This window comes from Diabrotica virgifera, chromosome 7 (assembly GCF_917563875.1).
Source record: "Diabrotica virgifera virgifera chromosome 7, PGI_DIABVI_V3a".
Classification (NCBI taxonomy): domain Eukaryota; kingdom Metazoa; phylum Arthropoda; class Insecta; order Coleoptera; family Chrysomelidae; genus Diabrotica; species Diabrotica virgifera.
Genome location: NC_065449.1, coordinates 51,519,538 through 51,591,626, shown reverse-complemented (window position 1 = coordinate 51,591,626; position 72,089 = coordinate 51,519,538). Strand labels below are relative to the sequence as shown.

Genomic DNA, 72,089 nt, shown 5'->3' with positions numbered 1-72,089 from the left:
GGTTATTTTGCTGGTAACACTGGATTTGTTTATTGACAACAATAACAAATAATTGTAATTTGCTGATTTTATGCTAATTTAACTGGATATTATGTAAAGAGTTTGTACACTTACAGTTTATTTTAATATATCACTGAGATTCACAATTTATAACTTATATTAAACTTTGTTAATATTAAAAATATTCGGAGCCCACATTGAATACAACATTATAGTTATCGATGCAGGACCGGTCTCCCGTTTTGTTTTTTTTTTTTTTGTTAATTTTGTTTTGTGTTTTTAATTATAATACGTTTGATATTCTTAGTTAAGTAAACCTTTAAAGCAGTGTTTTTATTTACAGCTTTTAAATGAAAAAAAAAAAATATTCGGATAATTCAAAAAACGAAATCTTAGGAATACCTTCAGGATAATAAAAAAGGAGTATGTATATGTAACAAAATGAGCCCTCCAACTTTCCACATAAGTTTTTAAAATTAGGAGAAAATACAACGTTTCCATTTACCACCGTATAATGCCATCTAAGCAAAAAAAATTTTTACCGAAAAAATAAGAAACGACATAATAACATGTACCTAGAAACTGATGCAAGAATCTTGAAAATCGGAGTACAAGTAATAAAGTTATAAATTGTCAAACTTAATAAAAAAAATTTGGGTGGCGGAATTTTGTGCCGGTGAGTGTATTTAAGTTCCATTGTTATTTTTTCTTTGTAGATCACCGAAGACAAAATTCAGTAACTAGATTAATCATTGACGTATATAAATGTCTTATGAGTTTAGTGATACAACATATTTGCCAGTTGTCAACTCGGATCTGTTATGTCAAACTTTACTCGAATGCGGAAGTGAGAATGTGTTTTATGTATATTTTTCATCGATTTAAAGTGATACTTTAGTTTAAAAAATCCATTTACATATATCGTTAAATCTAATCTTGGGGTAGTTGATAATTTCTTTATGTTTAATATTTCACCAATATTCAGTGTCTTTTATAATTGCTTTTTTTGATTTGTTTTAAGATAACCTTTTAGTAAGGTTCTTAACTCCTATCATTGAATTTAATCATTACACAATTTTCAAATTATTATTATTTAGTAGTTTTCCCCTTTCACCATCGTTTCTCCTTCTATATGACTTTCCGCTTTAAAAAGCTGGAAAATTAAAAAGTAAGCAAGTATTCAAAATGTAAATGTTTATTGAAAAAAAAATTAGTCATGCACCTCCCCTGTACAGCATCTACTTGAAGATGATATATTATCCAAAATGGATTTAGATTGTACACACATAACCTACATTGAGAGGGCGTAATTCAACCCCTCGATATCGTACATTTTTCATGTGCACCTCTCCCTCAGGCTCCAGAGGGGCGAACTGCAGCGCTCTAATATATGTTGCAACACCATATGTCTAGGCTGGTGCTCGAGTGTTCGAGGACCTGTCGATCTAACTACCCTTGACAGCTTTATAATGGAAAATCTAGCCGGATTAAGTTTATATTGCGACTTAAATTATCTTGAGGTAATGATTCGACACAATAGTTAAAGGATTATCCCTTATATTCAATATGAACGTTGTGAATGTTATGTTTATTTATTAATGTAATTAATTGTTCAATTTATTTGTACCTACTACTGTAAATTAATGTTCATATTTCTTATAAGGCAACACTTGAAGATCTAAGTGGAAGAAGGAGGTATGTTACAAAGCCTACCTTTTGAGATATGGGCAGTTAAAGTTTTTATTCGTCTACTTTTATCATAAAAATATTGTTTGTTTTGTATTATTTGGTTTTATTTAAATTGCTATAAGCATTCCTATATATAATGTTTTTTTTATGGCATAGACTTGGGTATATATAATGTTGATTATTTCATTCATAGGAGATTCTGACCAATAGAAAACTACGGAAATCTAAATTAGACTGATAATTTTTGATAATTTCCCGTCGTCAAGTATATTACGTCAGATGCCTTTCGTTGCGATGAAAAAATACATTAAGTGACATTAATGACAATTAATGTTTTAAAACTTATAAAAGGGATGACTTCCAACAGTAAAATATTTATAACAACTATGTGTTTAATTATACTAATTTGTACTTACATAAATAAATTACAATAAAATTTTGGTTTTGAACAGTTTTATTCATGAAATAATCGCAACAAATTGCACTCGATCACTAAAAGTAATATAGAATTTTAGAGCTCTTGTGCAATTACTACTGATAATTTGTATTTATTTTTAGTATTATTTCTAAAAATAAATAAAAACTGTACATATCGCTTTCTTCCATTAATTTTAGTTTTAGCCCAATAAATGACCATTTTGAAGTATAATTTCCAGGGGCAACTCCGAATTGCATGAAAATTTGGATTTAGGTTCTACTTACCCTCCACTTCAAAATTGAATTTGTGCCGTTGGTTGCTTTTACTTGGGGGGTGACATTTACCCCTTCTCGGGGGCTGAAAAACACGTGTTTAAAATAAGGCCGGAAATAGATAAATTGACTTATTTTAAGCACTTTTTGTTCTATAAAATTTTTTATGTAAGTCAATACTTTTTGAGTTATTCGCGATTTAAAATGTTGAATTTGTGATAAAAAAAAACTATGTTTTCAGACTGTTTTTCCCAAATAACTTAAAAAGTAAATATTTTATCGAAAAAAATATATTTAGCAAAAGTGTAGCCTATAAAAAACGAAAAAAATGGTGTACCAGTAAAGTCTACAAATTGAGTAGAAGCAAAGTTGCAGCTCATGAAAAATACGTTCTTATTCGTCTAATTCCAAATCGAATAATTCAACGCGAAATCACCAAAGAAAGAAGCGTTTTTTGGGAAAACCTTATTAAGATTGTTAAAGTATCGAAAAAAAGTTTATTATTTGTTTTTTACAAAAGTTTACAGCATCAAAAATAAACGAGTTACACTGAAAAAAAAGTTGGCCCCTTTTTTTGGTAAAAAAAAATCGTGAAAACCTCCCTCTATTTAGTACCCTAAATAAAATTAATCGTTTGGATTTACCATCTATTTTAACTGTATGTGTATTGTTTATATGATCTGTAAGTTTGATTGGTTTGAAGTGCTTACTTTTAAAAACATTTGGTTTTATATTAAAAAAAATTTTCTAAAAATTTTCGAAATATTTCATTTTTTCAAAATAACTTAAAAAGTATTAGCGATAAGAAAAATCTTAAAGAGTAAAAAAGTGTAGGTTTTGCTATTATAAATATGCTAGTTCCATTTTGTTTCTCCGAAAGACAAAAATTGGTTAAGATATGGCTGTTCAAAATTTGCATACACTCGTGAATAGTGACCCATTCAAGCTTTCTCAATTGTAACCCTTTCAAAAATAAACACTTTAAACCGGCGAGACTGACAGATCATAGAAAAAATAGATAGGTAAGTAAATTGTTTGTAAAGCGGTAGCGATTAATTTCATTTGGGGAGCTAAACACGGCGAGATTTTCATGATTTTTTACAAAAAAAAAGGAGGACCAACTTTATTTTGAGAGTAACTCGCTTACTTTTAATGCTAAAACTTTTGCTAACAATTAAAACAAAGATTTTTATAAACACTTTAAAATAATTTAAATGGGTTTTTCCCGAAAAGTGCTTAATTTTTCGGTGATTTCACCTTGAAATATTTGATTTGGAATTAGACGAATAAGAACGTATTTTCATGAGCTACAACTTTGTTTCTATTTGATTGATAGACTTTACTGATACACCATTTTTTTGGTTTTTTATAAGCTACACTTTTACTGAGAACATTTTTTTCGACAAAATATTTACTTTTTGAGTTATTTGCGAAAACCCGTCTGAAAACGTAGTTTTTTTGTCGAAAAATCAACATTTTCAATGGCAAAAAAATTCGAAAAGTATTGACTTAAGTAAAAAACTTTATAGAACAAAAGTTGCTTAAAATTAGTCAATTTATCCATTTCCGTTCTTATCTTGAACATATGTTTTTTCACCCCCGAGAAGGGGTGACAGTCACCCCCCAAGTAAAAGCAACCAACGGCACAATTTCAACTTTGAAGTGGAGGGTAAGTAGAACCTAAATCCAAATTTTCAGGCAATTCGGAGTTGCCCCTGAAAATTAAACGGTATCGCCGAATTTCCCGTTCATTTACTGGGCTATTTGTATAACTATCCTTTATCTGAATGGATGAAGGGGGTATGTGTAAATAATACTCTATAATCAGTTTTACAAAAATTTATGTAATTGAACACAATTTCTTCTTCATGTGCCGTGCTCGTTGGCTATCAAATTGCCTATACTAATTTTTTTATGGCAACTCGGTAAAGGTCTGTTAAACAATTCTCACAGGTGTCTAACTGGCCTTTCTTCTTCGACCTGACCTTTCTTCTTCGACCTGGCCTTTCTTCTTCGACCTGGCCCTTCTTCGACCTGACCTTTCTTCTTCCGTCTACCTTGCGTTGTATTATTAAATGGAGTATATTATAAAGAGTGAGTTTTATGTATGGAAAGCCTTAATTATCTCGGAAACCTCAATTGTCTAATTCTTTTTTCTTCTCCTGTTCTCTTTCGGGTCTCCTTTTGTACTTGTCTTCAGCCATTTCTTTCATGCTAGATATGTTTTCCGTGGTTACTGTTTCGCAGTATTCGTCGTAGGTATTCTTTTTTTATTTTTATTTCCTTATATCTTATTACTCTTTCTGCTGCTATCGAAATGTGACCTTTTATTTCTTTCCACGTTTCTTCTATACTTTTAGGGCTTTACAGTTTTAACTTTGTTTCCATCTCTTTAGAATGATCTTTCGTAATAATATGCAACTCTAGTTTCCTTAAATTCCATTTTTTTGTGCATTTTTTTGTCTTTAATGATTTGCATTTCCATATATACTTTCTTTGTCTAGAAAGTAGTCAAAATCTGCATATTCACCATGGTACGACGTGACAGTTTGAATTGTTAAAGCAGGGCATTATGTAAAACACGTCAGAATAAGTATATTACAGGCCAGATTTTGTTATTCGGGAAGTTTTTGGGGTCACTGAATACGAATACGTAATCAAAAGAGATCTCCGATGCATCTGGTCCCCAGTGATACTGCTAAGGTACGATATCTGGAGTTTCGAGAGATTTCGGCCCTAAATTAATGCAAACAGATTACTTGGGGAATTTTTGGATGGCTGAACACAAACACGCCATCAGAACCAACCCTCGGAGCACCAGGAATCCAGGGTTATTGCTGAGACACGGCATCTTCTGGATTTTCGTTGGTTTTTGGTACTAAATTGACACAAACAGATTATTCGGAGAGTTTTGGGACTGCTGAACATAAATATGACATAAACATCGACACTCAGAGCACCTAGTGCCCAGGGTGACTGATATGCACGTAGTTTTCAGAAATTTCTAGGATTTTCAGTTTTAGAGGTCGGTTCTGATGGTGTTTTCGTGTTCAGCAACTCCATAAACCTCCGAGTAACTTGTTTGCATCAAATAAATGCCGAAAATCCTCGAAACTCTGACTTCCTTTAATTTTGAGCACCAGGTACTCCAAGGATCGGTTCTGATGACGTATTCGTGTTCAGTGACCCCAAGAACCTCCTTAATAACAAAATCTTGCCTTTAATATATTTATTTTGAGATGTTTATGCACCTTTAGAGGTATTTTATACACTTTATGGTGTAATTGTGCATTTCCATCCATTTTTTTTAAACTAGACTTTTTTCCTGACGTCATCCTGAATGCAACGCAGAAAGTTGCAAGTCACTAGGTGCTGTATTTAAAAATCGATTTATTTGGTGTTAAATGCCCTAGTCTATCTTATCCTCCACGTTATGAGTTTGTAGTTCTATAATGCTTTTCTGTTCCCTTTTTTAACCTTCGGATGACCAAGCGGGGGAAATTGTGACCCCAGCGTAGGTTTTTCTTTAATAACTTCAAAAGTATTTTCAATTTTTACCTCATTATTTTTTTATTTGATTTTAATATCCTTCTAGATATCCTCATATTTTGAAATAAAAAAAATTCCCTATATTTTAGTAATAAAAAATATATTCTGAAGTTGATGTTTAGTAAAATAGCGTCTATTATGTGTAATTCCAAGTAGTTTACGCTAATGACGTCGACTTTGCAAAGTAACAAGACACTTACTCAACATACACACTACACATGACACTAATACTCATGCTGAGACTGGCCGAATGACATAAAGTCTTATTCCGATTCGATTTTTTTGCACAAACTTACTCAAAAGGAGTCCTTATAACACATCCATAGGGTGCCGGGCGGTGCCGTGGTCGAAAAATTGTTTAAAAAATTTTTTTGAAACAAATTCACAAAAATAATTTTTTCATTTTGAACAAATTTTTTTTAGATAAATTGGCTTATTCTGAGTAAAAAAGGTCTCTTTTCATTTTTTTATAAAATTGATTGTTGTCGAGTTATATGCGATTAAATATTTGAAAAATGCGAAATTGGCTATATTCAAGGCTTAATAACTCGATTAAACAATATTATTATAAAATTCAAAAAGTCACCAAATCAAGTTTAAAATCCCTTCTTCAAGGTCCTGAAGAGATTTTTGTCATTATTTTATTAGAAAGTTGTTATTTTTAATTATTAACAATTAACGCTATAGTCCAGGATTTATCGTCGCTCCCGTTAGTGAAATTATTCGGATTCGATTTTTTTGCAGAAACTTACTCAAAACCAGGTCCTTATAACATATCCACAGGGTACCGCATGCCGGGCGGTGACGTGGTCGAAAAATTGTTTAAACAATTTTTTTTAAACAAATTTTTAAAAATAATTTTTTTACTTCCAACAAATTTTTTTTAGATAACTTGGGACATTCTGAGCACAAAATGTCTCTTGTGATTTTTTCCTAAAATTGATTGTTGTCGAATTATACGCGATTTATAATTTGAAAAATGCGAAAATAGCCACACAACTCGACAACAATCAATTTTATAGAAAAATCACAAGAGATATCTTTTGGTCAGAATAACCCAAATTATCTAAAAAAAATCGTTCGCACTAAAAAAAAATATTTTTTTGAATTTGTTTAAAAAAATTGTTTAAACAATTTTTCGACCACGGCACCGCCCGGCACCCTGTGGATATGTTATAAGGACCTCGTTTTGAGTAAGTTTCTGCTCCATCTGGAAGGCGTCGATTCCAGCCACGACCACAGCCAAGTCACTATTGGGGTTTTGGGAACAAGCTTTTTGGGAGCATTCCAGCTCCTTTTCTTCCTGCCACCTGGGCCTACGGAGGGCATGAGGCGCATCATCCTGATGCTCATTTCTGAGGATGCAGCAGCAGCCTCTTTAGGAGTCGTTTGGGAACATTTAGTGGTGTGCATTAAGTAACTTTTGGTTTTTATATTTTAGACATTGGATTTAATGCACCATGTTAATTAAATTTTTTTTCAGATTTAGTTTCCCTCTGGTTTTTTTTTAATATGACATATTTGTATATTATTGTATTTGGTTCCCAAACTTTGTATCTACGGTAACTTCTTGTGCACAGGAATAAGCCTAGAGAAAATTAGGTTTTTAATACTTTATTATTGCTTTGATACTGGTTTATGTAATTCGGGTAAATTTATTTTGTAATATTACTTGCTTGTTTCCCAAATATTTTCTTGTTATTCGCTTTATTTCGATTGTTCGGTTAATTCGTCGTTACTTTAGTTCATTGCATTTTCTTGGTTAATTTAGGTCATCGTTTCGGTATTAATTACTTCATTACTATAACTTTATTCATTTGTATATTTAACTTTATTTATTCATTATGGTATTTTCTCTTAGTGAGGCTTGGGCCTATTTATTTGTAGTATTTTCATCTTTGTCAGTTTCATTTAGTTGTACGTAGCAAGCGTACTATAACCATTTGGTAGAAGACTCATGTGAGTTGTACCCTCTATGTTAGTGAGAGGTGCTTATACCTGTAATTTTGTAACAGATAACAGAAAATAATGTTGTTATCTTAGATATAACTTCTGTATAACTTTTGTCATGTTAGAGTCACGGTATATGTTTTGTGTAACTCAGAGATTGTCAAAAATCTAGTAGTTATTTTTAATAAATATTCATTTTTGTTACACTGGCGAGACCTTTTTTGCTCATAATAAGCCAATTTATCTAAAAAAATTTTGTTCGAAATGAAAAAATTGTTTTTGTGAATTTGTTTAAAAAAAATTGTTTAAACAATTTTTAGACCACGGCACCGCCCGGCACCCTGTGGATATGTTATAAGGACCTCTTTTTGAGTAAGTTTCTGCAAAAAAATCGAATCGGAATAATTTCGCTAGCGGGGGCGACGGTACTGCCCGGTCTACCATGCCATAAAAAAAATTAAAAATTAAAAAAAAACTTCATTTTTTTGTTAATGGTCATTTTTGACATTTTTGACCTGGGGTCATTTTCCCTCCCTTGGTCATCCGTGTAACAAAAAAAGGTTGGTCATCGGAAGGTTAAATAGTTATAGTTTCACTGATGTTTCAACTGTTGTAAACAGTGTACATTTGTAAATGTGTAATTCGAGATTTAATTGTAATAAAAAAGTATTTCTACTTGAAGATAATTAGGCAATACAAATACCTTTTATATAAGCTTGACTTTACTATAAAACCAAAGACCTGTGAAAAATCGGTATTCAGCACAATCACTACTATGCGAATTACCCCTTGGAAGGACTCCGTGTAACTCAATTTCGTCAATTTCGTCCAATCAAACATGATGTGTATCATATTGGTGACATGACGTATTCCGTTTTGAACATGTATACGGTTTAGGGTAAACGTAGAGAGAGCTGTCTCGTTCATTTCGCATAACCAGATTTCAATCGACCGAATTGATTCGATTCGCTATACCCGTACATGCATAAATGATGAGAATTTGTAATACAACAATCATTAATCATGTATCCAGTTAACCTGCCCCCGATCCCTGGGGAGCCGCCCCGCTGCTCTCAACGACGGCATTTCTTATTTTTCTCATATTTCACCAGCACTCGTTCTGACACGTTCACGGCAGAAACACTAGCAAATATTTTTCGTCAAACTACAGAAAATAAAGCTTTTTAACACGTCAATCACCCATTCTAAATTTTACACCAGGGTGATTTTACAAAAAAAAGCAAAAAAAAAAAATTTAATAATTATTGTAAAATTAACTACAATTGAGAGCAAAATAATCGACTCACTTGCTGAATTGTATACGTTAGAAGTCTCGAATCTCCTAAACCTGTTGTCCGATTCGAGTGATTTTTTGTTAGTAAGTTACAGCCTTATCATTTAAGAAAATGGATGTAATATTATTATTGATAGACAGGTAAAGGTCATTTAAAACCGGGTGTAACAATCATAGGGTGTTTTTTTTCTTAAACATACCTAACTTTTTTATTATCCAACATAAGCAAATGAGTCAAAAAAGAAAATGTTAATAAAGCCTAAGCTTACAATTGAATTTTAATTTAAATATTTTTTATATGTTAGAATATTCCACAGGGTGTTTCGAACTTTAAGAAAAAGCACAGTATGATTGTTACACCAGGTATAAAATGACCTTTACCTGTATAGCAACAATAATATTACATCGATTTTCTTAAATAATAAGGCTATAACATACTAAAAAAATCAGTCAAATCGGACAACAGGTTTAGGAAACTCCACGTGTTCAATTATTCAGCAAGTGAGTCGAATATTTTGCTCTCAAGTGTAGTTGTATTAGTTGCATTGTAAATTATTAAGCCTTTTCTCTTTCATATACCGGGTGTCCACTATATTTTCCCCCATTTTAACTGTCTATAACTTCTGAACAGCTTAAGATAGAAATATGCGGTTTTTGCTGAAATGTTTTATTTTAGTAAAAGTTTTATTTGAATGGATTGAATTTTTCATATCGCTTTTAAATAAAAAATGGAGTCAACTTTGTTGACTTTTTTTAACCTTTTCACTGCGGGAACCGGACATATACGTAAAATAATTTCGTGCCCGTACAACGGGAACCGGATAAATACGCGTAATCTTTTTTGGCATTCGCTGCGGCAACCGTATGAATCAGATATTGTTTGCGTATTGTATGTTGCCTATAGAAGAGAGTTAGGCATATTATGTATATCCAAATTTACAATACATTTAAAATTTTTATACTTTACTGCGGGAGCCGTACAAATCCGCACCTTTTTATACAGGCACGCACTCTGTAGAATTTACTTGTAAAATCTTAGGATTTCTCTTCGCCGTATTTATACAGTATAGTGTTTATCAGCTTATTTCATTTTAGTTTAAGAATTTAATTGTGTGAATTACAGCTGCTAATTACCCCGGTTATTGACTTTGAAAAAAGTGCAAGAGCGTTATGACCGGTAATTTGATAAATAATCTAATAAAAATAATAGTAAATAATCTGAGATTTTTGGGTTGCATTTTCAAGAATTTGTGTTTGTAGCATTTAGCATCCAAATGATTGCAAATGAGGGCCGAAAATTGCAAAACATGTATCCGGTTTTGCCACTCCTAATAAAAGTCGGAAAAATCTTCAAAAACAAAATTACAAACAGTTGAACAAGGTCTGTTACGTCGGCAAATTATTAATTTTCAAGAATCTAACAGCAACAAATGACAACAACAACATTTACTTCTACAAAATTACAATTACAGTCCTGAATACACTGTATTGATAAACTGCGCGAACCGTATTGATTCGCCATAGTACTACATCGACTGACTGCGGTAACCGGATTGATCAGCACAGGCATGAACCAGCCGTACCAGAGACCATACTACTTTTATAACTAGCCGCAGTGAAAAGGTTTATGAAACACCCAGTATATTTTTTTGTAAATTTAAAGAACGGTCATTCACCTATCCAGTGATGTAATGTTTTTTAAGATCGGTTGTAAAATGACTGAGTAATTAATTTTTAAAATGGGAGATGCAATGTGGAAATCAAAACGTACATTTATATCAATTTGCTTAGTTATTTTAATCATAATATGTATGGTTTTTTCAACAGTAAATGGTTTGAATTCAATTAGTGCGGTCGTAAATATTATTAAAGTTATCTGACCTGGCCCATTGTTAAGACCCACCCAGAGCGATAAGCCACCGAGGTAGACAGAGTTGGTCTTTTGCAATTAACACTGACTAGACGGTACTCCCATAATAAAGCCTAAAATAAATTTTACCTGAAACCGGGCCTTTTATACTATTATCGGTTAATCCGGGCTGTTTATAGTGGTAACTAATTGAACTTAACCATTTACTGTTTAACATACCATACATTTATTATGATGTTATTTAGTTATGTGATTTCCACGTTGCACCTCTCATTTTAAAAATTAATTATTCAGCCATTTTTTTATAACCGATTTTAAAAAACTTTATATCGCTGGATAGGTGAATGACCGTTATTTTAATTTACAAAAAAAATATACTGGGTGTTCAATTAAAAAAATCAACAACTTTTTTTTCAAAAATCCGCTATTTTTCTTTTCGTAATTGAAAGCGATATAAAAAATTCAATCCTTTCAAACAAAACTTTTACTAAAATAAATCATTTTAGCGAAAACTGCATATTTTTATCTTGAGCAGTTAAAATGGGGGAAAATATAAATGGACACCTGGTATTATAACTTCGCCTACATATTCGTTGTGTGGATTAATATATTTTGTATTACTTTTACGATATAGCCTTTCACACTAAGTACTTATAGTAGGTAGATATATTTCACCAATTTGCAACTGTTTTGGATTATCTGTAGACACTCAACAGCCAATGGTCCACTCTAGTGTATATCATAAGAATTACGAAAGTAAATTATTGCTCTAGTACTGAAAATATGAAACAGGAAATTTTTAAATTGGACTGAAAAAATCCTTTTATAATGGTTTTTAGCAAGTAGTAATTTATAGTAAATCCTTTTGATATAATTCATGTGCAATGCACATTTGTTTGCTTAGCAGTTTTACCTTTTTTGCTCAAAATTAAAGACAATTCCATGGCAACACAGTTATGAAAATATTTCGATTTTTGAAACATATCTTTATTTTATATTTACATAAACAAAAAATTGCAAAATACCTGTTACAACTAGATACGTTATTATCCAGAATTTAATGTGGTGACCTCAGTGACCTCAGTGAAGTCGTTTGGTCACGTGATTTGGATGAATGAACAGCGTTGGCCAAAAAATAAATAAAGTGGAAACCCCCAGCTCAGAGGAAGAGGGGAAGACCAAGGCTATCCTGGAATGAAAATATAAGAAAAGCCATGGAACATCAGATTGGGATGAAGAGGACTAGATGGCGGTTAGGTGTGGGGATGCAAGGAGGCCGATTTAAACCCCGTACATATATGTACATAGTATATATACCTCAGTAACCTCTGCAAGGTTGACATAAGCCTAGATATTTATTGAATCTGATACTCCCAAACAGGTTGCAAAGCAATGGCACCTTAATATGTTTGTGTATTAACAACGAAAATGGCTAGACATGTAAAACAACTAATATTTAATTCGCACGCTTCTTCTACTTCTAAAATGCCAATGAAAGTCCATTGTGACCAGTTCAATTGATTCATAAACATATGTATGATGTGATGCATTGTCTATTAGTGAGACAAAAATCAAGTTAGTTTTAAAAAACAAAAAGAGTGTCAATGGTAAACTACAGACCGCACAATTTACAACCAGACACCCTTAAAACTAAAGATCTTCCTGAGGGTTGTAAGTTGAAACACGCGATATTAAAAATATACAAAATGTGTGAAAAGAAAGAACATCGTTTTGTAGAGACGACGTTAAAAATATTAAAAGACAGAAATACATTCGAAATTTCCAGGATAAGTCCTGGAAATTTTTCGAGTAGATTCGGTTTAGGTTCAAAATGGAAGACAAAATTTGGAAAGATAGAATACCCATATTTGTGGGTTGGTCAAAGCTGTCTGGTCTACACTGTTCGTACAGTTGCCATTGACTTATTGAACTTCTCCATTAACTAGGATAATACCTAATCCTCGGAATTTATGTTCTTCTTCTTCCTCTTCTCTTCTTCTTCTTCTTTTTGTATAGACATGACTCTGTCTGTTTTTTCAATGTGCCTCTAGTAAGTTGTCGTTCCATGGTTTTCGTGGTATTCCCACTGATCGTCTTCCTATTGGGGAACCGTCTCTCGCCGTCATTACTACCCTCTTTGTTGTCATTCGGCTTATGTGGCCATTCCATTCTATTATTCTGTTTCTTACCCAGTTATTAATGTTGTCCACCTTGCATATCCGTCGTATATCTGTACTTCTAGCTCTGTCCCATGGAGTCTTACCATCGATTTTTCGAAGGGTTTTCATCTCCGCTGTTTTGAGCAATCTTTTTATCCTTTGTGTGTCGGGTCTTGTTTCTGCCGCATATGTCATTATTGGTCTGATGATTGTTTTGTAAATTCTGCCTTTCATTTCTTTTCCGATATTTTTATTTTTCCATATTGTGTCATTCAGGCAACCTGCGGCTCTGTTTGGAATTTATGTTGATCTGATATATTATGTAAATAAGCTGTCCGCTAAGATAGGTTAGAATTTAGGGGCTATGGGATATCCAGGGCTCTTGTATTAAAGTGAAATTAAATCTTACTGAGAAATTAATTTTATTTGAAATTTTTCAGTCTATGAGCTAGAACCTTCTAAACAATTAAATTGTTTATAAACAATTTTTGACAACTCGGATTGAAATCAACCTTTGAAATTCGTAATCAGCAGGCAAAAATCTATAAGAAACCGTTGAGTTTGCCCATCAGAATTAAAAAAGCCGCGGTGAAGTATCTGGCGCCTACACTATAATAATTAAAATAAATCATTCTCGATTTTGTAATTTGAAAAGGCGTTATTGTTTCAACAATAATAATTTAATTATTGATTGAATTTTTTATAAACACAGGTTTTATTTAAATTATTAGGTAATTCAATAATTAAAATAGTTATCAGTGAAATCATTTTCATGGTGGTAGGATCGACCGTTTTTGGATTCAGATTAATATTTAAAAATATAAATTTTTCCCTGTATAGGGTGACCAAACGAAAATAAAACATAATGATTTTTAAAAATTCGGTCAAAATTTTAGAATAATACATAAAATATTTAAATATTTAAATAAATACAATGTTTTATTAAACGGGAGTATTTTACGATATTTATGACTCTACCACTTTCCCTTTTCAATCCATCCATCCGATGGAACTACAGCCCAAATCGCCTCTTGGTCTCTTTCAGCAAGCTTCTCTAATCATTTCGATTTACTGCTGTTGTTTTCCATGAATGCTTTTTTAGGAGGGTTTCGGCATCCTCATCCACATCGCCTTCCCATCTCTTTTTTGGTCTTCTAACTGGTATTTTTCCTTGCATTCTTTCATTTAGCAATTTTATGGGGATTCTCATAGGCGTGCTTAGAGGCCTATAGAATCAAAACATGACATGTGGCGAACATATTATGAGATACCCAACCTTAAGCAATAAATTGGAATTTAATAAAAAACAAAGAAGAAAGGTCCCAGATACAAAATTCGCTATTAAAATAAAATTAAAATAATAAAAATAATGATTTAAATCTGAAACATTTCTTGGAACCGTTTTCTGGTAGCGTCCATTATATCTGGCTTTTACAATTTATAAGCCAAGAGGCGACGAATAAAGCAAGCGAAAAGGATTCTACCATATGTAATCATATTTCCACTTACTCGCTTGGAAAAACGTCCAAATGACATTTCCAAGTAGTTACTCAAAATCTAAGTAAAGGTAAAAATAAAAGATAAAGTGAACGACAGTTTATGTTTCCTTTCGATTCAGAGGATATCCACCATTCTTAGACAGCTTTTTCTGTATCTACACGTCTTTAAATGGAATTATAAATACGCAGTTTATTTTCGTCTTGGTTCAGAGGTGTTCACGTAGCACACTTAAGACGTCTAGAGACAGAAACAGCTGTCTAGGGATAGTGGATATCCTCTAAATCGAAAGAAAACATAAACTGTCGTTCACTTTTATCTTCTATTTTTACCTTTACTCAGATTTTGAATACTTGGAACTGTCTTTTGGACCTTTTTCCAGTCGAGTAAGTGGAAATATGATTACATATGGTGGAATCATTTTCGCTTGCTTTATTCGTCGCCTCTTAGCTTATAAATTGTAAAAGCCAGACAGTGGCGTAGCGTAGTGGGGGCCGCCCGCCCTGGGCGGCACTTTTTAGGGGGCGGCAAAATTTAACAATGAATAATAAAAATATTTTGTAAATATTTGAACTATTTTATATTTTTATCGCAACTACAAATTCGGACCGATTGAAAGGTGCACGGAATTTTTCATCACTTATTTTGTGAGGAATTCGGAGAATTCCTTTTGTTTGAATCATATTTTGTAGCGATTGGCAACAACGTCTATACTGACTTGTGGGAATTCCCCGTTTATGACTAACAATCAGCACAACTTTTTTCGGCAATTTAGAATGTTGCTATTCTTTTTTTTTTCTCATCGACACATCATCGGGCAGTTCTGATAGCAGCTACAGGCAAAAGAAGGATTCAAAACACGCGGTGCAGTGCAAGAGAAGATGCCGTAAATGTGACATGTGATCATTACAAAGACATTTTCGTCACTTTGGAAAAACTTACAGAGGCAGGTGAAAGCTTAAACACTAGGACAGATGCAGGGGTTTTACTAGTTTCGATGCAATCATTTTCCTTTCTTTGTTTTTTGGGCCTATGGCAACCGGTGCTACATGAAGTGAATGATGCACAAAAATATTTACAAACAAGGGGACTTAACATAAGATTTTGCGATCAGAAAGTAAATGCCTTGCAGATGATATTGACAGAGAAAAGAGAGGAATAGGCAAATGGCGCTGTAGGATATGCAAAAATATGTGTGAAGAACTTGGAATTTCCATAAAAGCTCATACTATGGAGGCGCATAACAAGAAAGCATATTTTTGATTACGGAACTAGAGGTGCTAACTTGTCTTATGAAAATGAGTTAAGACGAAATCTGTTTTCTTCGCTAGATAGAGTTATTGTAGAAATTCGTGAGCGTTATCAGCAGCTAAATAATTTAACGGATAAGTTTCTTTATCTAACACCGGCTATATTATTAGATCCAGACAACACTGAATGTAGAAATGTAGACTACGCATCTGACGAAATTGACGAGCAGGGTTTCAAGCTATAAATCTTCGACTGCGGACTTTCGTTGCTGCTACAGGCAACGAAATTTATTAATGCAGATTCACTTGAATTATTTAAATTTATTGTTAGATCCAAGCTGGAAGATACTCTGCCCAATATTTTAATAATATTCCGAATATTTTTCACAGTTGCTATAAGCAATGCCAGCTGTGAGAGGGGTTTTTCAAAATTGAAATTGATTACAAATTATTTAAGATCGGCAATGAGTACTCTAAGACTAACTAATTTGGCTATTTTGTCTATTGAGCAAGAAGTGTGTGATGCGATAGACATTGACGGTGCAATAAAAGACTTTGCTCTTAAAAAGTAGACGTACACATTTTTAATTGAAGACGGAATTTTTTTAAATTTTTTAATTCTAACAAATACTCGTATTACTTTTCAATAAAGATAAAAATATAACATTATAGTATCGTTCTAGTTCTAATTAAAAATTGATTTTATTTAATTTTGTCGATCGTTAATGTGTACCTAATCTCAAGTGATAGGTACCTAAGTTATATCAATGTTTCTAATTGGTTAAATTAAAAGAATTTTTGTATTAATAAACGTGATTGTAAAACTTAGATAAACTTTTTTATTTAAAATCCAACCTGTATAATGCAAAATAATGATGACTATTCTCGCCGAAATGTTCTCTATTATAATTAATGTATGTAATGTATAGTACACAATAAATTAAAATACCTAAATAAGAGGGCGGCAAAGTTGTCTTCCGCCCCGGGCGGCCGACACTCACGCTACGCCACTGAAGCCAGATATAAAGGATGCTACCAGAAAATGGTTCCAAGAAAGGTTTCAGATTAAAATCATTATTTACTATTTTAATTTTAAAACTCGAAGAAATACCACAAAGTGGTACTACTTTAAGGTAAACTTTGTGGTACTTCTTTGAGTTTTTTGTACTTTGTTATCTCGAGACCACATTTGTGAAATATGGATACTTCTCTTCATGATTTTATGTTTATTTTAGTACTGAATTTTGTATCTGGGGCCGTTCTTCTTTTCTCTAAGAGATGCCACTACAGCGTCTTAAACGTGGATTTTAATATTATTTTTATACGTGACCCGTCAAAATGGCCCGGTCAAAACAGCCCCGTCAAAAAAGCCCCGTCAAAATAGCCCGAACACAAAATAGCCTCGACAGAATAGCCCGCAAACAAAATAGCCCCGACAAAATAGATCGCACACAAAATAGCCCCGGTCAAAACAGCCCCAGCTAAAATAGCCCCGGCTAAAACAGCTTCTTATAAACAGTTACGTAATTATTTATATAAGGTGTACAAAAACTTTTTTTAATTTAAATTATTTGACAAAAAGGAAGAATGTAGTTAATTTATTTAATTTAAAATGCATTTTACTGGTGCCCGAAAACAGAAAAAAATGTTTATATCATAAATAGTCATTGATTTTTGCTTAACTTAAATGTTCAAACTTCCAAGAGGCAGGGAAGACAGGACTCGAGTTCTCTGAAAAGACCATTCTTATTTAATGTGGTTAAGATAAACATCTGAATAAAGGATAATTACCATTTCCGAATAAATGTATTTTTAAGGAATTATTTCATGATGAATTCTGAAGGGAGCTTTTTTGTCGGGGCTATTTTGTCGGGGCTATTTTGTCGGCGGGCTATTATTCCGCGGCTATTTTGTCTGCAGGCTATTTTGTCGGAGCTATTTTGTGTGCAGGATATTATGTCGGGGCTATTTTGTCGGAGCTTTTTTGACGGGGCTATTTTGACGGGGTACCATTTTTATAATTCCACTTAAATAGTCACTTTATTTTCGATTTGGTTCAGAGGTGTTCACGTAGCAATACTAAGGAAGCCAGAAACAGAAACAGCTGTCTAAGGATGGTGGATATCCTCTGAATCGAAAGGAAATATGAACTGTCGTTCACTTTTATCTTTTGGAAATTAATAAACTACGGGCTTACTGCAGATATGGCCTAAAGAAGAGTTAAAAAGAAGCCTGAAAAAATATAATATATCTTCCATAAACTCATCAACTACTACTACCGATATTTGGAAAATGGCCAACAGAATGTATGGAAATAAATCTTTAATGCCATTCGCTACCTAGAAAAACATACTAACACATATTCATCAAAATAGGAGATATATGTAGTTCTAGCAAATACACACCAAAAACACTCGACTGACGAAACCTTACCAATAAATGTTTGAAATCATAAAAAGAACTTTGATGGGCCTAACATTGATTACCAACAACACAAGCTCACCTTTAAATAATGTGAAATTTATAATGGACGAGCTCCATGAATCTCTTAACCAATCAAAGAATTCAAGTCTCGGACCTGATAGCATCCCACCCATATTTCCCTATTGAAGGTAAGTAGTATGTCCTACACCTCTACAATTTTATTTAAACAAAAACGGTCTTTCCTGTTGATTGGTATTAACCTACCACAATTCCGGTAATAGAAAATCGAGTCCAGAATTTTACAGACCCATCTCTTTGATATGTTATATATGTAAAGTAAAATGGTAAGTAATAGATTACTATGGCACCTAGAGCAAACTATACTTCTTAGCTCAATTCAAACCGGCTTTAGAAGTTTTAGTCTGTAGTACATGAATCATCTGGCTGCGGGCAAGACTATTTGGCTGTTTTCTTCGATATAACTCACGCATATGACACAATTTAGAGACAAGATATATATGGAAATACCTTGTCAAACTGGTCAATTCAAGAAAATATCTTGCATTTCATCTGCAATTTTATCATGACGCGACATTTCCAAGTTCGAATAGATAGCACTTATTCTCATATTAAAACATAATCAAACGGTATTCCTCAAGGATCAACTGTAGTATTACTTTATTTCTTATCCATCATCATAATCCATCCTTCTGCATCCCAATTTAAATAAAGGCCTCCCCTAATTTCTTCCAGTTTTGTAGATCTTGGACTTTCCGCAACCAATTCCCAGCAGTCCTTTTGACATCGTGTGTCCATCGTGTAGGTAGTCTACTTCTACTTATTCTGTCTGCACTTGGACTCCACACTAATTTTTTGGGTACACCTCCCGCTCTTTATTCTGGCTACATGTCCTGCCCAATTCTACTTCAGCCATGCTACTCGCTCTATAACATCTGTGGCGCCTGTCCTTCTGCTTTCTTCGTTTCTGGCCCTGTCTCTGAGAGTCAGTCCCAGTAGTGACCGTTCCATTCTTCTTTGGGCCAAAGTTTAGTTGCTGTGGTCTGGGTTAACGATAATGTTTCGGCGCCGTAAGTCATAACTGGAAGTACACGTTGGTCAAACGTCTTCTTTTTCAAATAATTTGGCATGTTGCTCTTGAAGATGTCTGATATAGCTCCATATGCGCCCCATGATAAGGTGATCCTCCTTTGTAATTCGGCAGGTTGATTTTCCCTGGAAATTTGGATTTCACGCCCTAAGTATTTATATTTATTGACCAATATTATTTCTTATCGCCATCGATAATATTGGTAACCCACTTTCACCTCTAGTTAAAGCCTCTCTGTTGGTGGACGTCCTGGTGATCTACTCAAAAGAAAAAAATTTATCATAAATATCACATCGCCATTAGGAAAGTAGATAACTGGTCTAATACTACTGGTCTGCGTTTCTCTTTCAATAAAACAAAAGAAATGGTTTTCAGCAAATGCTTTAGAGCTAGTTTGATCCATCCACACCTAGTGCTTAACAACAGTTTTATTAAATATGTAAAATCTATATATTTTCTTGGCATAAAATTAGATGATCGTTTAACCTGAAAAGAACATTATGTACTTTCTTCGACAATCTACACAAAATGGGTTTAATTTGTTAAGAACTATAGCTCACAAGCAATGGGGTGCGGAGTTTCCAACATTAATGACGTTTTACTGATTATTTCATTCTTGGAGATTCTGACCATTAGAAAACTACAGAAATAAAAATTTAAGTGATAATTTTTGATAATATCCCGTCGTCAAGTATATTACGTCAGATGCCCTTCGTTGCTACGAAAAAATACATTCAGTGCCATTAATGACAATTAATGTTTTAAAAGTTATGAAAGTGATGACTTTCAACCGTCAAAAATATTTATAACAACTGTGTGTTTAATTGTACTAATTTGTACTTACATAAATAATTTACAATACAATTTTGGTTTTGAACAGTTTTATTCATGAAATAATCGCAGCAAATTGCACTCGATCTCTAAAATTATTATCGAATTGTTGCCCTAGTGACAATTTGACATAACTTCACTCCCCTTCGGATAGTGAAATTTAAACTGTCAAAGTGTCACTCGGGAAAAATTCAATAATTTCAGAGCTCTTGTGCAATTACTACTGATAATTCGCTCAAACCTTTATTATGGGGCAGTTTTGTACAACCAGGCAATAACTTTCATTCTAAAATTTGTCGATCCAGTTCATGATTCCCCAATTTGGATAGCATTGGGGGCACATTACACAAGGCCTATGAAGAACATGTACTGTGAATCTGGTGAACCTTCCCTTCAGCTTATAAGGAAATATTTAAGTCATTAGTATTTAACTCAAACCTTTATTATGGGGCAGTTTTGTACAACCAGGCAAAAACTTCCATTCTAAAAATTGTCGATCCAGTTCATAATTCCCTAATTAGAATAGCATTCCTGGTGAACCTTCCGTTCAGCTTATAAGGGAATATTTAAGTCTTTCATGGGCTATAATGGTGGCGGCAGATCCAATCGTTTTGATTTCAGAAACACTTTTGCTGACAGAGTTTTTTCGACGTATCAGTCTAGAAGAAGACTATAGCCACCATTCTATCATCGTATCAGCACAATTTTAAATAATCTAGACATCACTGTACCTCCTATATACACACTCATAAATACTGATAATCCTCCAACATGGACAATATCTCTATCAAAATCCCATATCAATCTTACGTCATTTAAAAAATCTGATATATCATCATACTTCTTTAAAACCAAAGCTTTGTAGAAGTTAACTAGTCATCATAAGTTCATCCATATTTATACTGATGCGTCAAAATCGGAAAATGGACTGGGTGCTGCATTTGTAACAACCAGCGAAGAACGGTCATTTCAACTGCCTAAGCAATTCTCTATATTCTCTGCTGAACTATTTACCATTCTTCAGGCAATAAAATTCGTCAATGGAAACAGCATTTTTAATGGTCTCATAATTAGTGATTCATTGAGTCCATTATCCTTTTTAAACAAACTTTTTACTAAACACCCTATTGGACTGGATCCCGCGTATGAAAAAAACATTGATTAATAGCAAGCTGAAAATTTGTTAATAGCTTAAGGGTGTCTAGTCGGACAAACTTTGATATATAGGGACACTGAAACAGGGGAAGTTTTAATTGTGTAACAGGGGAAGTTTTAATTGTGGAACAGGGTTAAAATTTGGAACGGTCAGACCACGAAAACGTCACATGTATTTTGTTCGACAGAACTTCCAATTGATTTGTTTCATTAAACTCTCATGCAAAAATCAGGCTGATATTTATCACCAAATGGGAATTATAATGAGTGGAACACGTAGAATATGTTAAATGACAGGAATTATGACAGGTGATAAATAGCAGTCTGCTTTTTGCATGAGAGTTTAATGAAAGGGTAACAAATCAATTGGAAGTTCTGTCCAACAAAATACATGTGACGTTTTCGTGGTCTGACCGTTCCAAATATTTAACCTGTTCCACAATTAAAACTTCCCCTGTTCCATTGTTCTTATATATCAAAGTCTGTCCGATTAGACACTCTTAAGCTATTAACAAATTTTCAGCTTGCTATTAATCAACTTTTTTTTCATACGCGGGATCCAGACCTATATCTTTTAATTAAGTTGGAACCCATGATGTGCCAAACCAATAATCGAACTGTTCAGTTTTTTTAAACCCCTTTACATTGTGGGAAGTGGAATAAAAGGAAATGAAAGAGCCGACAAAATTACAAATCAAGCAATTGAGAAAAAAATTTCATCGTCGATGTATACTTGTTACCACCTTAATGTCAAACAATATTTTAAAACGGAAATTATGAGCAGATTCTAAAGGCTACCTATGAAAAGAAGAGATCAGGTAATCAACTCCAGACTACGATTAGGACACACCAAGATCACACATGATTTCCTACTGCAGAAGCAAACTTTTGCGTTAAGCGTGTGATAGTGACCTAACAATCACTTATTAGGTGAGTGCCTGTTATACGCAATAGAAAGACAATATGAACACTTACCTACAACAACAAAAGACATTCCAAGTGAACATAGTAACCATAATCGTACCATACTTTTTTGGTTTCATCAGGACTAATTAACAAATTCTAATTATTGTATTCTCTGTTTTTTATATTTATGCTATTTGTAGATTTCAATCGACGGTTACTAATATCCTTTATGGTTGAAGCAGTTACAAAAAAAACTTGAAAGAAATAAATGACAAAAACAAATTCATTACGACTGAAATTATGATTTTAAAATTATGCTTTAATTTTGGCGAGCAGTGTGTATCAACTGATTGGTAATCCCACGACACGGTTCCAGACACTTTATAAGATCTATGCCTGGTTGCACCAACAGATCTTAAGCTCCAGCTTAGCTAAGCTCTACTTATAGACAGGGCCTCCTTGAGTATCACTTACGTTGCACCATAATTTTAGATTCTTACCTTATTATCAATTATATCTATTATTATATTATGGTATTCTTATTGTAATATATTATAATTATATTATATTAACTCTTATGATATTCTCGACTTAAGCTTAAGATCTGTTGGTGCAACCGGGCATTAATGTTCCAGATAAGATTTAATGTACAATAGAAAAACTTACAGTAAACATGAGCGGAAAGTGCTTTATATTGTTCGCGTATGTCTTATATGTTGGAGTATTTAAAATAGTAGATGCCCGTAAGTACCAAACTTCATGAAATGACAAAATATTTTCATTAGGTACTTTGAATTTAATATGTATAAAATATGCAAAATTAAAATAAAAAGAAAAATAGTTTTTACGATGGTAAATGACGATTGAAAAAATTGTAAATAGAGACGTCTACAAGTGTTCAACAAATGCCTTTTTATTTAAAACTCAGTATGATGAATATAAAGTTTTAATACGCCTATATTATGCAGGGGCAGATACAGAAAATCGATTAGGGGGGATGTACATAAGCTACAAAGTCAAGAGGTCTGAAATTTACCCCACAACTTCTCAAAATACCTATTAACCGTTAAACGTTGTTTTTGAAATATAATAATGATTAAAAAAACCCTTTAAGGCTTCTAAAATTTTAGATTTTCTATATTATATGACTATTTTGGTTGATATATTTATATGACTATTTTGGTTATTTTTGAGATAATAGTATATTGTGTACCTAGTAGGAAAACCTTAACATTCCCGGACGATTGATGTAAAGATTGCCTTCGAGGCTCAAGCCTAGACAAGGCAATACAGAGTCCGGGAATGTGGCTTTTCCCACAGGGTGTACATCCTATTTTTTCGAAAATCGAACATTTAAATTATATTAAGGTAATCATGTTAACATTTTCAAATCAGTCCAGAAAGCCACTGCGCATCTGCTAGGAAAAATATTCCGATTCGGATATTTTGCACAATCTTAATCAAAAAGGACCCCTTTTAACAAATTTGCATGTTGCCAGGACCAAAAGTGGGTCAAAAATTTTTTAAACGTTTTTTTTTTGTTTTTTTCCTAAATTTATTTTTTTGCATGGAACTAAGTTTTTTTAGGTTTGTTTGTATCATTCCAAACAGAAAAGGTCTTTAGTGACTTTTCTCTAAAGTTGATTGTTTTTGACATATAAGCTATTAAAAATTGTGAAATCGGCTATTTTTAACCCTCAAAAACTAGGTGAAAGCTAAAAATTTAAATGTTGCCAAGGTAGGTAGATATTCTTTAAACATCGATTGATGAAATTCCGAAGAGTTTTTTGCAATACAATATTCAAAACTCCTTTGTTTTTTAATTGATAATCAAGCGTGCGCGACACTATTTTCCACCGTTTCATGTGTATACAGTATGGTGCAAATGGAAGCAATAAATTCGTTATTTCGTAAACCGGCGACTTTAAGGAAAAAACCCGAAACAGGTCGATTTTTATTTTTAAGTTATGATATTGTGTACTGTATATATGGTATACTAGTGACGTCATCCATCTGGGCGTGATGACGTGATCGATAATTTTTTTAAATGAGAATAGGGGTCGTGTGCTAGCTCATTTGAAAGGTTCTTCAATTCTCTATTTAGTAGCAACGGCTAAGTATAAGGAACGCCAATGGGCAAATACATAACATGAATACTAGATATAAAGATACCTTACGTGCCCAAATCTGTAGAGGAAATATATATTGCAGGTCCCCGAGTATAATGGGACAAAGACTCTATAATAGATTACCAACGCATATAAAATTATGTAAGAGCCTGACAAGATTTAAACTAAATTTAAAGGAATTTCTGATGAAACACATTTTTTATTCAGTAGACGAATTTCTTCAATTTTAAATGTATTTTCGTTGTTTTACTATTAAGTTTGGTTTTGTTCTGTTTAATTATATTTATAAAATAAGAAAATCTACGGTTTTGTTTCGATTAAAATCTGTCTTCCTCCATCCCCCGATAGCACTATTTCTAGGTCTACCTGTTGTCAAGGAGGCTCTAAGGAAGACAGATTTTTACCATTCCGACCGTAGATTGTCGATATAAATTAAAATAATTTATATCGCAGTATGGATAGAATCCATATTCCTCTAACGAGGAATAAGCGAAATGAATTTCGGCTCAATTCAAGCTTTCTGCTTAATCCAGGTATAATATACCAAAAGGCACCGCCAGGAAAACATTCCACTTTGCGGTTCAGAGAGCCCATATGAAACGAGTCTTTGTACTCTATGCAGAGTATGGCATTAACCAAATAAGAAAATCTACGGTTTTGTTTTGATTAAAATCTGTCTTCCTCCATCCCCCGATAGCACTATTTCTTGACAATAGGTAGACCTAGAAATAGTGCTATCGGGAGATGAAGGAAGACAGATTTTAATCAAAACGAAACCGTAGATTTTCTTATTTTGTTAATGCCATACTCTGCATAGAGTACAAAGACTCATTCCATATGGGCTCTTTGAACCGCAAAGTGGAATGTTTTCCTGGCGGTGCCTTTTGGTATGTTATACCTGGGTTAAGCAGAAAGCTTGAATTGAGTCGAAATTCATTTCGCTTATTCCCCGTTAGAGGGCGTTCTATCCATATTGCGATATAAATTATTTTAATTTATATCGACAATCTACGGTCGGAATGGTAAAAATCTGTCTTCCTTAGAGCCTCCTTGACAACAGGTAGACCTAGAAATAGTGCTATCGGGGATGGAGGAAGATAGATTTTAATCAAAATGAAACCGTAGATTTTCTTATTTTGTTAATGCCATACTCTGCATAGAGTACAAAGACTCGTTTCATATGGGCTCTCTGAACCGCAAAGTGGAATGTTTTCCTGGCGGTGCCTTTTGGTATGTTATACCTGGGTTAAGCAGAAAGCTTGAATTGAGTCGAAATTCATTTTGCTTATTCCCCGTTAGAGGGCGTTCTATCCATACTGCGATATAAATTATTTTAATTTATATCGACAATCTACGGTCGGAATGGTAAAATCTGTCTTCCTTAGAGCCTCCTTGACAACAGGTAGACCTAGAAATAGTGCTATCGGGGGATGGAGGAAGACAGATTTTAACCAAAACGAAACCGTAGATTTTCTCATTTTGTTAATGCCATACTCTGCATAGAGTACAAAGACTCGTTTCATATGGGCTCTCTGAACCGCAAAGTGGAATGTTTTCCTGGCGGTGCCTTTTGGTATGTTATACCTGGGTTAAGCAGAAAGCTTGAATTGAGTCGAAATTAATTTCAATTATATTTATATTACAAGAATAAAAAACCGCTAAACGCCGTAAAAATGAGTGGCGCATACAATATTCCAGCTACAAAAGATCTAATATGAATATTACGTGGCGCGAAAATGTATTTTAATTTTGATACAATACAAAATTCTAGTTTTATTTTAAAAGATTTTTCCATATTATTTGCTAAATTTGAAGTAAACGCGTCACAAAAGAGGAACTTTGATACAGTTTGAACTTTGAAATTCTTTTATGGCGCGTTTTCTTCAAATTTAGCAAATATTATGGAAAAATCTTTTAAAATAAAACTAGAATTTTGTTTTGCATCAAAATGAAAATACATTTTCGCGCCACGTAATATTCATATCAGATCTTTTGTAGCTGGAATATTGTATGCGCCACTCATTTTTACGGCGTTTAGCGGTTTTTTATTCTTGTATCAGGAGTTTTTCAAAGTTATTTATAAATTAAATGTATGAAGTTAAAGGCAATGTTCCTCTATTACACGTTAAGCTTTATAAATGGTTACTTTTGTTGCATTATCTCCCAAATGATCTGGTGTCCATCGAATGTACATTCGATTTTTTTCTATTTGCCAGATCAAATTTAGCGTTGTAACCACTACAATTACCTGAACCATTTCGGGAATTATCGTTAATTGGATTATACTTTTGTAGCTTAATAACTTCTAAACGCCTTCACCGATTTTGATCAGTAAACATGAGTTTAAAACGTATGGCCCATTAGTATCTGATGGATCTAAGGTCAAGTATGAAAACTGAAGCTATTACAGGAATTATATAGCTTTTTATAGAGCTCGCTTTTCCCATAGGAAATAGATTTGATCATATTTTGAAGCCTATAACTTGAAAATTCGAATTTTCCCGGGTATGAGGTATACACCGTTAGATTCGTCTAGAGTTCTTCTACAAACGTTCAGTTATTGGCGCAATTCGTACGTTGAAATTTTGAGTAATTGTCGAAAAACCAAAATTTTCAAAGTTTAGTTTTTCAGTTTTTCGGCTATCCTGAGCCGTGTGTATGTCTGATCCTGACGGCTTAAACACCATTTGAAAACTTAACTCAACACTATTGATTTGATGTATTTGCGGTTCACCTGTCTCTTCTTAATCCGAAGATATATACCACCAAAAAATATGCCGTTTTGTACCTACCAAGTCCTATACCTGGCTTATGGGTAATCAAAACTCACAAACTACACCGGTTCTGAATCGGCCCTCACCCCCTCTTCAAACACAGAAAAAAAATCAGATCGGTTTAACTTTTAAACACACCTACATATATCCACAAACATTTTCCGTTTTTTAAATAAAAATTGAGCCATACTTCTGAGATCGGTAACTTTCGAATGATATAACCGATTTTCAAAATTTAACATGCGCTGGAAAGGTAATGATCAGTACTATCAGAAGCCGCAAACGCCGGACTTAAATTATTGAATTTTTTGGGAGTTTTGGGTTTTGGGGGCGAGAACGAAAAACAGACCCTAAATAAGAAGGGCCGTAAAATCCACACCCTTGGACCAAAATGGATGGTTGACATATGAATGAGTGAGTCTTTTCCTGAACTTTAAGATGGGAGTTGACCCAATTTTTATTTCAGTCAGATTTAGAAAATCGAAAATTTCGTGTATATCTAGTGTCGTATGTAGGGGGGTTTGGGTGTGCGCCACTGGCGAGAACTGCCGTTCTCTGGTAATATTTAAGTTTCATCCCTACTCTTTGAACATATTTTGTGTTTATTATTTTGGTTTAAAATAATAAGAGTAACACAAAAGTGTAACTATTGACAAGTAGCATTTAGTTGCCAGACTACATCATTATTTAAAGCTGCTATCAGTAAAGGCACGATAGCGAATATGGTAGTCAAATCCGTCCATTCTGCGTGTATGTCTTTATAATTGTGTTGAACTATTATTCTATTTCGTATCTATATTTATGTTTATATACTCTATATGTTAGTTACATTGTCTTCAATTCAATATTTCCCAGTGAATTTCTTGTAATTCAGAATGGTAAATTTGTAGCTATTGCATTTTGGCTTAAAATATAATGTATTTTCTCATATATTGGCTGAAATTATTATTTTTTATTTGACTTCAATTAAAATAATTGATAATTCAAATTTTTTTCTTGTTTTTGTTAACAGAACATGGGCAGCCCATCAAACGCGCAAGAAATCCACATATTAGTACTACCAGTTTTACCAGAAGTCCTGCTATTCCCGACAGAAAGACTTGTGGTTTTCAGGTATATTAGCAACGGTTATAATAATTTATGACTGGAAATATTTTTACATTATACGCGGTACTTCACTAAGAATGTCCAATCTCTGAGTTGTAGATTCTAGACCTCAAAATATTAAGATTTAACCCAAATCACTTAAATAATATATGGCTACTTACTGAGTTACAGGGTGTTGTATTTAAAAATTAGAAAACTATTTGTGCTCAGTACTTTTTGAACTATTTGACGTTTATTTATCACACTTGACAGAAAGTGTGACTACAGTATACCCTGCTAAGTTATGATAAAAAACGTTTCTAGCTATTACCAAAGGCGAAGGACAGGGATAGTGACCCTTCACAAATTCTACGCCCCTGGGGTAATCACTATTTTAGCGCAATTTTTCAATTCTCCAATACTTTCTATGTAAATAATATACTAATACATACTTTATATACTTTTACATAATATACAGGGTGTCCCGAAAAGATTGGTCATAAATTATACCACAGATTCTGGGGTCAAAAATAGGTTGATTGAACTGCACTTACCTATATACAATAGTGCACACAAAAAAAGTTACAGCCCTTTGAAATTACAAACTGAAAATCGATTTTTTTTCATATATCGAAAACTCTTAGAGATTTTTTATTGAAAATGAACATGTGGCATTTTTATAGTAGGAACAACTGAAAAAAAAATTAAGTAAAATTTGTGCACCCCATAAACATTTTATGGGGGTTTTGTTCCCTTAAACCCCCCAAACTTTTGTGTACGTTCCAATTAAATTACTATTGTTGTACGATTAGGTAAACACAATATTTTTAAAACTTTTTTGTGTCTTAGAACTTTTTCGATAAACCAGTGTTTATCGAGATATTTTGAATATTTGTCGAATCCACCACATATTTGTATATGGTTAAGTACGCTTATAGAAAGCTGTTAATAATCTGAAAATTTATTTATTATTTACATTATTAGGTATATTTTGAAAAAGAAGTCACATCTCGATAAAAGGTGACTTATCAAAAAAAGACTAAGAGGCAAAAAAGTTTCAAAAACACTGTGTTTGCCTAATGGTATCACAATAAGAGTTTAATTGGAACGTACACAAACATTTGGGGGGTGTAAAGGAACAAAACCCGCATAAAATTATTTATGTAAACATATTAAAAAAGAAGCCGCATCCCGATAAAAACTGGCTTATCTGAAAAATGGCAAGAGGCAAAAAAGTTTTAGAATCGTTATGTTTAACTAATGGTACCACAATAATGAATTAATTGGAGCGTACACAAAAGTTTGGGGGGGTTTAAGGGAACAAAACCCCCATAAAATATTTATGGGGTGGACAAATTTCACTATAATTTTATTTTAAGATGTTCCTGCCATAATAATGTTACATGTCCATTTTCAATAAAAAATCTCTAATAGTTTTCGATATATTGAAAAAAATCGATTTTCATTTTGTAACTTCAAAGGGCTGTAACTTTTTTTATGAGCACATTTGTACTAAAGTAAGTTAGGTTCAATCGAACTATTTTTGACCCCAGAATGTGTGTTATAATTTATGACCAATCTTTTCGGACACCCTGTATATTATGTAAAAATGTAGATATTGATTTATTAATTTTTATTCTATTTTATTGTATACCAATAAAGATAAAAAATGTATGTAAGTTGTCATAAACAGTGCATGAATACACTAATAGCCCAATACATGACCGTTTTGGAGTCTAGTTATTATCAGCGTCAGGACGGATTTGCTTGACAATGTGGATTTAGGTTCTACTTACCCTTCAATTGGAAGCATTTGAGATATGGCTATATCGGAGAATTCTTAAAATCCCATGGACTGATCGGGTCACAAATGAGGAGGTTCTTAGAAGAATGGGGAAGAACCGAGAAGTACTCTAACCACCATCAAATCTCGAAAGTTGGAATATTTTGGACATATTATGCGAATTGAATCCAGATATGCCCTCCTACAAGCCATCCTGCAAGGAAAAATTTGGAAAGCGGGGTCCAGGAAGAAGAAGAACATCCTGGTTAAAGAACCTCAGAACCTGGTTCAACACAACAGATGTGCAGCTTTTCCGCGTTGCTGCAGATAAAGTGAAGATTGCCATGATGATCGCCAACATTCGTCAAGGATAGGCACATCACGAAGAAGACGCTTCAATTCGAAGTTGGATTTGTGCCGTCCGTTGCTGTGGGTGAAAAACATACGTTTAAAATAAACCCGGAAATGGATAACTTAACTAATTATAGCCAACTTTTGTTTTATAGAGTTTTTTATCTAAGTCAATACTTTTTGCGTTATTTGCGAGTCAAATAATTTATTTTTCAACAAAAAAAAATCACTTTTTCAGGCGTTTTCTCGCTAATAACTCAAAAAATAAGTAGGTATTTTATCGAATTAAGTATCGAAAAAATATTTCTAGCAAAAATGTAGCTATAAAAAAACAAAAAATAATGGTGTATTCATAAATTATATCGACACAGAAAAGCAAAGTTGTAGCTCATGAAAAATTGTTTTTATTCGTCGAATTCCGAATCGAATATTTCAACTTAAAATAACCAAAAAATAAAGCACTTTTCTGGGAAAGCACATTAAAACTGTTTAAAATGTTAAAAACAAGCTTTACTTATTTTTATTTTTTTGTATATAAGAGCCTCTAGCATCAAAACTAAGCGAGTTACGCTCAAAATAAAATTGGCCCCTTTTTTGATAAGAAAAGTCATGAAAATCTGCCCCTATTTAGCACCCCCAAATGAAATTAATTATTAGCATTTTACCATTTGCTTGATGTGTTGTTTATATGATCCGATAAGTTTAACCGTTAAAAGCTCTTATTTTTGAAAAAATTTAGTTTTTTATTAAAAAGTTTCTTTATTTTGCGAAAATGCCCTTTTTCAAAATACCTTAAAATTTATTAGTGATACCAAAAATTACAAACAGTAAAAAATGTAGGTTTTGCTTTTTTGAATATGTTGGATTTTTGGTTTTTCTGCAAGACAAATATTGGTTAAGCTGTGGCTGTTCAAAATTTGCATACACTCATGAATAGTGACTCGTTCAAGCCCTTCCAACTAAAATCCTTTAAAAAATAAGCACTTTCAACCAGCGAAACTTACAGTTCATGTATAAAAAAAGTTAAGTAATTTGTAAAGCGATAATGGTTCAGATTCGGTAAGGTTTCATTTGGGGTGCTAAATAGGGGGAGGTTGTCACGAATTTTTTTACCAAAAAAAAAGTGTCAACATTGTTTTGAGCGTATCTCGCTAAGTTTTGATGCTAGAAACTTTTATACATGATAAAAATGAAGCTTTTTTAAACACTTTAAAAAAGTCTTAATGAGTATTCCCCAGAAAGTGCTTCATGCTTTGGTTATTTCACGTTGAAATATTCGATTTGGAATTTGACGAAAAAAAACAATTTTTCATGAACTACAATTTTGCTATTACTGGGTCGATAGATTTTATTTGTTTCATTTTTTTATGAGCTACAATTTTTCTAAGAATATGTACCTTTTTCGATCAAATGCTTACTTTTTGAGTTATTTGCGTAAAACCGCCTAAAATCGTGTTTTTTTTGTTGGACAATAAACATTTTCATTCGAAAATAACTCGAAAAGTATTGACTTGACCTCTTGGGTGAGTACACTGAAAATTACACGGTATAGCCGTATTTCACCTTCATTTACTGGGTGGTAACACATATTTATAAGTTTTTGTTACACAAGTCGCATTAATTATTTTTTAAAAGGATCCCCATTTCCAATACGCTGTTGGAGACCCGACGGAGTCACGGTTACCTATTGGTAAAATGCCTCGACTAAGAGTTGTTGGAGGGATAGAAACTTCTTTGGAAGAACACCCTTGGATGGCATTACTGGGTTATAAAAATCGTTCTGGGGCATTCAACTGGAAATGTGGAGGCACACTAATTAGTCAAAGATATGTATTGACAGCTGCGCACTGTGTAACTGGCAGCATTGAAGATGTTTATGGAAAACTGTAAGTAGAATATTTCCCAGATTTTACAAAGAACAACTTTTATTTTTAAGAATTTTACGTATATTTCGTCAGAGAGCTTTTTCCTAAATTTGTTTTAATTTTCATTTCTATTTCAAAACCCACAAGAAAAGGAAATAATTTTCCCGCAGTTGGCTGTATGCTGTATACCATCAATCACAAAAATTGTATTAAAAAAATCCTTTGTAAAATATATAAAAACTTTTATTAAAATATCTTTAAGGGCTACGTCACAACAAAACGTTTTCGATTTTCTTACAAAATCATCATCAGTGTTATAATAAACAGATTGAATGCTAGCTGAGCCACCAAGGAAATACCAGGGTGAGAGCCCTTTAAATGGCATGTAGATATATTAAAAATGCATATATTTGTTTAAAATTCCATGGGATGGATATAATTAATAAAGAAATATGCCCTTAGGTAAGGTATGAACCTTCGCATTACCTGGGATGTAAATTGAGTTGTCTTTACATTACGACAATTTGATGGCAACTGAAGTTGTTGTCGTAATGTAAAGACAACAACTCAATTTACATCCCAGGTGATGGGAATGTTCATACCTTACCTAAGGCATAAGGGCATAATTTTATAATAATTATATCTATCCCATCGAATTTTAAACAAATACTTATGCATTTATAAATATATCTACTTAACATTTAAAGGGTTTCCACCCTGGTATTTCCTTGGTGGCTCAGATAGCATTCAACATGTTTTTTATAACAATGATGATGATTTTGTAATCAAATCGAAAAAAGGACATGAAACATCAAGCTAAATATTCGATAATCATCGCATTGTATGGAATTGGATTTTTTTGGTAATGTTACGACTGTTAACGTTTCAGGAATCATACGGTTGAGAAACTGTATGAATGTTAAGGGGATGGTTACGTATTTTCGGCTGAAATGCTATTCAAATGGGAATTAATTTTTTTCGAATCTTGAGAAACCTAATAAATATTTTTGAAAAATCTAAACGCAGAATAAAATATTACGTTATTAGCGAGGGCCGAAAGTCCCTGAGAACTTCTATAATATTTATTTTAATAAGTTACAGGGGTAAAAAACTAAGAGAAAATTAAGTGTGATTTTTAATTTCATATATCTCATTCAAAATAAACTTTTTATTTATTCTAAGGGACTTTCGGCCCTCGGTAATAATTTAGTCTTTCATTCTACGTTTAAATTTTTTTGCGTTGACGTCAATTCGATAAGCTATTGCGTATTTCGCGTTTAAAGATGTTAAAACTAAGAAAAAAAATGTCCACAAATCTTAAGTTATTTACACTTCTGCGCATACTTTTTATCGGAGAATAGAGATTATGTTGCGAATTAGGCACCATAATATGAAAAGTTACACCTGAACGTGACACAGCTCGTGGTACATTAAAGTCTATAAGACTAAGCAAAACATCGCTATTAATTAGGCAATTGACAATTTTGAAGATGAATATTAGGTCGTTTATTTCACGCTGCTTACGCAGTGAATGGAATCCAAACTCAGAAAGAAGTAAATTATAGTTGTAGCCTCTAACAGGATATCTAATATTTTTTGAGGTAACAATATCTTAAGAATCTTTTTGGAACAGATTCAAGATTAGAGACAAGTTCTGCATGATTAGCATTCCAGACCACGCTGCAGTAGTTAAGTTTACCAATAACTAGTCCAAAATATAAACTACGCAAAGCTTCAACAGATGTTACATCTCTGCAGCTTCTAATAATATAGCCTAAAGATTTGGTTGCTTTAGAGACCACGGTATTAATATGAGTTAAGAATGTTAATTTACTGTCAAATATAACACCAAGATCCTTAAACTCTGAGGTAGAAGACAGTAAAATGTTTTTGACCTTATAATCGAAATGTATGTTATTGATCTTTCGGGTATAAGACATTACTTTACATTTCTTTATATTTAAGGATAGTTGATTATTGAAACACCATTTTAATGGCAGAGATATCCTGTTGAAGTTTAACGCAGTCGGAAATATGGTTAATTTTGCGAAATATTTTCATATCGTCCGCATACAACAGTGTTTCAGAGTCTACGATGGAGCAGATATCATTAACAAAAAGGAGAAATAATAAGGGACCCCGATTTGATCCCTGTGATACTATAGACGTGGCAACAAAACGAAAAGATCGAAAGCCTTGATATTCTACGAACAAACTCCTATCAGTTAAATATGATTTCAGTAATATTTGAAAGTTATTGAAAATCCCAAACTGATCTAATTTTGTTAGCAATTTATTGTGTGAGACTCGGTCAAGTGCTTTACTGAAATCAGTGTATATGACGTCCAACTGTTGTCTTGAATCTAAAGCTGACGGAACATATTCTGTAAATATACAAAGATTTGTTGCCGTACTCCGAGCTTTCACAAAACCATGTTGACTGCTGGTAAACAAACAACGCACATGAGCTTACAAGTAATATGTCAAGATAATTTCGAACAATTTAGAGAATGCTGATAAGCGATAGGTCGATAGTTAGATATATCAGAGTTTGAACCTGATTTAAAAATAGGACAAACTCTTGTATTTTTCCACGCAGTTGGAAATGTTGTTGTCTTAAGAATGAGGTTAAAATTACAAGTGCTTCTATGAATGACTCGACCTGACATTTAAGTATCGAAACAGGAAAATTATAAGGAACGCAGCAGATTTTTTTTAATTTCTTTTCACCTTCTATAATATCGTTACTGGTAATTTTACCGATATTAAAGTAAGAACTTGGATTATAATTAAAATAGATATAACAGAAGGAGAGCTATTACTATCAGAAATATAAACACTTTTAAAGAAGTTTGCAAATGCGTTTACTATATCTTGAGACTCGTGGTAAACTTATCACTACCGTATTTCATTAGACCAGGTATCCGTGATTTATTATTTTTGGCATTAACAAAGTTTCAAAATTGTTTCGCATCTGACTTAAAAGAATTTTGGGATCTTTCGACAATTTTTTTATATTCTATATGTATTTCTAATTTAATAGTTCTTCTGAGATATTTAGCTCGTTGTAGGTAAAAACAATATTTACTTCGTCTATACATTCTCAGATATTGATGTTTTCGTTTAACTTTGGCGATTATTTCAGATGTAAACCATGCTGGATATTTTTAAGATCTAGTTGAACTAAGTGAAACACATTTATCTATAATTTCTTGAAGAGACAAACTAAACGAATCTACAGCAGGATCTACATCTGAAAAATGTTTTAAATGATTCTATGTGGTGGTTTATAATCAATGATTCCAGACCATTTCGGTTAAAAGTTTGTTAAATTTATTTACGTTATATTTTCTAAAATTAAGAAAATATTTATTCATCTTCTTTGACTTCATACGGAAAATAACAAGTTAAAGCAGGATGATGATTATCAATAAGAACTAAGGCATTGACTTCAGGTGTAACTTCGCAACTAAAAACTGACGGTGTTACAATCAAATCTAATATCTTTCCATGTATATTTTTTATTTTGTTACATTGTACAGAATCTGTATAGTTTAACAGTGGAACAAATCTATTAATTAAGGTAGTTAATTGACTATTATTAACATAATATGCCGCAAGATATGTTAAATTAAAATCTCCAATCAAAACGACTTCATGAGTTTCATGGAAAGTTTCAATATAATCATATTGTCAGTTAGACAGTGACAATCAGTGACAATTTTAAATATTTGACATGGCATCGGGAATATTTTGAGTTGTTGATTAAATAATATTGATATATAATGTATTTGATAAATAATTGATTTAAGACGTGAACTTAATACAAAGTTGTGGAAGCTCCAAGTAGAGAATACATCAGGATAATATTATATTCTGTGATCCTAGTATTTTGTTGTTAAATATGTTCAAAATTGTAAGCGTTTTATAGTAACAATATATTATTAAAAAATCACTTTAACACTTTTCCTCTGTTCTCTATTGAGTATTAGTTTTTGTTGTACATATAAATTATTACAATCACTGAATACATAGTTAGTGAAAAAATTATCACATTTATTAACTAAATTATTAATTTGCAATTATACAAATAACAGTTTTCCAAGAACATTTAAAAGCCATCTCTTTAAAGTTAAATATGACATTGTCAAGCAGTGGCGGCCCGTGAGGTAGTGCCATAGAGCCATGGCATTACCTTGCTAACTATCCATAAACATATTTTTTATCTTCAAAACTTTTTAATTCTTGTTAATTTTTTTGTGTGTATTTCTTTTGATCTTCATAAATTATATAAAATATGGCAACTATGGGCGCAATACAATCCCTGCCGACAGCGGAGAGTACTCGACAGGAGAATCTCCTTCGCGCCGAAGTCAGTACTGGCACGAGTAAAGAGAGAAAGATTTTACGAGCATTCTATGTAAGTGACAGAGAAAGAGCTATATTGGACTATTAGTATACCTTAACATTAGAATCTCTGTGCCAGTCACGAGGGTATGAAGCCAGGTCAATTTATTTTGAGTTTCTTTACGTGCTGGTTTGTCGCTTTTATTATGTATATTTTCTGTTAAAAAGTTTTTGTATTTATAATTAAACTTTTAGTGCATCATGATCGTGGGTATTTTGATAATATTTTGATTATTTCTTAAGTTTAATTTATTAATTGACAATAAAGATTAGTATTTTAAAAATTTTTTTGGTGGTTTTTCGCTAGAAAAAAAACTACAAATGTTATAAGGTGTTGTGGAGCTTTCGAGTTAGCTTTAAGAGGTCACGACGAAGAAGAAAATTCAGAAAATAGAGGCATATTTAAGGAGCTGGTCAATTTTAGCGCCGAATTAGACAACGATTTAAAGGTTCATATTATTCAAAGTACCAGATCTTTCAAAGGTCTACCTTCTCCGGACATTTAGTTGCTTCTAATTTATTTATGTCGGAGAAGTTTTCTGCTTATAAGCATCAGTTCTCCGAATCATTTCTTAATGAAACATGGAGACAATTTTAATTTTTAAGCAAAACTCGGTTTAAAACTGAATTAGAAGTAGGTACTGTATTAGCGAGACGAATTAAGTACTACCTCTGGGGCTGTTCGCTATCGGTTTTATTGTAGAGGGAAGGTTTAAAAAGCACATTTGAAGAAACTATTAAACTTTTAAGTATTTTAGTTACCATTCCTATATCAACATCTGAAGCAGAACGCTGTTTTTCGATGTTTACATCGAAAAATAGTGCTTTAGGTATGCTATCTGCAGAAAAGAATTTTGTAAATTGTATTGATAATTTTAATTATAAAGTCATTGAAAACTTTGCAACCAAAAGATAGAAGAATGAACTTCATAATATATCGTAAACTTTAAAAGTGACATTACAAAAATTTGTGCATGTGTGTGAATAATGAAATAGTATTATTTTTATAAATTGATAAATAGAGACTAAATCGTAATAACAATTTTCAAGCACTATCAGCAGTAAATGCTGGTGGTAGGTTAAGAGGATTTTATTATTAATTAATTTACGGAACTGTTTTGGTCAATGTTGGACAATTGCTTGGCACCTCAGATCAATAAACTTAAGATATGTACATAAGATAAAAGTATCCGCGCATTTTTTTTTTTTTTTAGTTTTTGTTGTCAGTATACCTTTCTTTGACAATATCGTGAATCCGTCACTAAAAATTTTGGCGGCTGCCCGAGTTGTGGCACTACCTTCTTAAAGTGGTACGAGCTGCTACTGTTGTCAAGTAGAATGACATTCAAGTAATGTTTACCATACCAGTGTGAATTTTACTACACGTAATTTGCCGTGTAACGACAGAAAAAGTAGTTATATTAAAAAAATACGTTCTTTTTAGTACATATGTCAAATTAGGTGTGCATAACAGCACTACACTAATAAGTTGCGATATACACAGAGATTGTAATGAAAAGACTGTCATAAGAGGAATTGAAAGTTTCTCGTTTCATAAAAATTATGATAAAACTAAGGCAGCTACTCCTAATGACATAGCAGTTATAAGGCTTAATCAAACAGTTGAATACTCAAGTAAGTGCAATGTTTTTTTACACAGTTTATATTCTCTTTGTTACCAACTTTATTTTGTGCTCATAATATGTAGGTAGTTTGTCCATTTTAAGGTTACAGTCTAATTTTTATAAGATATTATATACCACGGCACATCTAAAAATATTATTACATTTGGATGTTAAGAGGTGACTCATATTTTTTGCAGAAATTGCTTGAAAATAACTCATATAATAATATTTAAGGTATCCTCCCACTCAAAATGGTCCAGGACATTGTTTAAATATTCAAAATGTCAAAAAATGGAGCAAAAATTCGATTTTTTTCTTCGTTTTTTGATTGTAATTTTAAAAGTATTTAATTTCGAGAAAAACTGTACTGACATAAAAGTTGCGCAATTAAATTTCTTACAATATAGGATCCGTAAAAATTTTTAAAAATTGTCAGCCTTGTTGCAAAATAACAATAATTGCGAAAAAACTATAAAAAAACAAGTATCCGCATTTTACGTTTTTCAACCATTTGTGCTATACTTAGGACCTTCATATTTCACCCAGAAAAACTATATGATGTAAAAAAATGACACTGTAAATTTTATTGAAATCGGTTTAATAGATGCAAAAGAAAGTTTGCAATCCAGCTTTCGCAAAAAAATCATTTATTCAAAATGTTGCAGGACTGAAAGTAAAGCAGGCGGCAGTAAGTTTTTTTTCTGCATATACAGAGTGTTTGGTAAAGAATGGGCCATAGCTTAACATTAGATTCCTGAGGTTAAAATAGGTCGATTTAAGCTAGCTTACCTTAGTGCAAAAGTTGATAATAACCGAAATACAGGGTGTCAAAGTTAAACTTTTATTTTATTTATTTTTGAATATTTCCTGACAGGCATGGGACAACAACACGAAATTTGATAAGTGGTGCTGGTACTGTACACCCTACTAGATAATGTTAACAAACGTTTCTGGCTACTACCAGAGGCGTACGACGGGGGAATGTGAATGGTTGACCCTTCCCAATTTCTACGCCACTGGCGGAATTTCTATTGTTGTACAATTTTTTGATTCGCCAATACTTTCTATGTAAATAACATACTTTTTCGTAACGATAAAGCCATCAGTTTTCGAGATATTTGAAGATAAAAACGAAGGAGCATAATACATTAATCAAAATAAGTGTGCCTTTTCATTTTTAACTTCAAATATTTCGAAAACTAATGACTTCATCGTTACGAATGAAGAGTATATTATCTGCGTAGAAAGTATTGGACAATCTAAAAATTATGCTAAAATAGCAGTTCATCAGTGGCGTAGAATCTGGGAAGGGTCAACCATTCACTTTCCCCTGTCGTACGCCTCTGGTATTAACCAGAAACGACTATTAGGGGTACAGTACCTACACTTTCTGCCAAGTATCATAAGGATATGTCAAATAGTTTTATAGTACCGGCCACACAGATTTCTTAAAGTTTTAAATAAAGAATTAAATATTTTAAAAAAATAATACTTTAAAATAATTTGACCTATCTGTGTCATACTTGGCAGAAAGTGTAGGCACTGTACACCCTACTAAATTGTGTTAATCGTTTCTGGCTACTACCAGAGGCCTACGACAGGGGAAGGTGAATGATTGAACACTGATGAAACTGTTAATTTAGCATAATTTTTAGATTCTCCAATACTTTATATGCAAATAATATACTTTTCATTCGTAACGATAAAGTCATTAGTTTTTGAGATATTTGAGGTTAAAAATGAAAAGGCACACTTATTCTCATTAATGTATTATGCTCCTTCGTTTTTAGCTTCAATTATCTCGAAAACTAATGGCTTTATCGTTACAAATAAAGAGGATGTTATTTACATAGAAAGTATTGGAAAATCAAAAAATTGCACTAAATAGCAATTTCGCCAGTGGCGTAGAATTTGTGAAGGGTCAAACATTCACGTTTCCCCGTCGTACGCCTCTGGTAGTAGCCAGAAACGTTTGCTTAACATAATTTAGTAGGATGTACAGTACCAGCACCATTTACCAAATTTCGTGTTGTTGTCCCATGCCTGTCAGGAAATGTTCAAAAATAAATAAAATAAAAGTTTCACTTTGACACCCTGTATTTCGGTTATTATCAACTTTTGTACTAAGGTAAGTTAGCTTAAATCGACCTATTTTAACCTCAGGAATCTTAGGTTTAGCTATGGCCCATTCTTTACCAAAAACCCTGTAGAAGAATACTGTACCTTACATTTCAAATTTGCAAAATTAAAATCGGTTAACTACCGCGACGTCAGGAATTTTTTTAAATAAACATTAATAATTGTTGGTGATACTCGCAGGACAGCGGATACGTTTGCTCTGATTGGGCATTCCAATGACCTTTGATAATGATTGATAAATTTTAATTTTTTGTACATTACGAAATAAATAAATAAATGGGTTTATTGAAAAATAAAAACATACTCTGTCTTTTGTAATAATAGTATTTTAAACCAAAGCTTGCTTTGTGCATATATTTTAACTTGGAGAATAAAAGTTTATTATTTTTAAACATATGCAATTGTTTAAACACTATTTCACAAACCATAATCAAATCAGTTTGATTTTTGTGGAATTAAAATATTAAAATACAACAAACTATAGAGTAAGAAAATAATATATTAGATGAAGATAGGAAGAAATTTTGGTGGAAATCAACTTGTGTGAATCGAACACCGCTGTCCTGCGCGTAGCACCAAACATTATTGTTTATTTAAAAAAAATCCTGACGCCGTGGTAGTTAACCGATTTTAATTTTCCGAATTGCAAATGAAAGGTTCATATGTATAAACAATTTCAACTTACTATCTGCTTTATTTTCAGTCCTGCAACATTTTGAAAAAATGAATTTTTTTGCGAAAGCTGGAGTGCAAAATTTATTTTGCAAAATCTATTAAACCGATCTTAATGAAATATACAGTATTGTTTTATTCTATCATACAGATTTTCTGGGTAAAATATAAAGACTCTTTTAGCATCAATGGTTGAAAAACGTAAAATGCGAATACCTACTTGTTTTTTTATGGTTTTTTCGCAATTATTGCTATTTTGCAACAAGGGTCATAAATGTTTTTCCTTCGTTTTTTTTGGATTGATTACCTATATTCTATTTTGATAGTGTTATTCATAGTGGTCACTAAATACTCCAGAGTGTTTCATCTAAGCAACGTGTTCAGCAACCCCAAAAATACAAGAGTAATTTGTTTGCATCAATTTAGTACCGAAAACTATTGAAACTCAAGAAGATGACGTGCCTCAGGCACCAGGTGCCTTGGTGTCTGTTCTGATGGCGTATTTGTGATAAAAAAAACCCCAAAACCGATGTGTATTGCATCTGCATCAATTTAATGCCAAAAAATTTCGAAATTTTAGAAAGCACCCGGTGCTCCGTGGGTCGGATTTGATGGCGTATTCGCGTTCAGCAACCCCAAAAACCAATGAGCATTACGGTTTGCATTAATTTATTACGGAAAATTCTCGAAACTCTATAAGATGAGGTGCCTTCGGCACCATGTACTCCGGTGTCCCTTCTGATGGGGTATTCGTGTCCAGCAACCCCAAAAACCTTTGAGTAATCCGTTTGCATCAATGTAGTACCGAAAACCAAACTATAGAAACTCCAGAAAATGACGCCCCTTGCAGTGATCCTGGCACCAGGTGTATCGGCGGGTCGATTCTTATGGCTAATTCATGTTCAGCAACCCCAAAAATACAAGAGTAAGCCTTTTGCATCAATTTAGTACCGAAAACTCTTGAAATTCCAGAAGATAGCGTGCTTTAGGCACCAGGTGCCCCAGTGTCTGTTCTGATGGCGTATTTGTGTTCAACAACCTCAAAAATCCATGTGTAATCCGTCTGCATCAATATAATGCCGAAAACTTTTGAAATTCCAGAAGGCACCAGGTGCTCCGTGGGTCGAATTTGATGGCTTATTGGCGTTCAGAAACCCCAAAAACCCATAAGTAATCCGTTTGCAATAATTTAGTACCGAAAATTCTCGAATCTCCATAAGATGACGTGCCATCGGGACCATGTACTCCGATGTATGTTCTGATAGGGCATTCGTGTTCAGCACCCCCAAAAACCTTTGAGTAATCCGTTTTCATCAAAGTAGTACCAAATCAAACTCCAGAAACTCCAGAAGATGACGTCCCGTGCAGTAACCCCGGCACCATGTACACCGGGGCGCCGGTTCTGATGGCATATTCATGTTAACGACCTTAAAACATTACCTTTTAGTAATCCATTTGCATGAATTAAATGTCAAAAACCTTGAAATAACCCTGGGCACCAGGTGCTCCGAAGGTCGGTTCTGATTGCGTGTCCGTGTTAAGCGACATCAAAAGCCCTTCAGTAAGCCATTTGCATCAATTAAATGCCGAAAACCCTCTAAACTCCAGAAGATGACGTCCCATGCATTGCATCTGCGCACCAGGTGCTTTAGAGGTCGGTTCTGATTGCGTGTTCACAATACCCCCGAGTAATCCATTTGCATCAATTTAATGCCAAAAACCCTCGAAACTCCAGAAGATGACGTTCCTTGCAGTGACCTTGGGCACCAGGTGATTCGGAGGGTCGGTTCTGATGGCGTATTCGTGTTCAGTGACCCCAAATTCCCCCGAACAACAATACTTGATCCTTAGTATACTGTTTTTGACATGTTTATGCACTTTGGATGCATTTTATGCACTTTAAAGTGCAATTATGCATTTTCACCCATTTTTGGATAGTAAATATTTTACCTGATGTCATCCTGAGTACAAAGCAAAAACACTGGACGGAAGGGCTGCCCGAGAACTTTATCGTACCGATCTATTATCGCTATCGTACTAGATACTGGCATTCTATAAAAATAGCAAAGTTACTCGTTATTTTGATATTTTAGAAACACCTTGTATACTTGAAAATATTTTATGGTACGCATCATTAATTCCTGCATTTGAGAAAATGTTCGATGCCATATTTCGGGGACACACTATAGATGTATAGATTATTGCATAAATCATTATAGTCATATTTTCATTTCAAATTAGTTCATTTTTCTGAGAAATTAATTGTTTACAATATTTGTATTTCATTTTATTTCTATTACGCCAGTCAATGCGCGAGATTAAGAACAAGATATTACCTCCGAATTCTATCCTACTGCATGGATTTTAATGAAATTTTGGGAGTTGCCCAATTTCCTGATTCAAAGTCTATCCTATATACTATGGCGCTTTTATCATGGGGGCGGTTCCCACCACTTCTCCGGGGTGGAACATTTTTATTTTCGAATTACACGGAGAAAAAGGAAGATTTTTAAAAAAATTTAAAAATGCATTCTATAATTAATTTGATCACATTTTTTACAAAAACCATTCATTTCAAACCCGTTCAACTTTTGAAAGTAGAAATAACACATTAAAAGGTATTGCAGAAGAAAAACAATACATTTAAATTCTGGTGGATGAGGGGTTAAATGTATCTACTTTTCATTTTTCCTTAAAGTAAATTAGTCATTTATTTTTTTGGCACCATATCTCGCTTAGTTTGAATGTAACCGGCATTTAATGGTACTCGTTTTAAAGGCCTTTTGAAACACTACAAAAGGCGTTGGTGGCATTTTATACACTTAAAACCTACCGTTCCTCTGTTATTTCAAGCTGAATACACCAATTTGAGCATACACCAAAAAACAAACTCTTTTCACCTACCATATCTCTTTTTGTATTATAAATAGAACATTTACGAAGGAACGAATCTCTGTGTTATTTATAATCTAAAAAATGTTTTATATAGTGTTTGTAGTTCGATGCATAGTTTTTAAGGTATTCACAAAAAACCGTCCGAAAAGGTGTCATTTTTCAATGAAAATGGCCAATTTTCAACTGCGCATAACTCAAAAAGTATTGAGTTCTCAAAAAAAAGCATAGACCAGTTTTTGCAAAGAAATAGGTTCTCTAGTTACTTCCGTGTTTATTTTGACCAACAACTTTTCCACCCCCCTTAAAGGGGGGAACCGCCCCAAGATAAAAGCCCCATAGTATATAGGGTAGATTTTGTTTCTTGAGCTATTCCCTACTTACTGTGAAAATATCAAGTACATCGATGTAGTAGGATGAAATTCGGAGCGGAGCCAAATACCCTCACTGACTGCCCTATAATAATGCTCTGCTATGATCACGTGAGAGAGGACACACACAAGAATATAGCAAAATTTATATTTACTGTAACTTTTCGAGTTTTTAAACTTTCCAGCAACGAGTTGTTTGTCATTGGAAAGGTAATTTTTCATTATTTCAAAATGTGTAAAAATATACACATATACTGAAAAAATTTAGATTTTTTTTCATTTCCGGTTCAACCGGAAGCCACATTTTGGGTAAAATTTACTGTGATAATAGAGAATAAAGTACCATATATGTCTGCAAAATTTCAAATTTTAGTTTCTATTACAAAGGAAGTTGCGGGCACTCGAATATTTTTTTATAGAAAATTCATAACTCCCCTCTTATGGGGAGTTAAGAAATCTGATTAATGCCATTCAATTTACCGATAGGATATCAAAAATATATCAAAACAGAAACAAATTCCTTGGAGCCATTTTTGGGAAAATCTAGTTCAAAGTTATGTCAAATTTTGACCCCTTAAATATAGCCAACCCATAACTTTTTTTGAAAAACGATAATATTTTTCTTATAGCCCCATCTCTAGACTATATAACGACTTTTTCAAATTAAACTTATCTTAAACAAGTTTTTAGATAGGTAGGGAAATGTGTCGGATGGGCGGTCAGCCATGTTGGCCGCCATTTTGAATTTGGAAATGTCAAATCTCGTATTTCTCTTTACCTATCGATGAGCTAACTTTGAGTTAAATTTCATTCGTTTCGGTCAAAATTTGCAAAAATGGGCCCTAAATAACCCCCCTACTTCGGCCTCCTTTGAGAGGTTTTTTTTAAAAGCTTAGTTTCTCGACAAAATTCTCTTAAACTTACTCATACTGAATTTCATCGAAATCGGTCCGGTAGTTTTCGCGGGCGGTGGCGACATACGTACGTACATACGTACGTACATACTTCCGACATGTTTTTTTATTTGCCTTTTAGACTCAGGGAGACTCAAAACGTCGAAAAAAAGTGAAATCTGAAAAACTGTTTTGTGCACGATCCTAAAACTTTATCTATATTATTATACTATACTACGTATACATACTATTATACTATACTACGTATGCAGTACGATAAAGTAAAAACTGCAAGTCTCTAGGTGCTTTATTTAAAAATCGATTTATTTTGTCCTAAATGCACCCGCCTATTATACGTATATTAAAAATAGTGTTTACAATAATTAAAATCACTTTCTATTTTTATTTCTAGCCTATATTAGACCTATATGTCTCGCTGAGCCATACGAAGAATCAAAAATTAACGATCGACTTACAACAGTTGGCTGGGGTAAAACAGAAAATGGCGAATGTTCCCAAGTCAAACTCAAAGTTGATGTACCTTTACGTACAAACCAGTATTGTACAGAGCAGTATATAAAAAAATTATTAATAATTATTCTTAGCGACTCCCAAATATGCGCTGGAGGTGAACAGGGAAGAGACACTTGTGATGGTAAAGCCAATATTTTGAGATAATTATGGGTTGATTGTTTAGATTCTATCCTTTTTTTTGGGTTTTGTTTTTAGTGATAGCACGCCTTAGATGAATAGGTCATGTAATCAGACGAGAGGAGGATGCCATAGTTAGAAAAGTTTTTGACCGAAGAGGCATAACTCTCCGTCATTAGACCAAAAAAAGACAAGTGAGATATCGAATGAAAACTTATTTTTTCTTTTATTATTTGCTAAGTGCTACAATCAAGTGCTAAGTGCTACAATTGGTCATTGACCAATGAGTAATTTTTTATCTATCTTATCTTACTAACTACTTAATATCTAAGAGTCAACCTTTGATGTCACTTAGAGAGAATACCAGATAATCAAGCTGTAACATTAATCCAGAAATGAAAGACCCAAGGAAATAGAAATTCTGGTAGATAAGGGATTAAATATACTTCTCATTTTTCCTTAAAATACATTAGTCATCAATTTTTTTGCACCATATCACCTATACCTCGCTTAGCTTGAATGTAATAGACATTTTACAGTGCTCGTTTTAAAGATCTTTGCAAACACTACAAAAGTAGTAGTAACATTATACCCCTAAAATCTACTCTTTTTCTGATTTTTTAAGTTAAACACACCGATTTGAGCATGCAATAAAAAAATCTCTTATCACCTACAATATCTGTTTTTGTATTGTCACCAAAATGGTGACACCTTTTACTTAAAATGGCAAATTTTCAACCACGAATATCTCAACTATTGTTTTAAAAAAGATTTTAGAACAGTTTTTGCTTAGAATTAGGTTCTCTAGCTACTTCCATAGTTATTTTGACCAAAAAATTTTCCATCCCCAAAAAGGAGTGGGAACCACCCCTAAGATAAAAGCGCACATTGGCATAGGGTATACTTTGAATTAGCAGATAATTAGAGGCTATTCCCAAAATTTCATTAAATCCATGCAGTAAGATGGAATTCGGAGCCAAATACCCTCACTGACTGCACTATATGTATACAGGGTGAGGCAGATAAAGGGCCTATTAGAAATATCTCGAGAACTAAAGTTAAGAAAATCATTAAAATTGTTATACAGGGGTTTTGAGGTGTGAGCTATTTAATGAAAATATTTTGGTCTCTTTGCTACTTCCGTTTATACCGGAAGTTGATTGTAACTTCGTTTTTTTAAATGGGACACCCTGTATATTTTTACATTTTTGGATTCTCCTCGATTTCTTCTTTCTTTAAATATAAGGTTTTGTAATATTATACAGGGTAGGATAAAAGATAATTACGTTTTCTTATTAATTTCGTAGCAAAATTCACACCCTGTAGGCTTGTAGTAGTTTGACATAATAAACTCTATTTATCTTCAAATAATTTTTAATATAGTCTTCTATTGTTAGCAATTATTAGTATAGCTAAATTTTTCGTTTTAGTGTACAGGGTTGGTCGAAACACGGAATGAGTATTTTCTGAGTTTTGTTAAATGGAACACCCTGTATTTTAGTATTGTAATGAAATGTTGTTTTATGGTACATTTTAATTACTTAAGCACTCCCTATACCTAACTGATTTAATTTGTGAGTTATTGGTGATTCAAGCAAAACATTAATTGCAACACAAAATATGTGAAATTGTATTAGGTTGGCCGTGAAAATATTCAATCACAAATAATTTTTGGAAATAAATACATGTTAATCTAGACTGATACTTAAAATTGCCAATAATGGTTGAACTGTCAAAATACCATCGAAGTTAAGATTGTTGGTGCGATTAACAATTAAGCACAAATTAAAGCAGTTAGGTATAGGGAATGCTTAAGAAATAAAAAAGTACCTTGAAATATCATTTCACTACAATACTAAAATATAGGGTGTTCCATTTAAGAAAACTCAGAAAATACTCATTCCGAGTTTAGACCCACCCTGTATACTAAAATTAAAAATTTAGCTATACTAATAATTGCTAACAATAGTAGACTATATTGAAAATCATTTGAACATAAATAGAGTTTACTATGTCAAACTACTACAATCCTACAGGGTGCGAATATTGCTACGAAATTAATAATAAAACGTAATTATCTTTTAACCTACCCTGTACAATGTTACAAAACATTATATTTTAAGAAAGAAGAAATCGAGGAGAATCCAAAAATGTCAAAATATACAGGGTGTCCCATTTAAAAAAACGAAGTTATAAGCAACTTCCAGTATAACCGGAAGTAACAAGTAGATGAAAATATTTTCATTAAATAGATCAGTCTTCAAAACCCCATTATTCCAATTTTCATAATTCAGTTACCTTTAGTTCTCGAAATATTTCTAATAGGCCCTTTATCTGCCTCACCCTATATATTTTTTACTTTACATGAGAAAACGTATGCTGAAAAAATCAAATAGTACATTGAAATGTTACATTTTTTAGGCCATAGCTTGCATTTGTTAGAGGAGTCAATTTTATTTTTTTAATGTATATGGGGGATCAGTAGAAGCTTAAGTTCAAGTTTTGGGGTCGCTCCCTTGTCCCCCGGCCGTCATCTTGCAAAAGGGGTGCAAAGGGGTTTCGCGATATATCTCGTAAAATATCAACCCTACGGAAAATCTAATTAAACATCAAATGTATCAAATTAAATGTTCTACAATTTTGTTTCTATCACTTTTTATCGTCAAGTGACCAACAAAAAAGATATAAGCAAAAACAAGTAAAAAATTTTTAACAAGTTTCCTTTTGAAAGTCCTTTTTTGAAGAAAAGTTATGTTTCAGTTTATTTTACAATAAAATAACATTTTAGCAAATTTTGTAAAGGGTTTTTCAGCGAACAATATCCACTATAAAGTTGTTTAATTCTATTTATTTATCTAGGTTTTACAGCACTCCAAACTTGACCGGATTCCCCAATGCTCATAGGGATACAATAAAAACAAAACGTTAGGCTCACTTTTATATCCATAAATTCTTTTATTCATATAATTTATTATAATTTTAACATTCCTATGCTATTATTAATCTATTTTTGACCTTTCCCTCCACTATAAAACTTATAACCATAAGCATATATAAAAAAGCCCCAAGAAGTTGTTTGAGGACAAGTTCGCCGGTCCAGAAGAAGAATTGAACCAAACCGCAAAATGCAAAATTCTTAACCAATTTCAACCCTATCTACAGTTGCATAATTATGCATCTGAAACAAGGTCTAACATAGCGCGTATTTCAGTAACGACGCAACTAACTTACAGTGGCTCAGCAAATTTTTAGAGTTCGGTCGTTTTTGTATCATCTGTACATAGTATTTTAGAAGTAAATTACGCAATAAACAGGAAATGACAAAATTTGCAGGTACGTCATTCTTCTTCCGTACGGGACTGAATATCTGCCTGCTATTACTTTTTTTATTATAATTTATCCTAGATGGCACAACAGTACGTTCCCCTCTAATTAATTTACTAATTCTTACAGTTGTGCTACCTATTTGGCCACGTGCAATCGTATTAAAAATTGTGAAAAGTATTTTGAGTTTTATAGATATCGACCAGGGCGCATCTGTAAAAATATTAGTACATTTGGACGTTGAGAGGTGACTCAAATTTTTTTGCAGAAATTGCTTGAAAATAACTCAAATAATAATATTTGAGTTATCCTCCCTCTCAAAAAGGTTCGGAACATTGTTTAAATAATCAAAATGTCAAAAAATAAAGGAAAAATTCGATTTTTTCTTTGTTTTTTGATTATAACTTTAAGAGTATTCATTTCCGAGAAAAGTTGTATTGACATAAAAGTTGTATAATTAAATTTCCTACAATATAGAGTTGGTTGAAAATTTAAAAAATAGTCACCCTTGTTGGAAAATAGCAATAATTGGGAAAAAACTATACAAAAACAAGTATTCGCATTTTACGTTTTTCAACCATTTATGCTAAACTTAGGACCTTCAAGTTTCACCCAGAAAAACTATATGATACAGTTAAACAATACTGTAAATTTCATTAAGATCGGTTCAATAGATTTTGCAAAATAAATTTTGCAATCCAGCATTCGCAAAAAAAAAATTCATTTTTTCGAACTGTTACAGGACTGAAAATAAAGCAGATAGCAAGTTGAAATTTTTTTTGCTTATAGTAGTGTACTGTACCTTTGATTTACAATTTGCAAAACTAAAATAGATTAACCACCACGGCGTCAGGAATTTTTTTAAATAAACATTAATTATTGGTGTTGCGCGCAGGACACCGGATAGTTTGCTCTGATTGGGCATTCCAATGACCTTTGATAATTATTGATACATTTTAATTTTTATTACATTTCGATATAAATAAATAAATTTGTTTATTGCAAAATAAAAACACATACTCTATCTTTTGAAATAACACTTTTTTTAGCAAAAACTTTCTTTGTTCATATATTTTAACTTGAGAATAAAAGTTTATTATTTTTAAACATATCCAATTGTTTAAACAATATTTCACAGACAATAATAAAATTAGTTTGATTTTCGTGGAATTAAAATATTAAAATACAACCAAATATAGAGTAAGAAAATAATATATTAGATGAAGATTGGAAGAAATTTTGGTGGAAATCAACTTCATGTGAATCGAACACCGCTGTCCTGCGCGTAGTACCAATAATTAATGTTTATTTAAAAAAATTCCTGCCGCCGCGGTAGTTAATCGATTTTAATTTTGCAAATTGCAAATGAAAGGTATAGCACATTTCTATACGTAAAAAAAATTTCAACTTGCTATCTACTTTATTTTCAGTCCTGTAACATTTTGAAAAAATGAATTGTTTTTGCGAAAGCTGGATTGCAAAATTTATTTTGCAAAATCTATTGAACTGATCTTAATAAAATTTACAGTATTGTTTTACTGTATTATAAAGTTTTTCTGGGTGAAATATGAAGGTCATAAGTCTAGTATAAATGGTTGAAAAACGTAAACGTAAAATGCGAATACTTGTTTTTGTATGTTTTTTTTCGCAATTATTGCTATTTTGCAACAAGGGTGATTATTTTTTCAACTTTTAACTAATTTTATATTGTAGAAAATTTAATTACACAACTTTTATGTAAGTACATCTTTTCTGGGAAATGAATACTTTTAAAGTTATAATCAAAAAACGAAGAAAAAAGTCGAATTTTTCCTTCATTTTTTGACATTTTAATTATTTAAACAATGTTCCGGACCTTTTTGAGAGGGAGGATAACTCAAATATTATTATTTGAGTTATTTTTAAGCAATTTCTGCAAGAAAATTTGAGTCACCTCTCAACGTCCATCTCAAAACAGATGGGCCCTAGACTAATAATACTATTGGGAGTCTTGTGGGTAAAATTTATACAGTTGAGTCCGCGAGTCTTTACCCGTGCGTCATTAATACCTGGCGAGATAAAACACATACTTTTTATCTAGCATCATTCTCTTCCACGCATGAAACTCATGATAAACCAGCTGCCGTTTGTTATTAGGTAAAAACACATGTTATTTTTATGAACCATCTAGACTCAGTGCATTGAAAAGAGATAGGTACAAAAAAGACGATTCGGTATGTTTTCATATTTTAAGCACAATTTGTTTGACGTTACTGCTTTGTTTACTTTTGTCGCTGTCAGTCAGTTGAATTATTTGTCGAATTTTTGCGTTTTGAAGTTACTTTATATTACACAAACAGTTGTTTTCACAACTAATTTTATATTGGGCTTTGAAATTTTAAGGTAAATAATTATATTTTGGCAATTAATATTTAAAACATTCAAAGCTAACGTCATTCACACAGTAAAGAAATGATTGTGTTTAGATTTCCGTCAAAGTGAATAAAATAACAAAAATAAAATATGTTATTGAATTTTTTTTATAAATTGTTTATTTATTAATCAATAATAATAAAAGAATTTATTAAGCTACTTCAAATGTAGCTGTAATTTTGCACAAAAATTTTGAAGCAAAACTTACATTTGACATTCTATATATTTGATAACGTAAATTTTTATAATAACACCCGTAATCGGAACAGTAGCCACTTTCTGTCAGTTGTTGTTGCGTGAAATAGATTTCCGACTTATTTCGTATGCTTTAAATGATGACGCACGGGTAAAGACTCGCGGACTCAACTGTATTTTTGTGATTAAATAAGCAAATTTGTGTTTTTTTAAGCACGCATCATGAGTGGTGGTTATTTTATTTGTAAGAAACCTTTGGAGAAAATTATTTGACAGATGGAAAGTCGAGCCATCTTTACTCACTGTTATCGGCGAACGTTTTTCGTCTCTTTATATGGCGGAAATAAAGACCATTCTCTGGAAACTCTGAGATACAAACGATTCGCTAAAACAGTGACAAAAAATGCATTTAATATTTTCTCACTTCCTCCAAAACAAGATGCAGCCCGTTTCCACAGAGTCCGAGTGTATCACCAGATTTAGTCATGGCTCGGTAAACATTGTCATCCAGAAGATTGGGGCTGGAAAAAACATTGAAAATTGTGGATATCAATCCAAACTTCCAAACCGCCAGTGACCCCGAGCTTATTATATTCATATTTTTCAGATGCAATGGAAACTGGAAGTGCATGTGGGGTTGCCGAAAAGCAGACATCAAATGTTCAGCAGTGTGCCTCCATTGTGGTGGTAAAAGTTTCAACAACATCGTGGACATATCAACATTAATTATTGAAGAACATGAATTGGAAGATGAATTACCGACAGTGACACAAACTCTAACTCTCATTATACCACAAAAATTCACCTCGGATACTGATTCAGACCTTAACTCGCAGCCTGGACCATAGAAAAAAATGAAAAGATAATAACTACGATAGATCTTTTTCAACATATAATAATAAATAATATTATTTTGTCTAGAAATTGTCCGTGGATTAGGCTTGTTGAAGATACCACACAAAAAACGCTTCTCCAGACTCTCCCTTATAGGTCGCGGTGAAAAGGGTCAAAAATAGCTTAATAATAGCATAGGAATGGTAAAATCATAATAAATAAATATGTAGATAGAAAAGTAGGCCTAAGGTTTTGTTTTTATTGTATTCCAATTGATTCAGTGAATTTGTACTCTACGAGCTCCCTATTGGGAAAGTTTTGGGGTAGTTCTGATTTCTTTCATTATATATGGATTTTGGGCTGCTGAATCCAATTATAAGGTTTGCGGACAAAATTTCTTGCCGGAACATTGAAAAAATCGCGAGAAAATCGAAAAATCTAAGCTTTTTCCGCTTGTTTGCTCAAATCTCGAAAACTATTAACTTTTACCAAATGCTCTGTAAACAGAAATTAAAGTACTTTAAATTATCTACAAATATCACTATTTACTTTTTTTTTCAGACGAACCGTTTGGTCTAAAGTGCAAGTTGAAAATTGCCAATTTTTAACGGTCTCGAAAAAACCCACTTTTTACATTCCAAAACTTTATTTTTTATTACAATGCTGTCATTTGATAAATTTCTCCTAGTTTTCTGTACAAATAATAGATGTTAGTTCATAATATGAATATGGTAGGTCTCTTCTCACAGCTTCTATGAATCCATTCCATCCTAAAATACCGAGAATGTCTCTGCTTTTCCCTTTAGAGCCACAGATGGAGTCACAGTTTTGGTTGGTGTGAACATTCCCTTCGGATCTTGATTTCTGATAACCCTTGAGGTTTTGTCCTTTCAAAATGTATTAGTTAAACAGCTCGCTGATGACTTCCATAAACCTCAGGTGCGGATTTAGTTTTTAGCCGAGGAATGGATTGGTTAGGAGCTATTGCATGTTTTGGTGCAATACAAGAAATGCCACCCATGACGTAAAAAGTGTGGTATCCGTCGATTGTATGTACGTTAACCCTTTCTGTCCCAACGCTGCATATATATATTTTTGAAAAAGTGGGTCTGTATTCCCAGCCGCCGTATATATACGTTCAAGGTGTTATGGTCTCAATTTACCAAAGCCGAAAATATGCGTTGCTTATAAAATTTTAGACGCATTGGTGTCCCAATGCCGTAGAAATATGTCCGAAAATGTTAGATTATTGTTCCCAAAGCCTCAAAATGTTGGCACCTAAGACAGGTCATGCGGAGCCATTGCCGTATATATTTGTTCACATATTTTAGATGTATGCTAGATTGTAGCACTGGTGGCAACGCTTATAGGTAGCTGCTAGAAGGTAAAGCGTTTGTAGCAACAGAAAATACCGGGACTTTGGGATTGAGGAACCAACATGCAAATTGAGGCCTGGCATAGAAAGGGTTAAAATCAGCGTTTTCGTACACCTGTTGTGTAAATCACGGCTGGTCAATTTTCTGCGGATCACTTGCGATTGCTGACACTTCCAGATAAGCAACGCGCTTGCTCAAAGTCTTGTAGCGGCAGTAAGGCCCAGATAGTTGGTCTCACCATTCCTTGCAGGGTTGGCCGTTTTCTCTACAAAAAGTAGGGCTCAAGAAAATAGGTTGATGTAGTTTCCTCTTTGGAGTTTTGTTCATCCTACACAGAAGCTGTTCGCCTGAAAGTGTCAGCATTCTCAGGCGATCGGCAGAAAATTGACCTGCCGTGCTTTACACAGTAGGTGTACGATAACACTGATTTTAACATACATAAAATCAACGAATACCACACTTTTCACGTCATATGTGGCTTTTCCTGTATTGCACCAAAACATGCAGTAGCTCCTAAGCAATCCATTCCTCGGATAAAAAAGAAACCCGCGCCTGAGGTTTATGGAAGTCAGAGAGCTGTTCAAAGAATTCATTTTAAAAGGACAAAACCTTAAGGTTTTTTAGAAATTAAGATAACAGATCCGAAGGAAATGTTCACACCAACTGAAATTGTGACTCCATCTGTGCCTGATCTTCTGTGGCTCTAAGGGAAAAGCAGAAACATTTCCGGCCTCTTAGGACGGAATGGACTCATGAAAGCTGTCACAAGAGAAATACCATACCTATGAACTAACATTTATTATTTGTACAGAAAACTAGGAAAAATTTATCAAATGACAGCATTCTAATAAAAAATAAAGTTTTGGAATGTAAAAGTAAAAAGTGGGTTTTGCCGAGACCGTTAAAAATTGGCAATTTTCAACTTGCACTTTAGATCGAACGGTTCGTCTGAAAAAAAAAGTAAATAGTGATATTTGTAGATAATGTTAAGTACCTTAATTTCTGTTAACAGACCATTTACTAAAAGTTAATAGTTTTCGAGATTTGAGCAAAAAAGCGGAAAAAAGCTGAAATTTTTTGCTTTTTTCGCGATTTTTTCAATCTTCCGGCAAAAAATTTTGTCCGCAAATCTCATATTTGAATTTAGCAGCCTAAAATCCATATACAATGAAAGAAATCAGAACTACCCCAAAACTTTCCTAGTCAAAACACAATTTTATTGAATCATATGAGAATTCGAGAATCTGGTCAAGTTTGGAGCGCTGTAAAACCTAGATAAATAAATAAAATTAAACAACTTTATAGTGGAAATTGCTCCTACTGCTTTACAAAATTGCTACGATGTTATTTTACTGTGAAATGAACGAAAAAAAGGTACAACCTCCAAAAGGAAGCTTCTTTCAAAATTTTCTCTTATTTTTGTTTATAACTTTTTTGTTGATCACTTGACGATAAAAAGTAATAAATATAGAATTGTAGAAAATTTAATTTGCTACATTGTGTGTAAAATTAAATTTTCTGTAGGTTTACTAGTTTAGGAGATACAGTGCGAAAGCCCTTTGCACCTCTTTTTCCAAGATGGCGGCCGGGGGACAAGGCTGGCGACCCCAAAAACGTAAACTTAAGCTTCAGAAGCATCAGAATTAGTAGAATCTACTGAACCCCCTACACATTAAAAAAATAAAATTGACTCCTCTAAAAAATGCAACCCTAAATGTAACATTTCAATGGACTAAAATGTACCTACTATTTTTAATTTATCCTTCTTTCCTTTACAGGTGATGGTGGAGGTCCTTTGCTTAGGTTGACCGATAATGGGAAGCAGTGGTACCAAGAAGGCATCATCATAGGTGGAGTATCAGATTGTCTGGCAGGTTTGCCGGGAATCTATACAAAAGTTTCAAGATTCTTATCATGGATTCATAGTCATGTTAAGGAGTAGTGATTGTAAAATGTACAAAATAACAGCAATTTGAGTTGTTTTTAATTGATTTACATTCTTTCATTTTATTTCCTCTAAATATAAGCTATTCACTGTTGTTGGATTTTTTGAAACAATGTGAAAACATTAAATTATCCATGTATGTCTGTCCCAGAGATGTTCTAAACGCAACTCCTTCGTTATTAAAACAGATAGAATAACAAATGAGGTGTCGAATGAAATCTTATAACCCAAAGATGGTATTAAAGGTGAGAAATTTAACCTTGAACTTCGGGCTGCAGAGTTGCAACTAGAAGTGTTTTAAAATCGCAACTGTTTTTAAAGTCGATATTTGAAGGCGTAAAAACAATCAACAACGTAACAACGGGTAGTGACCATCGTATAGTTAGAGCAAAAATAAATATTAACATGAAAGAAGAGAGAAAAAGAATATTTAAAAAAAACAACGCGAATAGATGCCTTTAAAGTAAAACAAATGAAGAGCAATTCCGAGAGGTCTTAGCGGATAAGTTCAAATATGATCCTTCACATAATCAAGATGAAATTGACGAAATTAACAAAAACATCAATAAGAACCTTCTCGAAGCCGGACTAAAGGTCGCAAAGAAAACAAGTACTAAAGAAGACAAAATAAGCAACGAAACTAAACAACTAATGACGGAAAGACGAGAACTACTAACGCAAAATAAACGCCATACTCAAGAATACATAGAACTTAATAAAACAATTAGAAAAGAACTAAAACGCGACTTACAAAAATGGAACGAGAACTTAATAGAGCGAGTCATTGAAAACAACAGAGGCTTAAAATGTCTAAGACCGGCACTGGGTGTTCAAAAAATCATCAAAATTAAAGACGCCAATAGTAAGGAAGAGAAGGACAAATATAAAATTACAAAAATAGTCGAAGACTTCTACAAAAGCTTGTACAGCTCGCAAAGCCAGCCTAATGAATCAACAAAGGAGAACGTCAAAAGAAAAATAAAAAACGTGGGATCAGAAGTACTACCAAATATAAAGGGATTCGAAATAGAAAGAGCTTTAAAAGAACTAAAAATTAATAAAGCTCCAGGACATGACGGTATAATTGCCGAGCTCTTGAAAACAAGCAAAACAGTAACAATCCCTATACTAACAGCTATTTGATAAATATCTCCATAATAGCAAGATACCTAAAGACTGGAACGAAAGTCTAGTAATACTTTTACACAAAAAAGGGGACAAATGTGACCTACAGAATTATCGACCGATGTCGTTGCTCAGTCAAGTATACAAACTATTCATGAGAATTACTAACAACTGGTTGACCTACAAAATGGACAATTATTACCAACCAGTGGAACAGGCTGGCTTCCGCAAAGGATATAGTACATCAGACCATCTGCTGACAATGAGAACATTGATAGAGAAGGCAAATGAATACCAACTACCCGTATTTCTTGCCTTCGTAGACTATGAAAAGGCGTTTAATAGTATCGAGATGTGGGCCATAGAACAAGCTATTAATAATTGTAGAATAGATTCAAAATATAGACAACTAATACATAATATATATGAAAATGCAACTATGATAGTACAACTAGACGAAAATACAAATCCCATCCCTAATAAGAGAGGCGTGAGACAAGGAGACGTAATATCGCCAAAGCTTTCAACCTAGCACTAGAAGACGTCTTCAAAACGACAAATTGGTCAACCTATGGCATTAACGTTAATGTCAAGAAGCTAAACCACCTCAGATTCGCTGACGACATTGTGATTATAGCGAGCTCATTCGAGGAACTGCAAATTATGATGGAGGAACTCGCAGGCAGCTCCCAATACGTCGGCCTGAAAATAAACTTGAAGAAAACAAAAATAATGACAAACACAGATGACCCCAGACGCATAACTATAAATGGCAGTGAGATAGAAAAAGTCCAGGAATATATCTACCTCGGCCAAATTCTGAAACTAGTCAAAGAAAACCAAAGTGCGGAAATTAATAGGAGAGCAAGACTAGCATGGGCAGGATTTAAAAAACTTGGTTGGATACTTAAGAACCGCAAAATACCTCAATATTTGAGGACCAAAGTGTTCAACCAGTGCATCCTTCCTATCATGACATATGGGTGTCAAATCTGGACCCTAACCAAGGCAAATATGAATAAACTAGCCACAACAGAATGGGCAATGGAAAGAGCAATGTTAGGTATAAGACTGTCAGATAAAAAGAGGAAAGACTAGGTAAGATCAAACACAAAATCGAGGACATAACAACAAAAGTATACAACATTGGAGACCTTACCAAAGTAAACGACCGAGAGGAAGACCACAGATGAGATGGGTTGATGATATTAAAAGAGTCGCCGGAACAAATTGGAAATATGTTGCTCAGGATAGAGACCGATGGAAGGAATTGGGAGAGGCCTATGTCCAAACATGGACGATAGAAGGCTAAGAAGAAGAAGAAGAAGAACTAGTACAAGCGATATATTTCTTGAAGCGCCTTAATAAGACGAGAATAAAATATCGCATAATATAACAAAAAGTATCCCATAATTTTTGAAACGGAAAAAAATTTAAAAATAACTTTTTAAAAATAATTTTTAGCAGAATGTTATAATACCCGTCTACCGTCTTCTTTGTGTGTCTACAATCCCATAACATTTCAAGTGGAAGCGTGTTTTTGCCGAAAAAAAAACAAGAAACAAAACGTTGTTAAAGCAGAATATTTATTTTGGACATTTGTGTCCGAGAATTTGATCTGTGCACTATGTCTGCTTGAGTTTTTAATGAGGAGGTGCGTTCTTTCAAAAAATGAGTAATATAACGTCCGAACAAGCAGCCCAAACTGTAGGTATAATTGAAGATGGCCGATCTTGCTGAAGTTATGGGAATCTACCAATCCAGCATTTCACGAGCTTTAAGAAGGTATAGAGAAAGTTGAGGATACACAAAAAGACCAGTTCCAGGACTTTCCAGGTGCATAAACCCAGCAGATAAACGTTATTTACATCTGCAGAGCAGACTTTGCGTACACATCATGTTACAGCTAGACAACTGCAAAATGATCTTTCCACAGCCCGTGGCCCGTAATGTTCGGTTCGTAAAGTGCCAATTCGGTTAGAAACAGATTAAGGAATTTGGAATCGGAGTCAGAATGACTGCTACTGCTCCACTGTTAACGAGGGTACTCCGTATGTCACGTTTAAGTTTTGCATCAGAACATGTTGATTGGGATATTAACGTTTGGACTAATATTATTTTTATTGATGAGTCAAAATTTGCACTTTTTGGATACGAGAGACACTTTGCACGGTTGGATCCACAAAGTGCACATCTTGGGCCCTCAGTAAAAAGAATATTAGTCCAGCCGTTAATATTCCAATCGACATGTGCCGGTGCAAAACTTAAACGTGACATACGGTGTACCCTTGTTAACAGTGGATTAGTAGCAGTCATTCTGACTCCGATTCCAAATTTCCTTAATCTGTTTCTAACCGATTGTCACTTTACGAACCGAACATTATGTGCTACGGGCTGTGGAAAGATAATTTTGCAGTTGTTTAGCTGTAACATGATGGGTACGTAAAGTCTTCAGATGTAAATAACGTTGATCTGCTGGGTTCGTGCACCTGAAAAGTTCTGGGACTGGTCTTTTTGTGTATTCTCCATTTTCTCTATACCTCCTTAAAGCTCTTGAAACGCTAGATTGGTGGATTCCCATAACTTCAGCAAGATATTGATGGATACAGGATACAGAAAACTTACCCGAAAACCCCCAAATAATGAATTTTGACTAATTTTTTAATGAATTTGCCGAAAACTCCACAAGACGAGGTAAACAGTAGGTACCCTGGGCAGCAGGTACTCCGTAGGTCACTTTCGACGTTATATTCGTTTTCAAATACCCCAGAAGCCCCCGAGTTACAAAATTGAACTCATTTCCGCCGATAATTGACGAGTTCTGAAAAATTTTTTAATGGCTGTTTGAGATGGAGTTCATGAATGCATTTTTTGTATGCAGTTTTTCAATATTACATCATGGCTCGGGATCACAAAGTTTCCTGGTGCATTCACGAATCGAATGCAAAAAGAATTATTAAGATCCGTCTTGTCGTTTTTTCTGAGATTCAGTGCTTTATTGCTTCGACTATAAGTGGGCAAAAACAACCATAGTTTTTTCAAAATGCCAGAAGTATGTTTTGGTGTCCTACGTCTACGATGATGTCAATTGAATCGTTTATTTCAGAAAGGGGTCAAGTGACTAATTTTGACAAAATGAGTTTTTGGTGAAATTTTTTAATTTAAACGTAAATACAGCTTTTGTTGCAGAAAGGAATCAATTGCTGCCATAGTGTTGCTTTGGGAGCGCAGAGAAATTAGCGTTTAGTGCAGAAAGGGGCCATGCAACGCATGACTCCTTGATTAAAATTGTGTAACCACCAACTTTATTTCAGAAAGGGACCAAGTGCAAAAAATTATTTATTTTTTTCTTAAACAAATTAACAAGATAAATTTTTGAAAAATACAATACTTTTTGACAAACACTACAGGTTATTAGTGAGAATTTTTATTTTATATAAATAAAATTTTTGTTGAATGTAAACACCAACTTTATTTCAGAAAGGGGCCAAGTGCAAAAAATTATTTATTTTTTTCTTAAACAAATTAACAAGATAAATTTTTGAAAAATACAATACTTTTTGACAAACACTACAGGTTTTTAGTGAGAATTTTTATTTTATATAAATAAAATTTTTGTTGAATGTAAACACCAACTTTATTTCAGAAAGGGGCCAAGTGCAAAAAATTATTTATTTTTTTCTTAAACAAATTAACAAGATAAATTTTTGAAAAATACAATACTTTTTGACAAACACTACAGGTTATTAGTGAGAATTTTTATTTTTATAAATAAAATTTTTGTTGAATGTAAACACGTTTTTTTTTGTTTTTCTCTAAAGCAGGTTTTTGTGACTTGTCCCCTTTCTGAAATAAATGATTCAATTATACTGAAGCCGATGGCTCCGGGTATATTATAAATTCTTATCTTTTAACTGTTCCATTAACGTCTAGGAATATTTTTTTTTATTTATAAAAGTATTATTTTTAAATTAGTTTAAATAAAGAAGCATGTTTTTGATTAATTTATGTATGGATACTTTATTGACCCCCCTTGGTCCTCGTTGTTTCTTATAAAAGGATGGTCCTACAAAGATTAAAGACAAAGAGAAACAGTGTAGCCGGTAGTTGCTTTGGTAAATACATATTTGTTTTTTATTTGGCAACAGCGCTTTCCTGCTAAATTTAACGGTAGCGAAAAAACTAATATACAGTGTGTTTCATTAATAATTGTCCATATAGTAACTGGAGAAACCTTAGCAGAAAATACGAAGATGTAACCTAAAACACTTAAATACAATGTGTTTCCTTACTGAGTTACAGGGTGTTTTATCTAAAAATTTAAACATTATTTTTTCCCAGCATTTTAAAACTATTCGACGTATCCTTTTTATACTTGGCAGGAAGTATAAGTACTACACAAACTACTAAATTATGTTAAACATACGTTTCTGTCTATTACCCGAGGCGTACGACGGGGGAAAGTGAATCTTCGTATTTTGTGCTGAGGTTTCTCCAGTTTCTATATGGACAATTGTTAATGAAACACCCTGTATAATGAAAAATTTGTTGAATTTTTTTGCTGTTAAGTTTGTACGGGTAGGCTATGATGTCATAAAATCTATGACGTGCATGCGTAATTGTTTAACTTTTAGTTTTTTATGCAAACGTGAGATGATCTTCAAACCCAAAATAAAATTTAACTATTTTTTCCAAAATTTCGGTAGCTATCAGCCGAATGAATTTTGTAACGAAAACTTTACTCAAAAAACGACGAAAAAGTACATTGCAGAAACTATTAAAAACTTATACGAATATGGTCAAAGACATATCTTTATAATAATAAAAATATTCTAATTAATAGTTTAGTAATTGTAAACCTTTTTTATAATCAAAATTTTATACGATCAGACTAAAAGTTGTTGTTTATGTCCATTCTTTCACGGTTTTTGCTGTAAATTTTAAAGAACCGCTTGGATTGACATGAAATTTGGCATACGCATAGCTAACATGTCATAGAAAAAAAGTGATATGGTGCCGATGCGTGCTTTTGTCCTAAGGGTGACTTTCACCCCATCTCGGGGGTGAAAAAATATATGTTCAAGATAAGCTCCGAAATGGATAAACTGACTAATTTTAAGCAACTTTTGTTCTATAGAGTTTTTTCACCAAATTAATACTTTTCGAGTTATTTGCAAGTGAATATGTTCATTTTTCAACAAAATAAACACGTTTTTAGACGGTTTTTCGCAAATAACTTAGAACGTAAGCATTTCGTCGAAAAAAATATTCTTAGCAAAACTATAGCCTATAAAAAAGTGAAAAAAATGGTGATATATTAGGTCCCTATACCTAGCAAAAGCAGAGTTATAGCTAATGAGGTTCATATTCGAAAAATTCCAAATAGAATAATAATTCAATGTGAAATATCCAAATATTGAAGCATTCTTGGGGAAAACACATAACAACTTTTTTAAAGTGTTTAAAAAAATCTTTATTTCTGTTTTTATAAAAAAAATTTCTAGCATCAAATATAAGCAAGTTACGCTCAAAACAAAGTTGGTCCCTTTTGTTTTGGCAAAAAAAATCAGGAAGATCACCCTCCAATTAGCAACTTAAATGAAATTAATCGTTACCGCTTCACAAGTTACTTTACTTAGGTATGTTGTGTTTATATGTTCTGTAAATTGGTTTTAAAGTAAAATTTTTAAAAATTTTAATTTTGAAAAAATGCTTTTTTTTTTCAAAATAACTTAAAATATGTTACAGATACCAAAAGTCTTAAACAATAAAAAAGTCGGCTTTACTTTTCTGAAAAGTTTCTAAATTTGCATACACTCTTGATAAGTGACTCGTTCAAGACCCTTTAACTACAGCTCTTTCAAAAATAAGGACTTTGAACCGATGAAACTTACAGATCGTATGATTAATACATACGCGAGTAAAAAACTTGTGAAGTGATAACAATTAAGTTCATTTGAAATGCTAATTAGGGGGTGATTCTCCCGATTTCTTACCAAAAAAAGGGACCAACTTTATTTTGAGCGTAACTTCTTTACTTTTGATGCAAATTTTTCTTTTAAACACTTTAAAAAAGTTAAAATGAGTTTTTCCCAAAAAAGTGCTTCCGTTTTTTGGTTATGGCACGTTAATGGTAACCTAATATATACACCAAGTTTTTCACTTTTTTACGTGCTATATTTTTCATAAGAATTTTTTTCCACCAAATACTTTTTGAGTGATTTGCGAAAATCCGTTTGAAAAGTATTAACTTGGTGAAAAAACTTTATAGAATAAAAGTTGCTTAGAATTAGGCATTCTATCCATTTCCGGACTTATTTCGAACATATATTTCGAACATATATTTTTCACCCCCTTTTGGGGGCACCCCTCACCCCTAGGGCAAAAGCACACATCGGCGCAACATCATTTTTTTTCTTTGACTTATTAGCTATGTGTATGCCAAATTTCATGTCAATCCAAGCAGTTCTTTAAAATTTAGAGGCTTTGCAATATTTTACCTGCAAAGAACGTACTATTATAGAATATTACGCACTTTACCAGTAATTATACTAGATATTCAGAAGCGTAAGTTTTCATATTATTTGAAATGGCCTTACAATGTTGAAGTTACTAGAATCTACAAACAATAGACGGAGATCCAACGTTATGTTATCAGTCACGATGCAACTAGCACCTTCCGGAGGACGTAATATCTTTAGTGCGGTAACATTCATCATGTCAGACGGAAAATGCAGAACGGGAGGATGAAGGACGGAGAGGACGAGGACGGATCCCCGTGCGCTGACTACTTCTGTTTCCGAAGAGATATGGCTAACAATTCGCGGCTCCATGTTGTCCGCACTGGGATTTCCATCAGAACTGGACTTGTTTCTCATAATTAACGCTATCCCTAGGCAGAAAGACGCGAGGTTATGACTCCGTACATATTCGATACAATTACAGGATGATATCCGCATCATTCCCACGTAAAATATAATTTTTTGCAGCCGTACCGAAAACTAAAACTTTCGGTATAATTTATTAAATCAAAAGTTCCACTTTACACAAATCGTACCAAAAGAAACTATTTTCGGGACGATTCTTTACACCAGTGCCGGGCTACCACGTGTTAGCGCCTGTGTGCAAAACATTTAATGGCAAAAATACGCATTTTTTTAAATCGTCTCGTTAAATGGAATAGTGGGAAAATAAACAATTATTTATTGTAAGCAAACCAAAATAACAAAACTTCTCATATATGCAACAGGAAAATAAACTAAGTTAAAATAATTAAGCAAAAATAAATCTTAATTATAAACAACATAAATAACTAAAGATACGGGTAAACTTGAAAATAAATATCTATTTCAGAAAAAAATCATTTTTCGCGCCTTCCAGCAGTTACTGGAATCAGACTGCAAACCCCAGAGGTGAAGGTGAACACACCGAACACGTGTATATCATGCGTAGAGGTAAGCAAGGCTGTATTTTGTACACTCTAATTTTCAATCTCTTATCTGAATTCTGAAAGAATATTTATCGAAGCTTTGAACGAAACTGAAAAAGGAATTCTACTAAACGGGTACCTGCTAAAAAATATCATCAGGTATGCAGAGTAGCTAGAGGTAGCTCGAGACAGAGACAGTTTCGCCATGTTAATCGCCAACGTCAATACAAGGGAACTTGATAGGGCACGTTAAGAAAAAGAATGCAGATGACACCATAATATTTGCGGACAACCTAGAAGACCTACAAGTCCTTATGAACAAAATCACATATAGGAGCGCGCATTGGAAAAGCTAAATCCATCTTCAACCGTATGGGGGCCTTTTTCAAGAATCTCAACCTTTCTTTTGGTATAAAAGTAAGAATGCTCCGACGCTACGTCGTCTCTGTCCTTTTTTATGATGTTGAATCGTGGACCTTGAACAAAGATGTATGCAGAAAATTTGAAACTTTGAGATGTGGCTATACCGTAAAATTCCTAAAATTTCGTGGACTGACCGGGTTATAAAGTGACAGTAGAAAAAGTAGAAGTAGACAGTAGAAAGTAGAAAAAATTTCTCTCTCAAACGACAGAGTAAAATGTAGAATTGATGGCATGGCTCTGGATTTGAAAAATCAACTATTGCAAAAATTAAAACGTTCACAGTGTGACGAAACAAGTGATATTTCAAATAGAGATGCATCAAGTCAAACTAGTTTGATTTTATTCAACAAACTTGACTTGACTTGAAAATCAAACTTTTTTTGTAAAAAAGTGTGACTTGATTTCGATATCTTTAGGTTTGACTTGAAATCAAACTTCTTCAAACAGTTTGAAGTTTGAATGTCATATTGGCAACGTGTTTATTTCCAATTCTAATTAAGAGCGTATGGATTTTGTTGTGACTTATTTGGATAGGTCTGAATCTGTATTCTGCTACTCCGCAAATTAGTTTGTAGTTCATATTTAGTCGTCCATGTTTGGCTTGTTTATTACGTTCGTTTTGAAGTGTGTGGCTTTGGGAGATAATAGGTTTGTTCTAGCATCAGTTTCAAACGGTTTGAAACCATCAGCGAATAGTGGACCAGCGCGAGTAGAGGGGATATCACTGGTGACTGTATTATGTTCTCTCACTGACCAACTGTTTGCTGACGGTTTCTGACTAGTTTGACTGTTTGCTAGAACAAACCTAATATCTGAATGTGGATATTTTTCGGTTCAGAATAAGTACCAGAACAAATTGAGTCTGATATTGAAGGTATTCTCACTGCAAAAATTAACAGAGACAATCTGTAGTCGAAGCAGCATTAATTAAGAAAAATAAATATACTGATTTATTTGATGTTGCGGAGGTGATTTCAAAACAATGGAAATTGCAAAGTGCATACATACTTCTATTATGTAAAAATAAAGAACAGCGTTATAAAATCACAAACAGTGAACTAATTCTTTAAAAGGACAGCGTTATGCATAACTCGACCAAGCGCCATTTCTTTAAAATCGAGATAACAGCGGATTCTGGTGACACATAGCTAAGACTATCTTGGAAAAATCCCTGTTATTGTCACGTTAATGGTTACTAAGAAAAACAAAAATAAACCAAGCGACATTCTGTCTATTAAGGGTTTTTAGTTTATTCATAATAATAACAATAGTCTCCCGTTTTATACCGCAAGCGGCTTTGGGAGTATAGCAGGGTAATCTGCTATATCTAGGGCCTACGCCGCCTACGGTATACAAAGGAAGGTAACAGGGCCAGTGCTACGCTTCAACCGCCTATTATTACTCCTGGTTTTACCCAAGGTACTCATTTTATTCAGGCTGAGTCGACCTGGGGCCTATAGACATTTAAAAATGTCTAGTTGTTCTTGCCGGCGGTAGGATTTGAACTCCGGACCACCGGCATGCGAGGCAAGCACACTACCACCTGCGCTACGCCGGCCCTTAACTGCCATATATACATAACTGCCATTCATAACAGTTTCGCAATTGTAGACTAAGCGCCGACTTTGGTCTGTTTATGCTAAACTAAGCGTTTGGCCAGAATAACAGTCTTGTCCCCATTAATGTACACATTAATTTTGAAGTTTCCGTGAAAAAATGATGGAATTTTTTTAAAGTGAAAATGTTGTGTTTATATATATGTCATTAAATTGAAAAATACAAATAATCTATATAAAATCTTTATATTATGTCTAACGTGCTATGTACTAAGAATATAGTATAAGTCATAAAATGAACCTTTCGGGATTCTTCTATATTTTGAATTTTGAATATTTATTAATCATTTCTGTACTAAGAGTATAAATCAATAGCTTGTTTTTCATGTATAAATATTGATTTTATTCTAACCGTACAACTTTTAATTTCAAAAGTCTGCTTTGTAAGGTACAGGTCAACTTCTACTGTTTTATTAGTACCTTCTGCTAAACGCAGTTTGACTTATGTACTTACTTTAAGTACACACCATATGTTATGAGATTCTGGGGCATTTGTATTGAAAAAATGTAGATAATCCAAATTTGACCATAAAATTTCAAGGAACTAGGCCTTAACATCCTTGAAAAGGGGTTGGTACGGAAACAGATTTTTGAGGTTCTTTGTTTTCTTCCTTTTTAACTTTCACTTTTTTTATGACTTTCGTTCTGTCGTTGAAGACGGAGCCGGTGTTTATTGTTATCGGTTATAAAAGCAGAAAATTATAAAAATAGCTAGATCCCATTTAAACCAAAAACTGTTCATTTAGTATTTTTTTATTTAATTTTGTTGTGCGTGCTAAAAAATAGTTTACTGTGAAAGTGTCAGTGTTCTATTGTACATGATTTTTAAAAATGAGTAGAAGGAAACAAATAATAATATTATTGGAACTAAAGGATGATTTATATGGCACTCAATGTATTATTAAATTTCTTATCTTAATTGGCAACTGACATGTCTATCTCAACAAAAAAGTACATAAAAAAATGAAAAAAAAAATAAAATACAGGATCCTTTGTAAAAGTTATATTTAAAAGACCCTAATAATGCTTACATCACAAAACAAAACGTTTTCGGATTAACAAGTAATCCATCATCAGTGTTAAGCCAATAACATGCATGCGTGAGCCACCAAAAAGTTATGGGTAAAAACCCTTTAAAAGATATATTGTTGAGACTCAATTTTCAATATGTGAGGTTCATCCCTTTCATATCACATCCACGTGGGTTAGAGTCTGTGTTGCCCTGGGTAATATCCAGGAATATTTGCAACATCTAACTATTTTAAACATAATATGTAGTATAATATAAGGTCTTATACCTTTTAAAGGGTTTTTACCCATAACTTTTTGGTGGCTCACGCATGCATGTTATTGGCTTAACACTGATGATGGAATACTTGTTAATCCGAAAGCGTTTTGTTTTGTGATGCAACCCTTATTAGGGTCTTTTAAATATACATTTTACGAAGGATCCTGTATTTTTTGTGATTTACGGTATACAGCAGCTACAGGGATTTTATTTTCGTCGTGGATTGTTAAAAAAGTGTATCTACGAAATAAATTATTTTTCAAACTCTTTCAAACTAGTTTGACAAACAGTTTGAATTTTCAAACCTGTACGATTGACCAGTTTGACTTGACTTGAATTATTTGTCAGAAGGATTGACTTGAGTTTGATTTGAAATTAAGTCAAACTCAAGTCAAGTTCAAACATTCAAGTCAAACTTGTGCAACTCTAATTTCAAAGCATGCACAGTTATTGTTTTACTGTCGATTTATTGACAGAAGACGGTTCCTGGAGGAAATATTGTTTTCGACATCTCTTGAAACAACAACTAAAGCCATTGACATATTTTCTGCTCTTGAAGATTTTTTAGTAATCAATGAACTTCCATGGAACCGGATGTCGATGTGGATTTATGGAATTGGCAAAAAAGAAGAACCCTAGGATAATTGGTTCTCACTGCATTATTTACAGACAAGCTTTAGCTAGTCAGTCTTCACTTGAACCTCTCAACGTCACATTAAACTTGGCAATTAAAATAGTTAACCACATCAAATCCAGCGCATTAAACACTAGGCTCTTTCAGGCACTATGTCAAGAACTGTATAGTGATCAGGAAACCCCCCTGTTTCACACAAAAGTCCGATGGTTATCCAAAGGAGATATGCTTGCAAGATTATTCAATTTTAAGTGAGAAGTTAAAATTTTGTTAATGACTTCAAAACAAGAAGATCTTCACAGAAGATTTACAGATGATGAAAATATCTTTTACTTGGCTTATTTGTCTAACTTTTTTGAGACACTTAATGTCCTGAATCTGAAGCTTCAAGGCCGTAAAAACCTCTTAAACACTTATGCTGCAATTAAAGGGATTACAGAAACAATATCGCTTTGGCAACGCCGCCTTCACAGTTCCAAGACAAACTTTTCCTCTTTCCTAAACTGAACGACCTCCTCGATGATATTCAAACCCTTCCGCTACATCTAGTTTCGGATTTGAATGACGTCATTTCACGGCATTTGAAAGAACTGAAAAATCAAATTCGAAAGTACTTCGAAAGATGTTAGCTCGGAAAATTGGGAATTTAAGTTGACAAGAGATCCTTTTCATATCGAAGTTGACATTCTTCCAGCTAACCTTCAAGAGCAGGCAAATGACCTAAAATGTAATTCACAAGCAAAAGCAGATTTTGCAAACATGAACTTGGAAGAATTTTGGTTAACCTACTTTCCTGTTTACCCAGAAGTGGCTTTAGTATTTGCCAAGTTATTAGTCCAGTTTTCATCCACATATCTTTGCGAATCTGTTTTTTTTTGCATTGGCGTATATAAAATCAAAATACTGTTCAAGGCTGGACATTGAAAGTGATTTGGGGTGTGCTCTGACACAGTTTCAACTCAATATCGAAAAACTTGTCAAGAACAGACAATGAGAACCCTCTCATTGAAAGTGCAAAAACATTCATATAAGACTTTCAACTTTATATACGTATTTGATTTTTTGATTATTCTTTTTCTCAAATAAATAAACAATGTTAAGTTTAATGAGACACCAAATAAACTTGCGTATTTAAATATATCTGGATTTTTATTTTGCATCCCAGCTTTTGCTAACGTAGAGTTAGCATCGTCAGTTTCACAATTTCACTGTTCTAACTTGAACCAACCAATTATTGACTGGAGGGGAGACGTGAGCTATTTCCACTGTTCAAAGGGGGCGCCAGTGCTAAAAGGTAGAGAACCGCTGAAGTATGGCATAAAAATCGACCCTTTCACAGATATATCTTTCAAATGTGCAAGATTGGCCAGATATACCAAGCGGAGGCAGCTTCAAAGTGTTCAATAAAAAAGAAAACCCAGTTCAAAAGCAATATCCACCGTATAACCGTTGATTGATAAATATAGAGGGCATATTCATCAATCAACGATATAACTATTAAAAATCATCCAAAGCTACCACGAGGAAACCCCGATGGAGCACAAAAAAAGTTTTTTCATCTTTGCTCACTTGAACTTGCTTGGAGAGGCAATGAGGCCCTAAACTGCAAGATTCATTTTTCCCAAAAGGAATTTGATGTTGTAGGAGAATTTACGGGCCGAATTGAATACAACAGCATTTTTTCCAAAACAAATCAAGGCAGTTCGAAAAGTTTGGCAAGCAGCAAATAGTTCGTAAGAAATCCGTCAAACGAAAATTTATGCCAAGTTAGATTATTTCTGAAATTAATAGAAAAAAAGGGACCAAAGATTTTATTAGACAGACTCTATCTTACTGTTCACCCCAACTGGAAGGACGGTCCTTGGTTCAAAAACTGTCCACTTGGAATCAACACCGTATCAAAGTGGACAAAAATGTCAGCTGAAAAAATTGGAATAGATAAAAAAAAACATAAAATAACAAACGATTCTCATTGATCGTCAGCCTTGTTCAAGCAAGGTGTTTCTGAACAGGAGCTAATTCAATTAACGGGTCACTCCAATGCAAGCTCTCTAAAACCATATAGTGCAGCTGGATTCCAATTACCGCCAGAAGTTGATCGAAAATCTCTGATCAACAAATGAAGCTGGACCTTCGAGTTCCCAAATGCTACAGGTCAATAATACACAAAATCATGCTTTGGTGGAAAAGAATGGGCAAACTACTCTAGCTTATAATAATTGTAAATTTAATATTGTTAACAAATAAATAAAGATTATGTTTGTTGATATGGTGCATTAATTGTCTCGTGAAATAGTCTTGTCGAATATCATTCGAGAGAAAATTATTTACCGGCAACATTTTCTTCTGGTTTTATTCAAGTTTGTTGCCTTTTGACAAATTTGGCTTATATAATTTTGACAAAATCACTCGACTGACGTCTCGTGACTTAACTGTCAAAATTTATTTCGCGAAAATTGCCAGGCAACAAACTTTCATAAAAGTTTAATATTGCCGGCAAATTTTTTTCTCTTATGAAATTATATACGAATAAAATACTGGTCAAATGTATATCCCTGTATTTTCATCGAAACATCGGAATTTATACAACTAACTAAAATGTATCGCTTCATTAAGTTCGAATTTGAATTCATTTCAGAGGGTTCGGATAGGTTGGTATTCGCTGACTTTTTCCTTTATTGAAAGGTAGCTTTCTGTTATGGATGGTCTCGTGAGGTGGCATAAATCAAACTCCTTGACGTTTCGGGATATAACCCAATTTCGGCTTATTTTTGCCGTTTTCCGAGAGGAGAGCTCCAACTCGAAAAAGTCATTAATGCCTTCTGTTTGTAGCTTTCGTTTGCATAAAATAGAGTAAATTACCATATAAACTTTATGAATTGTATATATGTAGTATCTTAGAACAGTTAGCAATATTTTTTTTTATATTTTGTTAGTTTACACACAAAATCTAAAAACAGTAATCGACTGACCGATTTGTACCAGCATCTTACCTCCCATGTCTGATCAAAATATGAATGCGTCTCTTTTATTAACTTCTTGATTATAATATTTATTATATTGGTATTTGTATTTACTAAATTATTATATTGGTAGATATTTGATCTTATTCTTCTTCTTCTTCTTTTTGTATATACATGACTCTGTCTATTTTTTCAATGTGCCTCTAGTAAGTTTTCGTTCCATCGTTTTCGTGGTCTTCCCACTGATCGTCTTGTGAGACTCCTAACATAGCTCGTTCGATGGCCCTCTGTGTTATTTTCAATCTACTGGCAGATAACTCTAACACATCTGTCAAATACACTTTTCTTTAGATATATTGAAATCTTTTTCCTTACAGGATAAATTGATTATCCTTACAGGGTTCCTTTTAAAACGGCCCAAAGTTTTATGGAACAGAATGACTTATTCTAGTCCACAAATGACAAATTAAGAGGTTCAATGTATTCGTTACACTTTTAGATAAATGTCCGTATTG

The 72,089-nt window shown here is 33.2% G+C and overlaps 1 protein-coding gene across 2 annotated transcripts; it reads left to right on the top strand.

The window, feature by feature from the left end:
- The first annotated feature begins 23,022 nt into the window (after positions 1 to 23,022).
- LOC114339317 (phenoloxidase-activating factor 1-like) lies at positions 23,023 to 56,190 on the top strand. Of its 2 annotated transcripts, XM_028289948.2 has the most exons (6): positions 23,023 to 23,115; positions 28,288 to 28,388; positions 32,131 to 32,381; positions 38,212 to 38,402; positions 45,772 to 46,014; positions 55,930 to 56,190. In XM_028289948.2, the coding sequence occupies exons 1-6, from the start codon at positions 23,046 to 23,048 to the stop codon at positions 56,091 to 56,093; spliced, it is 1,020 nt and encodes a 339-aa protein (XP_028145749.2). In that variant the 5' UTR covers positions 23,023 to 23,045; the 3' UTR covers positions 56,094 to 56,190. The 2 variants fall into 2 exon arrangements, with proteins under 2 accessions (XP_028145749.2, XP_050511687.1); XM_050655730.1 differs by lacking the exon at positions 45,772 to 46,014.
- The last annotated feature ends 15,899 nt before the right edge of the window (positions 56,191 to 72,089 follow it).

Excerpts from the sequence above, each read along its gene's own strand:
- LOC114339317 (XM_028289948.2), top strand. The coding sequence starts at position 23,046 with ATGAGCGGAAAGTGCTTTATATTGTTCGCGTATGTCTTATATGTTGGA. Across the intron at positions 23,116-28,287 it reads ATTTAAAATAGTAGATGCCC|AACATGGGCAGCCCATCAAA; the intron begins GTAAGTACCAAA and ends TTTTGTTAACAG. Across the intron at positions 38,403-45,771 it reads TCAAACAGTTGAATACTCAA|CCTATATTAGACCTATATGT; the intron begins GTAAGTGCAATG and ends TTTTATTTCTAG.